At 38.6% G+C, this 72,089-nt stretch overlaps 4 protein-coding genes and 1 long non-coding RNA gene across 5 annotated transcripts in view; 3 read left to right on the top strand and 2 right to left on the bottom strand.

The window, feature by feature from the left end:
• The first annotated feature begins 21,717 nt into the window (after nucleotides 1-21,717).
• LOC107584755 (fibroblast growth factor 3) lies at nucleotides 21,718-24,076 on the top strand. Its single transcript, XM_016271475.1, has 3 exons — nucleotides 21,718-21,994; nucleotides 23,169-23,272; nucleotides 23,683-24,076. The coding sequence occupies exons 1-3, from the start codon at nucleotides 21,718-21,720 to the stop codon at nucleotides 24,070-24,072; spliced, it is 771 nt and encodes a 256-aa protein (XP_016126961.1). The 3' UTR covers nucleotides 24,073-24,076.
• Nucleotides 24,077-25,918: 1,842 nt separating this feature from the next.
• On the bottom strand, nucleotides 25,919-50,426 carry LOC107584754 (uncharacterized). Its single transcript, XR_001609179.1, has 4 exons — nucleotides 50,242-50,426; nucleotides 41,583-41,707; nucleotides 26,290-26,355; nucleotides 25,919-26,166 (listed from the first exon to the last, which is right to left on the bottom strand). It is a non-coding gene; the product is annotated as an uncharacterized lncRNA (long non-coding RNA).
• LOC107584753 (fibroblast growth factor 4B-like) lies at nucleotides 32,604-35,333 on the top strand. Its single transcript, XM_016271474.1, has 3 exons — nucleotides 32,604-32,898; nucleotides 34,058-34,161; nucleotides 35,157-35,333. Exons 1-3 carry the CDS (start codon nucleotides 32,604-32,606, stop codon nucleotides 35,331-35,333), a joined length of 576 nt encoding a protein of 191 aa, XP_016126960.1.
• A 1,006-nt stretch (nucleotides 50,427-51,432) lies between the features above and the next one.
• On the top strand, nucleotides 51,433-52,651 carry LOC107584740 (fibroblast growth factor 19-like). Its single transcript, XM_016271457.1, has 2 exons — nucleotides 51,433-51,700; nucleotides 52,500-52,651. Exons 1-2 carry the CDS (start codon nucleotides 51,499-51,501, stop codon nucleotides 52,649-52,651), a joined length of 354 nt encoding a protein of 117 aa, XP_016126943.1. The 5' UTR covers nucleotides 51,433-51,498.
• Nucleotides 52,652-65,055: 12,404 nt separating this feature from the next.
• LOC107584710 (G1/S-specific cyclin-D1) overlaps nucleotides 65,056-72,089 on the bottom strand; it is a 7,734-nt gene continuing 700 nt past the window's right edge. The window contains exons 2-5 of the mRNA XM_016271417.1: nucleotides 70,361-70,576; nucleotides 68,732-68,891; nucleotides 67,222-67,370; nucleotides 65,056-67,136 (exon numbers count right to left, since the gene is read on the bottom strand). Coding sequence (XP_016126903.1) covers nucleotides 66,981-67,136; nucleotides 67,222-67,370; nucleotides 68,732-68,891; nucleotides 70,361-70,576 — 681 coding nt within the window. The 3' untranslated portion in view covers nucleotides 65,056-66,980. The remainder of the gene's footprint in view (nucleotides 67,137-67,221; nucleotides 67,371-68,731; nucleotides 68,892-70,360; nucleotides 70,577-72,089) is intronic.

The raw sequence follows: 72,089 nt of genomic DNA, 5'->3' as shown, positions 1-72,089 counted from the left end.
ATTACATTTGATAATCACACAGCTGCAAAACAGATGCTAACAATTTTGTTTCTTTATCCATAACCTTCTGAGAATTGGACAACAAAATGTTTTATGGGTGAAAATCTGAAATGGGATTATCCCACATCCAACTTTGGCTAAATGTGACTCAGCCTTGTGACAGGTCATGAAATTTAAGCCTATAATTTTGACAGAGACAAGATATTTTCTGTTTTTATTTCTTTGGCAAACAGCAACAACAACAAATGTTCTATCTCAAGATCAAATGTGTGAATTTGTTTTGCAGTGGTCGGATAGGGAGTCATTGAGGAACATTAATGCTCCTGAGAAGAAGAATCATGCAAGTTCGCCCCAGATTTGAAATTTAAAAAAGATGTTTATCTTGATCTAAATTTGATCAGCCTGAGTTGAGCTTTCCATAGATCATTGACATTCAACTAAAAAGTATGTCATCATCTACCCACCCACATGATGCTTTGCCCATGTAACAACATGTAAAAGCTACTCTTTTCCCTGTAATAAAAATGCACGGTAATCACTGGCTGTTCAGTAATTGCATAGTTTATTAAAAACGCTCTGTCTAAGGTCGGGATTTGAGCCCTAATCCCATTTCATGTTAATCCAAAAAGTTTATCCAATCTTCCACATGTAAAGAGAACTGCTACTGTAAATAGTTAAAAGTGTTTCTTTTTTCTTTGGTCATGTCTTATCTTACCTAGTACTCCAAAAAAGGTGCATGACGCCATTGCCCCTGAGGCAGCTAATGTCTGTGTCACCACTTCAACTAAGAGGAATGGAAATAACGGCACAGAAGCAAAGAAGCAGTATGCAGACAGTAAACAACATACCCTAACCACACTGATGGGATTCTGAGAGTGGGTGGGATGGAGGGTACCAGACAGGAATGTACTGCTGCTGGGGCCTTAGAGAAATGTGGGCCATTGTGTGTTGACTGTCTCTGGAATCGAACAGTGGAACCAATGGTATCTCCACCCAGCTACCTCACTTGGAGTCCCAGCAGGGGGATGGGAGTGGGATGTGATTTAATCGTCTGAGAAACAGCTTTCCCTTATAGGCTGGCCAAATCCAGTCTGGAGATGTGGGTTGATTTCTTTTGCATTAAAGAGTGGCTTGACGTGGTAAGGGACACATCGAGGACAAGCCCTGTCTTCAAGCCAGGGCAGCCCCACCTCATCAAAGCTCACAAATGAAAGCCAGTCCTAGATGCAGGGCAATAGAAAGTATAAAGCAACCAAAATACAGTGAACCACCTATCATCTACAACTGGACGTTTTATTCAGTAGGCTCATCAGTAAAGATCTCCTCTAAAAAAGTAGTGCACAGATGCACTACTGCACAGATGCAGGTCCAGATCTTTTGACGCTTTTTGCCAGTGACTCACGAGATGCCCAGTGAGACTGTGACGTCTGCATTCATTTACATGTCTGAGCTATTCAGGTCTTCTAAACACCTTTTATTCTTGGTGGGTGCCCTTTGGAGTAATAGCTTGTTTAAGCTATAGTAAAACAACCAAATTAAAACAAGGCCACAAGAATATAGAAGGCAAAATAAAGAGTCACCCAAATGAATGCCCACAGTCTTGTTGACACATTGGAAATACATGCAGTATCATTCTTTTAGCTGCTTCTACATGTCTTGTAGTTGTGCCTTCTGCGAACCATCTGTGGAATCCATGGCATCATGTAGGCAAACATTGAATAGTATCTCTGTTTTGGAAAGGGTTGTTGTGAACTGTGGTTTCCTTGTAAAAGCACCCATTTGGCATAAATAGCATTGGTAAATGTTTCTATTGAGTGTGGTCGAGAGAAGTTTTTTGTGCCAAACTGTTTGAGCAAGAAAGCTCAAAGGGGGCTTGATGATAGAAAACCCATGAGTAGTCTACTGAACTGAAGCTAGGTGGCACAGTACATTTGCGGATGTAACCGTGCTTACTGGGAATCGAACCCTTGACCTAAAGCTTGTTGGTGCAGTGCTTTTCCAATTGAACTACAGGAAAGAAAATATATGGTCTTACAGTATCTAAACTCATTGTAAAAAATTGTGTTGAGAGCCTTTTCAATTTATTTATACTTTTCTAGTGATCAAAAAGAGGATATTATAGTTTTTGCACATCAAATAAAGTAACTATTTAGAAACCAAAACTATGCAACTGACGTGGTTTTGGTTTCCATTTGCAACTGCTTTATTTGGAACCAATATAACTGTGCAAAAGCTATGTACAGCTGATGTTTAGGCACATAAATCTGTCAGTAGCTCTCACGACAGCTTGTTTGCACTGTATTAAATGCACTGGTAGAACTGGTATTGTCACAACAGATGCATGCATTTTGTCGCTCCAGAGAACGTTTTGTGGCATCTGAACAGCGTAAAGCCCTCCTCTAAGATGTACTTCTGGGTAAAGCATTTATAAAATGTGCCTGCAGTCTTTAAAACACGACAAACTCTCTTCCATCTCCAAATCTTCCTCTAGAGGGCCAAGCTGGTCTTCATTAGGGTTTTCAAAAGACTCTTACAATAGAGGATAAAAAGCTCTAATGTCTCCAACAGGCAATATCTTTATAGCCGTGTCTGCCCATCTCTAACGCCCCCTTTCCATGGTGCTACATGGACCCCACCTGAGTCAAAACTCAGGGAGATCAATGTCTTTAACACTCCTGGTCTCAGTACTTAATATTAAGTGCTTCATCCCAGCCGTGTGGCAGTTCTGAACCACCTCTTATGTTCAACCATACTTCTAAATAGTAACACCTGCTGAAAGCCACAAAGCTGCAGCCCAGGGACAACACACAAACAAAAGGGACAAAATGAAGGAGAGGCCGTCTCCTGGAGATGAAAGACAACAGCAAGGAGGGCCTTTCTTCTTTTGATGAAAACAAGAATCATGCGATGGAGACTAAAGAGCCTGCCATGTCATGGCTTCGTTCAAAAGCCACACCTGCTGTTTGCAGTGGCTGTCTCTCCACTCCCGCCGCACAGAGACGAAACAACGCTGCCGGAAAAATAAGTTCAGAACTTCAAACAGTCGGCTGGTTTCTGCTCATGCCGCCACACCCGGCTTAAAAAAACACTGTTTTTGATGCCTATATGTAGTGTTGTTACAAGTAAAGACAAGTTATCACTGAACCCCAAAGCCTTATTTAACCTGGCTATGACACTGCTGATGAAATATTTATTGTTGTTTTTTTTATTTATTCAATGGGACTGAATTATGTAAAATTGTTCTTCGTAATATGCTTATGTGATCAAATAATCCCTTTCTTATCAGTTTGTGAATATGTTGGTGCTGCAGTCTTCAGATTACAGGTGCATTTTAGCAAATATCAATCCCTGCAACATATTAATTTACACAGACTGCAATAGTCTGATTACTGGCCTCATTAAGACACCTGGATGACATTTTTTTGATGAACCCAAATAACCCCAATAAACCCTTATAGAATAAGTGAGGATGTGGATTCATTTTTAAATTTTTAAAGAAAGGCTAAATTCTTTATTTACTCACCCTTCATGTCTTTCTTTATTCATTGGAAAACATGGAATTTTTGAAAAACCTGACCATTGTTTTCATGTTAATGACACTGAATGAGGACTAGGGCTGGCAATCTCCTAAATAACATAAAAACCATCATAGAAGTATCATAAAAGTGGCTGTGCACTATATTTAATGTCCTGCTAAAATAGTATGAAATTTAAGCCTTGAATTGCTAAATAAAACACATTCTAGGTATTCTGAGATTTATAGAAGTAAGTGTTATAGATGTAAATTAATTTTGTTTCACTAGATTTTTTTTTTAAATTTCCCCCTCCAGTTTTATTTTTTGGACAGATGAAGATCAGATGAAGATGCTATGTGAATAAGAATGATTTAGGTATGTGTATAGGCTTTAATTTGGGTATGTCTAGGTTTAGAAATGTCACATTATTTTTTTGATAAATACACTAAAACCGACTGACAATGCATGCTTTGCATTCCTTGCTTTTAGTCATTTATCGTGCCATGAGCTGCAGCATGTAAATGGAATTACAATAGAGGTAACCATGTGGGCACAGGGTTAAGGGCCAGCTACCCGCCATACCATACCAAGAGGTATATTTAGCCTCCCATGTCCTTGCCCCCTTCTGCTATGTCCCTTCACTGGCTACAGCTAACAAAGGGACCTATTCACTTTGATACACAGACACACATACACACACACACAGATCTGTCCAATGAAAGCCACAAAGCCACATCAGCCTCACTCAAAGCAGTGACAAACAATGTTTTGATGGAGACTTAGATGTCGATGTTGAAAATCAAAGATATAAGTCATAGCCTTGCACTTGCTGGTGCATTATGATGTATTCAGTGCTGTAGACATAAGGAACGCGTGCTACGGCCGTGTTCTGACCACATCAAGCACAGTTCATTTCAACAGTCAACAGACGCACAATGGAGGCAGACATAATCAAACAACAAGAGGCTGATTAACCGCTACAGAATCAAAAGCAGAGGCACAGGTGAGACACTTTACATAACAATCAAAAACTTGAGCCACATGTCAAAGGGGGAAAAAGGTTAACGCATCTTCCAGGAAAAATGGAATTGAAACGTTTTTCCTGGTTCAAAAATTCCAGAATTTTGAGAAGGAAAGGCAGGTGAGATATTTCAACTTCTTCATTAGATTGGAAGTGGGTCAAATACTAACAAAAATTAAGCCCAGCGGCAGATCAGATACTAGCGATTATAGGACAAAATCTTGCGGCTCACACAAAGTTCATAAGTCTCCCAGGAATGCGATACTATGGAAACCACTCAGCTCCTTTGTCACTAAATGACGTGAGACCAGATGTACAACACATTTCGGCATGTCACCACTACAAAGGACTGCTAGACAACACACCTTCAAATGCTGATGTGTTAGACCTGTTGAGTTATTTGGACCCTGTGAGCTATGTAATATTATGACGGTCACAGGCTAGCATGCAGTAATTAACTGAAGCAGATGAAACTGGGATCTCCTTGTGGTTTCTGGAGGAGTTCTGCTTGCCTTTGGGGAGGGAAATTCATTTAGCTGAAGACTCACACTTTGAAACTGAAGTCAGTCTGGGATTGTAACTAGCCAGCGGGCACTTACCAGCCATTTAAATCCCTCACCCACTTTCTTCAACTGGTCAACCAGCTTCAACTGATTTAGGCACCATGAGAGCTGTTCCATCCTGAACGCCAAAGAAAGGTTTACATTTTGGATATGAGTTTTAAAATTCTCACTTCTCCCATTCGGTTAGTGTGCTTTGATTCTTTCTCTGTCTCATTCTGTTCTCTCCTGCATAGCTTTCAGTTTTTGTTCTGTTTCAACCATGTCAGCCATTGATGTCCCACCCAAACTTTTTTTCTCTTTCCCCTTTTGATTCCTTTTTCATCCAGCACTACCTGCATGGAGCTGTGTAAAGAGAAGGGACAGAGGGAGGGGACACAGCGCTGACACATAAAACCCGCATTTCTCAGTTTTCAAATGTCTCATTGAGGCTCTCACAGGCTTTGATATTTTAAGTAGGTATCACAACAAAGGGCCAACAAATGGCTGGAAAGGTAATGCAGAATATTAAGGCAGCTAATGGCCCTGGCCCTCTGGAGCAGAGCTGGCCCAAAAGGAAAGCCCTGTCCCACGAGTCCTATTCGGTTTCTGAGGGGCGGACCCACCTGCCTGGCTGCTCTCTGCTACTGCCCTCTGCATGACAATCATTTGGACATTCTGGTCCGTTTACCATTGGACCACGAGACAACAAACTACACCGATACAGACTGTGCCGTACTTTTAGGTTATGAAGCCCTGACACACTCTCGATAAAGGTTTTCTCTCCAGTGATGACAGTCTTTTATTTGAAATGTGTCCCTCAGGTCCGCAGTATTATAATTGTACCAGACCGAACAGGTTTGATTTAATTCGGGTCATAAAATTACATTCTCTACTAAGAGTAGATTTAGACAAAATTATACTAAATAAATCTGACAACCTCACCATCACAAAGTCTCCATCAAGATATAAAAGCATTTTGGGTTTTTGCAAGGGTGTTCCTATGGTATTATAGGAGGTAACTTACTAGCCCAAGTCAAAAGAGCCCACCTCCAGGTCTCTCCTTCAGCATAAGTCTAGAGAATGTTTGTCCATTTTATTGCCTGTCATGTCAAAGTTTAATATCTAAGCTTAGGAGTTTATTCAACATCCTTGAGTATGAGCAATAGTAATTATGATAAACATGACTAGTTACATCACAAGGGTGATCCTGGCTTTACCTTGTAGCTTAAAATGTCCTGTCGTTGCGACTTAGGAAACTCTGACAATTGCATACAGCCCACAAAAACTCTATACTTAACCCTTTAAGTAGGTCCCCCAAAAATGAAAATTTTGTCATCATGTTGTTTCAAACTCATAAGACTTTGGTAAATCTTCGAAACACAAGTCAAGATATTTTTTATTGAAACCTGAAAGGTTTATGTCACTCAATTGAAAGTACTGGTAACCAAAACGTAAAAGATCCAAAAAGGTTATAAAGGCGTCATAAAACAAATCCATATGAATCTAGAGGTTTAATCCAAGTCTTTTGAAGAAACACGGTGACTTTATATGATAAACAGATTTCATTTAGGCTTTTGTTCACATATAAATATGCATAAAGAGAACCACATTTGGTAAACATGGAAGCTTGTCCAATGGCCAACAGTTTATGAAACATTATCATTGAAGAATGTCATACTAGTCCATACCTGTCAAGTTACGCTGCCGGAAGGAACACGGAGTCGTGGATAATCGAAAGAGTCTTTAATAGTTTCCAACACAGAGGGTAAATCCAACACAGGGAACAGGAGGTAGACACACCTACATCACTGGTAGACCCAACAAACACTAAGTGAACAGACTGGGGTTAACACAATTAACACGAGGAGAAACTGGGTCACGGGGAGCAAAAGACACACAGACAGTCCAGAACCCTGACATATCGCCCCCCTCCCGGAAGGTGCGTCCTCGCACTGTAGAACAACAGAGGGGGGGGGGATGGGTGGGAACTAAGGAGGAGGCTCAGGAGGAGGACGGACACCCGGGAGGGGGCCGACAGACAGAGACCAGGGAGGCAATGAAGGAGGGAGGAGCCAGGGAGGAGACAGGAGGGGCCCGGAGCAGGAGAAGCCAAGCAGGACCCAGGATACAGCCATAACAGCGACCCACGGTGGAGCCGACAGAGGGAGGACCCATGAGGAATGACCACCAACTCCAACGGAGGCGGAGCAGGTGGCAGAGGAGCCCGAGGCGTAGACGGAGAGCCAACTTTGCCAGGGGGATGCCGAGGATTCGGGGGGCCAGGGTGGAGCCGAGGGCTCTGGCGACTGAGGCGGAGCCCAATATCACCAGTGGGACGGAGCGACGAGGTGCAGCCAGAGGAGCGGAGTCCTGAGGCGATGGTGGGTCGACGCCCAACCAAGGTGGAGCCGGAGGGACGAGGGAGCCCGGTGGAGCTGGTGGATCGACGGGTGACAGTGGAGGCGAGGGAGCTAGGAGCCGAGGTGGAGCCGCTGGGTCTACGGGCCGAGTTGGAGTCCAGGCCTCGGAGGCTGGAGGCAGAGGAGATGCTCCAGCCATGGCAACGATGGAGGATGGCAGACCCGCGCGCTCGCACCGTATTGATGGTGGGCTGAGGGCGAGCAGAGGGGCTGCCAGACGACTTCCAGCTCAGTTTCCCAGTCTATTAAGTCCCCTTCTAAGTCCAGCAGTCCTAGATGTATAATCAGCTCACCCTCAGCCGCGGTGCAGTGGGCGGAGCTCCACTCCGCGCTCTCACCATCCACGGCTTGCTCCCTCGCGGTGGGCATGGTCGCCGGCTCTTGCACCTGGTCTGATGGATTGAGCTCCATGTCTGGTGCGATCCTCTGCTCAGTCGCTTGGCTTTGCGCTGGCTCGTCGATCACGGCGGGAATTGGCTCTCCGTCATCGGTGGGCTCGGGCTGATGCTCCGCACCATGGGGAGATGGTGGGCTGGGCACTGGGTCTGGAGTAGATCTGACGAGATCATCCACGGGGCAGGTCACATTACGCTGCCAGAAAGAACACGAAGTTGCGGATAATCGAAAGTCTTTAATAGTTTCCAACACAGAGGGCAAATCCAACACAGGGAACAGGAGGTAGACACACGTACATCACTGGTAGACCCGACAAACACTAACTGAACAGACTGGGGCTTATAAACACAGGATAATGAGGGACAAAATAGACACAGCTGGAATGATATTAACACATTTAACACGAGGAGAAACTGGGTCACGGGGAGCAAAACACACACAGACAGTCCAGAACCCTGACAATACCACTTTATTTGTGGAATGCACAGGTAGCTGGTTGACCAGCATGATCTATAAGAAGATGCTGGTTGATCGAGGTAGTCTTGCTAGGTGAGCTAGTTACAAAGCCAGGTAGGAATACTGAGACTAGCATCTCAAAAATATGCTGGATCCATGCTATGCTGGGCTATTTAGCAAGGATAGCATTTTGTTTCTCACACCAAACATAGTACATGTGCCACGTTGGACCTTCGAGAGCCATGCCTGGTTCTGCAGCTCCTACAGATCTCATTGTAACCTCATTATGATAGTTACTAGCTAAATGCCACCAGTTCCCAGAGACACTAATCAACACAAGACAAACATGGATGATGGCTCCTGCCGGCATGCACCCCTTAATGGAGGTGTAGACGCTGCTCCAAGCTCAGTTTGATATGGGAATAGAGTCTTCAAACAGGATGTCCTGGACTTTATTGGGGTATGCTAAGCATTACAGCATCACACTTCCTCACTGGGAGTTTGAAAAAGGGATTAGTAGCATATGGCTCATTGAACAAGAGCTCTGTTTTTCATTAGCTAACCCCACCACCCAGCATCATCCAACCCAGCAACTCAACTCATTTCTGTCTGTGAGAAAAAAAAGCATTCCACATATGTGTGTGTGTGCGTGTGTGAGAGGGTCTGTTTTGGTGAGGTGGGGGTCGAGTCATTGGAGGGAAATCTGGTTTTAGTTTATATTTTCATTCTTTTTCCAAAAGCAAATGTGTGATTTTGACTCCCAGAAGGTCCCGTTGTTGATGTAGGGGCATCAGGTTTTTTTCTTTGGGGCACTTTACACACTAATACCATTGTGACGCAAAATGTCTTGTGGAAAACAAGTGTTTTTCTCTCACAGAGGACAAAGCATGTGAAAATGTTTTGACAAATATGGCCCCGAAGACTCTTTTGATGTCTAAGGTTGAGGAAAACTGACACTGTTTGTATAAAGGACACACTCAAAGATGTACCCAAAAGCAATACCTAAAAGAATATAGAAAAGCACACATTTGCGTAGGGCTAGCGGGATAAGCTACAAGGCTAACAAGTTGTTATGGTTGTGGCAAAGAAAGAAAAATAGAGCACTGTGCTGAAAGTAAGAGGCAGTCTCATACCATACAAAGGCTGTGTCCCAGACTCTATTTTTGGGGTGAACCAACAACACTTAACCCTTCACCTTTGCTGATGTCGACAACGGTTCCCTGCCTCCTCTCAGTCTTAGTGTCACGCAAAGCGGAAAAGAGCAATAAGTAACGCCTCCTCCAACATGTCCGGCTCTACGTCTCTCTCTCTCTCGTGTCAAACTCTGCCATGACTGCACTGTCACATTTAATTACTCAAACATCCAGACACCACTCCACGAGGCATATGGGGGAATTATCCAGCAAATAATTAATGAGATCTGGTGTTGGAAAACATTAGCATTCCTGTGGCTAACACTGCACAGAGTTCAATACCATTTCCAAAGCCATCGTAAAAGCTGATCCTTCAACCTTCATGTGAGATTTGAAATGCTTAGAATTTGATCTGAATCAAACCTAATTTCCAGATTATTTAACTTCAACCTTAAAGTCCCCATGAAATCAAAATTAAAGTTTTTTGGGTGTTAGTATCAATATGTTGATCTTAAGGTTATCTATAAGGCAGTGTGCTCCAAAACAGTGACAAAATTCGCATTTAGAAGATATAAGCATTCAAAGCTTGCAGTTCGTCACTTCTGCCAAAACGGCTCAACGATTTTTTTGGGGTCACATCGTACTTCAGCTTCTCATCAAACTTTCTGTCCAATCAAATGCTCTCTAGAATCCGAAGCGCCCGCCCCCTACACTATAAAATAGACGCTGAAGCCATGGCTGAAATCGGTCACTTGTTCACAGAATTTGTAATTTCTGTACAGTGAATGGCACATAGTGCACTATATAGGGGACAGGGAACGATTCAAACAGTGTAAATATGCTTTCCATTGAGGAAAAAAAGAAGTCTGGTTTCACGCTGTGTCAAGCTAACCACCGCACCGCACACACACTCTGCTCCGGTCCAGAGACACGATAGCACGGAGCGGATCACATGCGCGAGTCGGCGCAGACCACAAAATGTATCGGAGCTATTTGAAATCTACATAGAATGCTATATTTTATAGCAATATGGATGAGATTGTGGCTGGCATACCCTGTCAAATGCGGCTTTACGGAGCTCAACGGCTCTGAACGCCTCTAGCCCAAGCTGTGATATAAACAAACGCTATTGGCTATTTTAAAAAGGGGCGGGGCTGCTTGATATATCCCGCCCTGTCTTCCTGTTTCAGTTAAAATGACGTCAACACAGAGAGTAACGCTGCGTGTTTCTAAGCATTTCAAGGGACCTTTAAAAGCAGCTAAAAACAACTAGCTTTTGCAGTCTAATTCAAAATGGGTGGATTGTAAGTTAGCACACACAAACGCATACTCTAGGGTTACCACCCAACATGTCAAAGGTATCAGAGGATTTTTAGCCCCCCTCCTTGCCTCGAAACCAGAGAGCAAGGCCACTGGCCTCAAGCTTTACAGTCTACAGCTCCATAACACCTGTTCTTAGTCCGACTGACAAACAATTGTGTCATTATTCACTGCCCCAAAAGACAGCTTGACTGCATCCCCTCCACAGCCAGCTCCCATGCCCTCAGCACCGTTTAGGCCACAGCGAGGTGACACCAGCTGAGTTTACCAGCTCTGTTTGTTTATTTAGTCGGCTATAAAGTGTCTAGTTTGCAAAGCGTTGTAGAATTTCGAATCTACTTAGAATCAGGTACTTGTATCAAATTACATTTACCGTGAACTTGCAACAAAGCATATGATCATCTGCGGGAATTGCTAAAAGTTTGCATATTTAGATACATTTTTGCATTCACATTTTGCCAATTTATTATTATGCAGTGCATTCAAAAGTCAGCCAGATATATTATTGTCTTCAACCCTTACTGTTCCACTCAAGATTACTGGAACTGTGGAAGTCTACAAATAAGAAAATATATACATTTATAAACGGCAAACTATTTCAGGAGACACTTTTTCTGAAATAGCTTATTGATGGGACAATGCCCTGGAGCAACCAGGGGTTACGTGCCGTGTCCAAGGGCATAATGGTGATCGTGCAGGAGGGGTAAGGGGTACGGCATAGGTTGTCCCTGCCTGGGTTCATGGTCTCCTACCTGAATGTTACAACAATAGTTTCTTCACTATTAGGCCGCTATCACATTTTACAGTAACTTTTTTTCTGTAATTAAGCATGGGATACTATTTTGCCAATAAATTAGCGAGTTATTGCAGCAGCATTAGCCATTCTCATAGGTTTGACAAGTGGCTATGTCTCCTAAAAGAGTTCTAGGTCAAGTCTTTGTTAAAAAGTGAATTCAATGTTAATCCTAATCCCCCTCTTCAAAGCCAGCATTCAGGCCTGTACGGAGACAAAACCTCTGCTCTGCTGTTGCCCCTCGCTATGTGTCTGCATAGAGTGTATTTACCATTGCAACAAGTGATTAATTAATGGTTCACAGGGTCTAGTGGGTTTTATATAAAATGCATAAATGTATGCAGAATATTAAAGTAAAAGTCGCTTTCTTATACTGTACTTCAAGATTCAGGCCTTTAGTAGCTGATGCAACAACTATTTCAACAACTATTTCAAATCTGTCTAAAAGACTATTTCAAAGTCTTATTGAGACAAAACTGAGCATACAATGATTGTTGTCTAGGAAGAAACAAACAACTCTGCACTCTTTAAAATAAAGTTTGTTTATTGATTCCTTGAAGAACCTTTATCATCCATGGAACCTTTCCAATACACAAAAGGTGCTTTATAGTGGAAAAGGTGCATTAGATGATGCAAAATGTTCTTTACAGTTTTTTAAAAGACCTGTTCTTTGGGGAACCCAAAATGGTTCTCCTATGGCATCACTGTGAAAACCCCCTTTTGGAACCTTTATTTTTAAGAGTATATAGAGCAATTTGTGTATGATTTCAAATGTGTATTAATTTAGGTCAGTGTTTCTCAACTGGCTATGCTTCAAAACCCAGATTTTACATTGGATACCAAGTTGGAAACAAACAGCACCAAAACTAAAATCATATTTAATGTAGCCTGAGTTGTAACTTCTTGTATCTTACACACTGGTTTCCAAGGATGAGGGCCTATCGCACAATGCTAATGCTGATGGATGAATGGGTGCCAAAATACCACAGAGAAAGGCCTACCCTGTTGAAAAAAACAGCATATGCTGGTTAGGTATGTTTCGAAACGTGGCAGCTGGTTTGAGCTGGTCTAAACTGGTCTTTAGTTGGTCATGAGCTGGTTATAAGCTGGTCATGAGCAAGATTCTGCTCAGGACAAGCTCATGACCAACTAAGGACCAGCTTAAACCAGCTCAAACCAGCTGCCATGCTTCAAAACATATGGTGCTTTTCCACTGCATGGTACGGCACGGTACGGCTTGGTACGGTTCACTTTTGGACGGTTTTTCACTGGGTACAGTACCTGGTACTTTTTTTAGTACCATCTCGGTTGAGGTTCCAAGCGAACCGTACCGTTACCAAAATGTGACATGTAAACTCTGCTGATCACGGATTGGCCGGAGAGAATCATCACTACCTGCGACACAAACACAACAGAACCGCTAGATTTAAATCAGCACAGCCAGCGAAGGATCGAACGCAACTGTTTTGAATGAGCGCAGCTTTTTTCAACAACCAAAAAGTGGCTGTTTCGTTGTCTGTTGAGGAAGTTCAGTTCTTCACTATTAGGCCGCTATCACATTTTACAGTAACTTTTTTTCTGTAATTAAGCATGGGATACTATTTTGCCAATAAATTAGCGAGTTATTGCAGCAGCATTAGCCATTCTCATAGGTTTGACAAGTGGCTATGTCTCCTAAAAGAGTTCTAGGTCAAGTCTTTGTTAAAAAGTGAATTCAATGTTAATCCTAATCCCCCTCTTCAAAGCCAGCATTCAGGCCTGTACGGAGACAAAACCTCTGCTCTGCTGTTGCCCCTCGCTATGTGTCTGCATAGAGTGTATTTACCATTGCAACAAGTGATTAATTAATGGTTCACAGGGTCTAGTGGGTTTTATATAAAATGCATAAATGTATGCAGAATATTAAAGTAAAAGTCGCTTTCTTATACTGTACTTCAAGATTCAGGCCTTTAGTAGCTGATGCAACAACTATTTCAACAACTATTTCAAATCTGTCTAAAAGACTATTTCAAAGTCTTATTGAGACAAAACTGAGCATACAATGATTGTTGTCTAGGAAGAAACAAACAACTCTGCACTCTTTAAAATAAAGTTTGTTTATTGATTCCTTGAAGAACCTTTATCATCCATGGAACCTTTCCAATACACAAAAGGTGCTTTATAGTGGAAAAGGTGCATTAGATGATGCAAAATGTTCTTTACAGTTTTTTAAAAGACCTGTTCTTTGGGGAACCCAAAATGGTTCTCCTATGGCATCACTGTGAAAACCCCCTTTTGGAACCTTTATTTTTAAGAGTATATAGAGCAATTTGTGTATGATTTCAAATGTGTATTAATTTAGGTCAGTGTTTCTCAACTGGCTATGCTTCAAAACCCAGATTTTACATTGGATACCAAGTTGGAAACAAACAGCACCAAAACTAAAATCATATTTAATGTAGCCTGAGTTGTAACTTCTTGTATCTTACACACTGGTTTCCAAGGATGAGGGCCTATCGCACAATGCTAATGCTGATGGATGAATGGGTGCCAAAATACCACAGAGAAAGGCCTACCCTGTTGAAAAAAACAGCATATGCTGGTTAGGTATGTTTCGAAACGTGGCAGCTGGTTTGAGCTGGTCTAAACTGGTCTTTAGTTGGTCATGAGCTGGTTATAAGCTGGTCATGAGCAAGATTCTGCTCAGGACAAGCTCATGACCAACTAAGGACCAGCTTAAACCAGCTCAAACCAGCTGCCATGCTTCAAAACATATGGTGCTTTTCCACTGCATGGTACGGCACGGTACGGCTTGGTACGGTTCACTTTTGGACGGTTTTTCACTGGGTACAGTACCTGGTACTTTTTTTAGTACCATCTCGGTTGAGGTTCCAAGCGAACCGTACCGTTACCAAAATGTGACATGTAAACTCTGCTGATCACGGATTGGCCGGAGAGAATCATCACTACCTGCGACACAAACACAACAGAACCGCTAGATTTAAATCAGCACAGCCAGCGAAGGATCGAACGCAACTGTTTTGAATGAGCGCAGCTTTTTTCAACAACCAAAAAGTGGCTGTTTCGTTGTCTGTTGAGGAAGTTCAGACGTTCCTCTCATTGATAGCAGAGGAGCGGATCCAGCAAGAGCTTGATGGGGCGACGCAGAATGAAAAAGTTGTTCAGGGGTCGTGGCAGTATAGGCGGTGCAACTAAACGACATGTGAATAATCCCGCCCACTCTAAAGCGATACTAAACTGCAGTGGAAACGCAAACCGAGCCAAACCGTGCCGTGCCGTACTGAGCCGTGCCGAGCCGAGTCGTACCACGCAGTGGAAAAGTGCCAATACCTAACCATCACAGGCTAGTTTTTTCAACGGGGTATTTAGCCTATTAATTTGGCTTCACTAGCTATACATGATCATGCATTTAGCATTTTTATCCACAATTTCTTTATAACCCTATATGAAAAGACCATGTAGCCCATTTTTGGGTCACGATCTACCAGTTCCACTGGTTTAGCTGTCATTAGCATGTGATTTGACAATGTGTCCCACAGTCTGTTTGTGAAATACGTTTAGGCCTTATGGATCAAAGGCTGCTACAACTATTTACCAGTGTCACACGCTGGAGTTTGAACGGTGTGACCGGAAGAGGCCAAGGAATGGGCCAGTGCAAGGTTACAAGTCATTGCTCCACTGCACTCAGACCTGCCAGACTCTTGCAGTCAAGATGCCTAATGACACTATATGACCAGAAAACAAGGTAGCTGTTATCTAACGTACATTAGCGTGCTGGGAGTTGAAATATACAACATTCTACAACTACTCAGAATTAAAGAGATTTTTTAACATTTTTATTTGCAAATAAGAATATATTGAGAAAGAGGCGGGGAGAGAGTTTACACCCCCCACATCTGCTGAACGTAAAGCAGTATATCCAGTTTCATGGTCATTACTGAGAGCCACATTCAGCCTGGTTTGCACTGCAATGTTTCATGATGTCACAATGGATGGAAGAAGAGTGAACAGTCTCATTCCTTGTTGAGGTTTAGAAGTTGTGTAAAACTGTGATTTGTCACTCATGTGTGGACAGATCCTGGAAACAGATGTGCAAAATCCAACCACCAGTCAATCATTCTTACCACCTCAATCCCCAACAAACACATTCATCTGAATTTAACCCTTGACAACATGCTGCAGTGGCCCAGATTCACTCTGCCCTCCGACTGAACCAAAGTACATTGCCTTTAACATCATTACACACTGTCTATAGTATATGCCCTTTAGTATTCAGCTTTACATTGTACAAGCACCTTTCTGTGGCAATTCAGAATACAATAGCATCAGGTTACAAAACTATCTTACTGTGCAAGTAAACATTGACATTGATACTTGATTTGGCACTCATTTTTGAGAAACAATTATTCAAATATATATTCATCTTTTCAATTCATTAAAAATACAATTTATAATGAATACACCTCTTCAATAATTATCATTATTATTTATGATTATTTATATATGATTATTATAAGTAAAAACCAACATGCATGAAAAAAATAGTAAACTAAATCAAGAAATTAAGGAAAACAGGAAACTATTTTATGCCAAAGTCAGTAAGTACAATGTCATGTGGTGTGACTCCTCAAAAACTGCTTGTAATAAATACTTTTTACTTTACCTAAAATACATTTTAAAATAACGATTAAGATGTGCTCACTCATATTCAAGGTGTAAGGAAAATGTGGTTTTACTTTTTACTTGTGATGTATGGTTACACCACATGACATTATTTAGACATTACATTTATTTTTTTTCTGAAAAATGACAGTTTTTTGAAAGTCATATTTGTAAGAATTTGCCACACGTGTTAAATTTTTACATAAAAAAAAAAGATTTTGGACACTGTTATGTCATTGGCCCATTAGTGAATTACATAGTACATGTCTATGTTCAAGTAGAATATTTCATTCATAATTGTGGGAAAAGCAGTCTGTTACACCATTATTAACATCTGTTTCGGGTGATCCAATTACAAGTGGTCAGCCGAGACAGATTGTCATTTACACCTGGTATTAACAAGCATCTTAAATGCGTCTCCTGTGACCACTTGTGATCGGACTTCATTGAGGGGAGGCTCTCTGATTCCATAACAACATCTTACCATGTCAATGTGTCGCTGAATGTTAATGTCAGGCATGCCAAAAATGCTCTGTGAAGTGTTGTGCGTGTTAAGCCACAACTAACATGAAGCATAAACATTACGGAGTCTTGCTGTCTTTTAGACCATTGAAAGACATCAGCAAACAATACCATAGTGTTAAGTGCTTTCAAGACAGGATTCTGTCAGCACTTCAATTTCACATGGGGACACGATCATGCATTCTGATTAAGCTGGAAAACCGCAAGAAATTAGATTAAGTACAGAGAAATCCATTTAACTATGCTTAGTGGCTGTTACTCCCTATAGAAGATCTAATGGGACTGGCAGCCATTATGAAAACATGGTTTGTTCCTGGGGGTGACAGCCGTGTGGTGGCTGCACGTGGCCCTCTTTGGGTCACCGTGGGCTCCGTCGTCACTCTTGTGAGACTGCTCACTTATGTTTGCACAGGCAGAATCGTAAGTCTGGGGATTGAAGCACATACCTTTTTCTATCCCATGCACCATATCAGTGTATTTATCAGTTTTATAATCCGTCTTAATGCATTTGTAGTTAAATACAAACCAATCCTGAATAAAGCGATGAAGCAAATAAAAATGAAAATTCTGCCATGACTTACTCATCTCAATGTCATTCCAAACCTGTATGACTTTCTTTCTTCTATGGAAAACAAAGGATGATATTTTCAATAATGTTGGGGTCCAAACAAAACTGAGGTCCAATATACTTTCATTAGCTATGTTTACATGCACCCAAATAATCAATTAGTAATCAGATTGATGGTTCTTCGTGTAAACATCTCAACTGATTCGACAATGAGACATCTGTTTACGTCTGTTTTACTTTTTATAAACTTGCATATATTTATTTAAGTCTTACGAACTAGTAAGTGGAGGAGACTTAACATTTACTAAATATTTGCTAAAAAAACTATTCTGACTTATTTGTCAGCTTTCCTTTTGGGTATGTCTTCAAGTGCAAAAACGAAAATGTAGCTACTTACTGTAGCTCTGCTGAATGCTCAGTTCTGAAGTTTGGTTTGGAATACATAAATACACATATAAACGAAAATGTGAATTGCATTGGCAATTTTAGAGTTCATATAAACATGAACTTTTAAGAATTTTAACTCAAACCGGATTCATTCAGACTGACAAAAATTGGTGCATGTAAACATACCTATTGTATGAACAAAAAAAACACACAGGCATTTTCCAAACTATCTTCTTTTGTGTTCCACAGAATAAAGAAAGTCATACAGGTTTGGAACAGGTTTGAGTAAATGCTGACCCGAATTTTCATGTTTGGTTGAACTATCCCTTTAACATATATTGTGATAACAGTTGTAAGTGTGTGTGCGCACAAGTATATTTAAGGAGGTATAGAGAAGAACAAAAGGTGTGTGAAAGTAAAAGCTCAGAGAGGGTCCATATAAATGTTGCCATGAAGTTTTGAAAAGGAGAAATGGGAACAATGCAGTTTGCAGCAAACACTCCTCTGCCATCCATCTTTTACACAATCAACATGACCCTTTCACATGCACCGGCCCCTGCTGGGGACCCCATCCCCTCTGTCAATGGCCTTATATTTAAGGGAAATTAGGTGACATTGAGTTTTAAATGAGTCATCGACAGCTGCTTTGTCACTGTCGGCCTAAGCGGTGTGCTGTTCAGTGGTGGCGTGACATTGTTTTTCTGCTCCACTGGAGAGCAGGACAGAAAGAGCAGGAAGGGACGGTACTGTACCGGAGAACGTAACTCAATAGCAGCGCACAAAATCGATTGGTTTTGCAACATATAAACACAAAATCGCTTCGCATGTGTTTGTCGAAACGCGCATTTGTGGCGAATGTAAAATGTGTTGATTGTTTTCATCGCTCAGCGCGCCTTAACTCAAAAATAGTGAGTTTGTCAAATCTGAGGGGGAAAAAGCCAGAAGAGCCGAGGGGAAAAGAAAGAATGACGAGTTGTTTTTCCTTATTAGAATTGTGAGATATAATCTCGGAATTGCAAGACTATCGCACTCTCTAACGTCAATTTCGTTGAATAACCCTTATCGCTGGGTGACAAGCTCTTGTAATATGCCTATAACATTTTGAAAATGACATCTAATCAATATAATTTATAATCTTTTTAAACCTAACTATTTTGTACCGTATCCGTGAAATTCTCTAGCTGTAAAGGCTATCCCTCCCGGGTTTTCTGCAATCATGATGCGCGCGCATCCTGAATGTTTACAAACCGATAATTGGTCTATAGGCGAGCATTATGCAAATATGTTACCCCGTGAGGTGTAGCCGTCATGGAAGTGGGATTCGAATTACTAATGACTCCTTTCAGCTGTTCAGATTTAATTCTTTAATTTGGGAGTCAATAACTTTATTTATCGTGGACTTTCAGCTTTACAACTTTGCAGATGGTTTACATTCACATACAGCTACATTACACACTGCATGAAAGGCAATATTGGAAATGGCATAATTGGGGCACTTTAAGACTTTTTTTTTCTTTTTACCCATTTCTTACCGATACAATGTCTTATGTTGTCTCAGTCTTTTTGGTAGCCTATTTCTGCTTAGCCAGATATTAGATTTTTGAAGATGATTGTGTATTGGCTATTATATGTTATTATATATCAAATTGAACAAAGACTTAGATGTTAGTCGACTGAACTGGTATAAACAGAATATTTATTTACACACAAAATCCAATCGATTGCTCGTTTCTAATTGGTTAAACTTTTAGCGCTAGCCTACATCTCATCCAATTTTCCAACAGTCTCCAATTTCCCTTTGTTTAATTTAAAAAGCAAAAGGTCACGAAGAAGTTAAAGTGATAAATGAGGGCGTGATAAAGAAAACGACTTTAACATGGTACGATTTAACCGTTCAGCTTCAAAATAATCGGCAACATCCTGAGTGAACTCCCCCTCCTCTCTCTCTCTCTCTCTCTCTCTCTCTCTTATACTGATTATTACTGCTGGGCTTTGTGGGCGGCTGTGGGCCATAATTAAAATACTTCCAGAAAGAAACAGCCGACCACATCAGAAAAGCAACCCTCTGTCAGGATCAAACCACATCAAGAGCGTCTCTCTCAGAGATGGTCACCAGAGCGGCTCGTGATGTACATCAGCAGACTCGTATACTCTCCGTCTAGTCTGACACACACTCTGCAGCGATTAATAAGTTATTAGGAGCAGCTACCTGTTTTAAAACAGTGTGACAAACAGTCAGGGACGTATGCAAAGAGAAGATAAATGAAGGGTGCCTTCCCACGAGGTTTTCTATAGCATGCGCTGGTGTTACGCCAAAGGGCAGGGAGATTTGTAGATGATGGTGCTAATTACGAGAATGGTAACCATAATGCGACCAAGATGGAAGCAATTTAGGCAGAAGTCATTTGCGTGTTACTCTTCCACCCACTAGCAGCACACACCAGTGTAAGTGGCTGTAGGGCTTTGAGTCGCACTTGCAGTCTGGTTCCTGAGAGAAGATGCATGTCAGCTACCGCAGTTTTAATATGGCGTGCTAGATTAAGACAAAAAGAAATGTTAGGCAGAAGTCATTTGCGTGTTACTCTTCCACCCACTAGCAGCACACACCAGGAGAGTGTAAGTGGCTGTAGGGCTTTGAGTCGCACTTGCAGTCTGGTTCCTGAGAGAAGATGCATGTCAGCTACCGCAGTTTTAATATGGCGTGCTAGATTAAGACAAAAAGAAATCGTTGTGAAATATGTTTGAGAGGGAATGGAATATGTAGCCTGTTTTTTCTCTCTCTCTCCAAAATCAAGATAGAAACTTCGGGAAACGGCATTTTTGGATTTCTTCTTCTCAAATGACAGGGAAATGTATCTGCATGTTTTCTACGGAATGCAATGAATGGGAAAACAGGTCTTGATCGGTTTATTCCGAGCACCATCTTAACTCGCCTATACTCTCACAACCTGTGCTTCATAGCCTATAAAATATTTGGAATGAATGATTGAAATGTAGCTACTTCGGAATGATAATAGGGGGGTCTACTGAAGGCATTCCGCATCACTGTAATATCGCATTAAATGTATGGGGGGTTGGACGCGCCTGAATCATGATTTGGTTCATATTTAAAAGAATAAAATCGCTGTTAATTACAGTGCTCCTAACAAGCAAACGAACCGCGTAAAAACGATTTATGTTTTATAAATGCATAACCCATCATGAACTTTTCCCGTTGCAAGTGACTTTTACAGATTTTTTTCTAGCCGATTGTCCAGACTATTTTGCGTTTTCAGTCACTCTTTTATATTATGAGTCAGAAACATTCCATACATAAATGTGGATCATTGAAAGCCACGTGCGTATGTCTATGAATGTTATCATCACTGTCGGAAAGTGCCAACTGGCATGAAAAGAGAATCAAAATCGGCTCTCCCATGCAGGCCAGTGTTCATGCTTCAATATAATTTTCGGATCTTTCAAAAGAAGCAAACTCTGCCCTTGGATGTCTCTCTCTTTGTGATGCGGTTTTCCGCTGTAAGCCACCGTGTGTAGTGCTGTGTAATTTTATCCACGCTGCAGCCTCATGGTTCACACAAGACTGATACCTTGCCTCCCCTTTTCCTTTGTATCAATTGGTCGGGGTTCGGGCTATTGTTGCAGGAGGGCTCTTTTATTTCTGTGCACACTGTCGATCAGCGAAATCTCACGATAGGCTCCCTGTGAAACCGACTGGCTGTTTTCTCCTCCTCGGTCAGATACAGTCTGCTTGGAGAGCAGAGTGGAACCCATGAGCACCAACGAGGCGAGCCCATGCTGTTGCCACCAAGCCGGCTCTAACAGATGACCGCGACATTTTAAAGAGGGGACAGAAGGATACAGCACGTTTTGATTTTAATATTCAGTTGACTGGATCACTGACTAATGATACTTCTTTGATGGGACCCCGTGTGCCAGCTCTTTCTATCCCAGCGAGATTTTGCCGACATCCCGCCATGCCACAATGGTTATAATTCTGCTCTTGTTGTTACTGAGCTCCTTGGATTCGAGTTTACAGGAATCTCTGGCTCCGAGGCTGACCAGGACCCCAAGGGCGCCTTGTACCAGGGGCCAGGCGTGTGACCCAAGGCAGCGGCGAGATGCCGGTGGACGCGGCGGGGTTTACGAGCACCTCGGAGGAGCTCCAAGACGCAGGAAACTTTACTGCGCCACAAAATATCACTTGCAAATTCACCCGAACGGGAAAATAGACGGATCTCTTGATGAAAACAATCCTTTCAGTGAGTAAACCGTTCTAGCTTTTCATATTTGTGAATGTCAATTTCTGTGCGGCATGAGGCTTGCGTAATTGTGCAAATCCTACATTGGAAAACATTGCGCGCTGACAGTATTCGGGAGGCGCCTTGCGCATTAAATAATTAACATCGAACAATAATTCACCCTGCCCGGCTTATGTTAAGTTGACGAATATAAAACATTTAAATCAGCGTTCTTACCACAGTTAAATGAAGATTAAAGTAACGATGAGAGCACTTTTGCGGACTGCACAACTAAAAACTAGGTCTTGAAAATAAAGCAACTGTATTGCATTATTTTGTGAGATACATTTCAAATGACTTTGATTGTATAACTTACATCGTAAAGACAATTCCCTGTCAAATTTCGTAGCCTACATTGCAATCTTAAATCGTCGTTCTTTAAATTACAGCATTCGTTTATCTGTCTTAGTTTTCCAATTTGTCAAATCCGAGTGCCCATGGAAAATTACCATACGAAAACAGGATTCAACAGACAGTTTAACATGATGACTTAGACAACGGATGTGTTTATCCAACGTAAAAGGATGATTATTCGAAACAGAAGAATGAGGAGAGCCATTAATCAGTGGAAAAAAGGGATGAATAAACATCCTCTTTAAGAGGCGTTTAGTGTCTGTATATCTAACCCCACAGCGTATGTTGTGTAGACTGTGACTTCATCAACGAAAAACTTATGTAGAAATAAAACCACATTTAAAACGGCATATACCACAATATTTACAATTAATCCGACTGAACAACACACACTCTAAATTATTTAATATTAAACGTGGGTGAGATTGTAAGTTTAAAGCAAGTGGTTTAGCCTAATTAAGTTAAAGACATAAATCAATTATTTTTATTTATATAAAATACTTTTATATGAATTAATATTACAGTAAATAAACGTAACTATTTAATGTATAGTATAATAACACTTCTATAATCATTAATTATTAATACAACTAATCGTTAACTGAATAAAATTACGCCTTCAAACATTAGAGAAATCATGACAGGTTTGTGAAAACTGATGAACGACCTCGACTGACCTTGTATCGAATCCTACACATTTTTATTCTATTTGAAAAGCTATTGTAAATGACTTTCCCCATTTCTAGCATGCGCAATAATAACTACTCCGCTCTTTTTCTAGGTATACTCGAGATCACAGCTGTGGATGTCGGTGTTGTGGCGATAAAAGGCCTGTTTTCTGGAAGATACCTGGCTATGAATGAGAAAGGACGTCTGTATGCTTCAGTAAGTGTTATGTCACGTCGGAAAATCAAGTAGCAGAAATTCGCTAGCTGTGGGATCAGATAACAAGAAGGGCTATTTGAGGCTATGGCCACATGGTGGTGTTTTTCATGCGGAACGAGTATGCCCACATGCTGCTAGATTACTGAGAGTTTGATTACTGAGTTTTGTTTCCCTCACTGGGGACCTTGTCACTGAAATTTCTGGTCAGCAGAGAGTGATAACCACATACCAGGTTCTTACTTTTGCGTTTGAGATGCTGAGAATTCAATTGTGCAGCTTTTGGATCAGTTTAAATGTTGACTTTTCTACAAAATGGAGACTAAATATCTAAAGTTTTTGAGGGCGCATCTTGTTCCAGGTCCAGTTATGAATGTCAAAATAAAGTAATACGATTTTTTTAACCCTTTCAGGAAGGCTTCAACCGAGAGTGTGAGTTTCTGGAGCGCATTCACGAGCTAGGCTACAACACCTATGCATCAAGGCACCATGCTACCACCCAGCCTCCACCAACAGGGTCCGGGGCAGGGGGCGGCAAGCGGCGTGCCAGTTCTAAGAGGCAGTGGTACGTGTCCATCAATGGGAAGGGCCGGCCCAGGAGGGGCTTTAAGACACGGAGCACGGACAAAGCTTCCCTCTTCCTGCCCCGTGTTCTGGGCAACAAGGACCATGAGATGGTGCGCAAGCTCAGAGAGAGCCAGCGGCACCAGGCCGGCTCTCACAGAGCCCCTGTGGGTCGGGCAGAACGCAGAAGACGACGACACAGGGGCTCCAAGGGCCACAACAGAAGGGCTGACATTTAACACTCTCTTGACACAGATGGAGAAGAGATCCAAAGCCACTGAGAGTCCAACAGACCAAAGGAGTCACATGGAACAATTTTCTCGAGAAAGGATGATGTTGGGGGGAAAAAACAAACAAAAAAAACCTTTTGGGGAATTATGTGTCAAGAAGGGCCGAGAATGAAGAGAAACATCCTTTTGCTTTGTTTTTGCATCCGAAACACAAAGACAGTCCAGATAGGTTCATGTGACCAAATTTAACACTACTGAAAGTTTAGTCTTTTGCGTTGTTTTTTCACACTTTTTGAAGTCTTTTCTGCTAACCCAGGTGAAAAAAAAGTACACTCGCATAATGTACTTAAAGTGCTCTATTTTCACGCACTAATTTTGTACTTAATATACTAAAAATGATTCTTTAGTACTTCTTAAGATAATCTTCTAAGTGTACTCAACTGTGCTATTTTGAGACACCATGAATATGAACTAAATGTACTTTTAACATACTGTCTCTGTATTAAAAAATGTATTTAGTTATCACTTGAACCCACCTTTGTATAAAAAGATGGCTTCAAGTGGTACCTAAATACATTTTCTAGCACATTTTAGTTCATATTCATGGTGTCTCAAAATTGAGTACACTAGATGTTCTTAAGATTATCCTAAGAAGTACTAAAGAAGAATTTTTAGTATATTAAGTAGAAAATTAGTGTGCAAAAATATAAAAATAAAAATATGTTTTTTTCCACCAGGGAAAGACGTGTAATTATTGTACATAGCTGTACAGTCGTTTATTTTTTATGTGAGCAAGATAACAGAGTAAATGTTTGTAATCATGAATTAGGATGTTGTACAAGTGCTTGACAATGCCAACGATGTGTTATGTATTGGACTACGGCTTTTATAGGTGGTGTACAGAGAAGCACTTTTTCCTTATTGAAGTATAAAGTAGAAAACAAAGATCCATACACATAAAACAGATGCTTTTTAACTTACATGTGATAGGCTACTGTTCTTAAACTGCAATCAGGAGTACTTTGTATATTACTAATGTAATACATATTTATTTTGTTTATATGTTTTTAAGTTATTGATGACATAGTTTCTACACTTCCAAATATCAAAGATTTTCTTCAGAAGAGATGAATAGTTGCATTGTTAGAATAACACTGTTATCTTTGAACAATCCCGTAAGAGTAGACTCTTCAGTTTCCTATTTCTTAATACAAATTTGAGTCTAAATATATGTAATGGCATCAGCTCTGAAGCATAGTTTTGATAAATGTCAAATGTATTGAACACTGTAAGCTGAGTAATGCATTTAAAACGGCATTGTTTGACACTGAAAGCTAAACATCTGGAGGAATGTCACCAATAAATTATATGAAAATATACATTTTTTTTGTTTTATTGCTAAGCATACATGATACAGTGGCATTTTGGATAAAAGACTAGAGTGAATGATCAATGATCTTTTATTTCGTTCCCACCTAACATGCATTCTCTGTTTCTAGAATAGCCTACATAATACATATTATGTGGAGCTTAATTAAAACTTAGACAGCTAAATGAATGGCAATGTCTGCAGATATATTCACCTCAACTGTGATAGTGATCGCATAGGTATTGAAGTCTCTCAGGGGTCCAGCAAAAAGGGACTCCCTCTTGGGACCATCCCCCCTTTCTCCTTAACTGCCTCAAGTGACATCATCTAGAAGAAGAAGAAAAAGAAAAAAATCGATAGGAGAAAAGCAAAACACAACCACTTTGTAAAATATACTCACATAAAATACGATTTTTTCATTTTTTTTGTTTTATTGCTAAGCATACATGATACAGTGGCATTTTGGATAAAAGACTAGAGTGAATGATCAATGATCTTTTATTTCGTTCCCACCTAACATGCATTCTCTGTTTCTAGAATAGCCTACATAATACATATTATGTGGAGCTTAATTAAAACTTAGACAGCTAAATGAATGGCAATGTCTGCAGATATATTCACCTCAACTGTGATAGTGATCGCATAGGTATTGAAGTCTCTCAGGGGTCCAGCAAAAAGGGACTCCCTCTTGGGACCATCCCCCCTTTCTCCTTAACTGCCTCAAGTGACATCATCTAGAAGAAGAAGAAAAAGAAAAAAAATCGATAGGAGAAAAGCAAAACACAACCACTTTGTAAAATATACTCACATAAAATACGATTTTTTTTATTATTATTATTATTTTAAAACGTACTTACCGTGACAGCCTGTGTTTCCCATGAAGAGCGGCTACTTGCAAGAACAGAGATCTGTGCTTTTGAAATCTATAGGAGAGAAAAAAGACGTGTTATTCTATACTTCGCAGCTTCGAGAGCTTCCTGGCGGTCACAATGGCATATCTCTGGGGGAACCTGGGAAGCCGTGTCGCTTGAGACATTCTTCTTCCTTTTTCTAAACGACCAGAGCCTGTGATCTGAGAAACAAGGCAATCCCCGATGAAAAAAATATGTCTTAGAAAGTGTAACGCGTTGTATAGTTTGTTATGAATGCCAAACTCTAATATTACTTAACAGGAATGCCGGACTCGAGATAAATGGAACTGTTTGAATGAACCTTTGTCTTGCCATCCTGATAGCTTATTTTTCACATACCCATTCATATATACATAAATACATGGGAGGCGAGATCAAAGCTTTCCTCGACGTCAAATATTATATTCACCATATTAATCAGAAACCGAGGAGTGCATTCTTCCCTCTGGCCAATGCAAATAATGATAGCACCAGTTTTACAATACTTATCACAGATAATACAAATAAGTGGTTTGCTCTCAAAATTATTGGTAACATTATTCAGATTTATTCTTCTAAAAATAATGCATTTGGATCCAAGAACAGTTGTATGAAGTCTCATTAAAAATTCTGAAATCAAAACGTCCATTAACAACCTTTTACACAGTTTTACACTTAAAAAGAAGAAGCACAATTGCACTTTTTATTTGTGCATCACTGATCTAACTGATCACTGTTTACAGCCAGCTCAAGAATACACAGTACAATAAAATGTGACAATTGTTTGCTTATTTAAATATAAATCCGAGGGCCAGAAGACCTTGGGATTAAAAAAAAATGGGTTACAAAAATATTTGAAGCCCCTGGAATTACAAAACTCATTCTGTCCAACGAAATTCGCTGAACCTGTGTGCAAAGTTGTTCATGCTCTTTGGTCGTAGCTCTAACTACCTATTCAGGCACACGACGCCCCTTTTAGTTCAGTGGCATATAACAAGTAAACAGAGACCCAGGGGTTAAGGTTCAGCGTCCCGATAGAGCGACTTCTGATGACCTGCCTTCAACAATGACACGTCTGCCGCCATGTCGAGGGCATATACGCGCTCATTAACCCTGCTGCCAAAAAAATCATTAAATAAATAAATAGAAAAACCCATAAGGCCATAAAATCGGGCTGTCGGGTCATGTTGCGATTACACCTCACGTGTAATTTCGAATGAGAACAGAAAGTGTACAAGTGCTAAAAAAAAGAAAGAAAGAATGAATAAATAAATAAATATTATTTCCAAAATGACTGTAATATTTTTTAAATCTACTGATAATTAAATTACCCCACGAGTGCTTTCTCAGAAATCACTTAAAGCCGTGCACTACAGTGAAAACCGCTCCAATTAAAATCACTGCGATTCAGTCTCATTCTTCTCCGGCCGAGGGCCTGAAAGGGCTGCTCCTCGTGCCCATCTAATTGGTATCGTCAGGAATTCCTCAAGTATTGACCCAGCGGAGCCTGAGGGGTCTTTGTTCGTACAGACAGGCCTCCTACTGGCCATCTTTGTGGACCTTGTAGAGTTGCTGACCTCTGCACTAACATCACACCATATTGCTTCCAGCTTGACTGTTTTTTAAGTGATACGATACATTTATTAATGCTGTTAGGTTATTAGATAAAATGACACAGAATCGGCTGAGTGTTAAGCTATTTGTAAACTTTACAGTAGCCTAGGCCTAATTGTCTGGGCAAAATAAATCCTATTTGAATTAGTCACACTAACACGATCGGTGTTGGGGGTAACGCATTACAAGTAACGCGAGTTACGTAATCAGATTACTTTTTTCAAGTAACTAGTAAAGTAACGCATTACTTTTTAATTTACAAATGAATATAGAACTTATATAATACTATATAATACTTATAATACTATATAATACTTAATATAATACGACCTTCGATGATCCAGTTCAACCGTACTAATAAGCAAAAATTACTCTCTAGACAAACATTCGTGTCTTTTTTTTATTGCTGAAGTGTTGAAATTTAAATCAAATGTACTTTCCCTTCAGCCTGAGGCTTATTCATTTCACTTTTGGTGTGAAAAGGCTTTTATATATTTGCCAAAAATATAACTTTTTTATTTTAAAAACAAACAAGCAAGCCCTGTCCAGATTTAAAAAGTAACGCAAAAGTAACGCAACGCATTACTTTCCATAAAAAGTAACTAAGTAACGTAATGTTACTTTTTTTATGGAGTAACGCAATATTGTAACGCATTACTTTTAAAAGTAACTTTCCCCAACACTGAACACGATGGCAGGAAGGTTAATGCACTCCCAGCAGTCTAAGTTAGCAGATTCTTCTGTCACTGTGTTTCCAAAAGTGTCCTATAGAGGGAAGCACTGACTTCTGTCCAGTTTCGGTGCAATCACAGAACGTTATCAAAGGTTTCTTAGTGTTGTCCTCGCAATAAATGTAGAATTTGAAGGGCGGGTTGTCACTTCTGTGTTTGATATAGGCTTGGCAATACGTTTTTTTGAGGTGTGCTACAATTAAAGAGCGGTAAAAGTGATTCACTTTTGAATATATATTAGAGGAGTTACAGGCCACTTGCTCAGTAAATCCAGCACACTATAATAATATCACTGTATTACTGTGAGAACTCAGTTCAAATAATTGTGCTTGATTGATCAAATCCTAGAGCACTGCAACAAATTAATCTCACATATTACAAACAGCACAAGTCAGTTTCTCACGCCACTATTATAAAAAAAAAATCTAAAAACATCTCTTTGTTTTAACCCCAACCTTTTTAAACTGTTTGACTGAACAAAATCTTCTCATTTCCACACACATTTGAGAGGCTGATCTGAAGCGGTTGAGCGCGACTGCAGCACCATGGAGAGCGGCTGAGCGCCCTGTTATTATTAAATTCACTTCATTCCTCTGCTTGCATTCAGAAAGTTGATAGGGCTACAGCTTGTAAGAGACTAGACTAGTTGAAATGTGTATCATTTGTTTGTTGCTAGTTCTATATCAACGGCAAGCACTCGGTTTAAAAAGGAACACAATGACTTTCATTTATATAAAGCGTTCATTATCGGTCAGCAGCAGACTAAATTATGAATGCGTGCATGGTGTGTGGGTCTAAATATAAAACACTTGTAAAGACCGTTTGAGTTTTTGTCATTATAATTCAGCAGTGGCTATAAAGCATCACACGCCTTTTCGATTTGGGTATCCAAATGGGTCAAACAAGTCTGTATGATCAGTGTCTGTGCAGCCAACATGTATATAAAACCAGCCATACATGCTTAGATCAAATGAACCGCTTGACAAACGACCCATTCCTGTGTGCAGAAGACCCCCATCAGCAAGCAAAATTTAGTGAACCATCGGAGCTCGGATGGGATCGCCTAGATACAGGTTAAGCAATTTGGGTAACAGGCTCTGTGTCTAGAAGGTATTCAACTCTCCTTTTTGAAGTTTAAGAGATGAGAGTGCTCTGTCTGGAGGAAACGTTGTCATGCGAAACAAAGGCGGGGCAAGCAAGAGTTATGGTGAGGGAACTTTTTGTTTGTTTGCCATGATGATTTGTATAAACAAATCAGTGCCAGATATCGGCCCATATACTTTTAAATCAACAGGCCTATCTTGTTTAATTAATGAAGTTTTGGACATTTTACCACTTCATCAAAAAACAAATACATTTGAGTGTACATTTGTTTTTTTTTCTTTCATTATAGTTTATTCCTAATATTGTTAATTTTATGCAGAAATAATGTGCATCAAAGTCAAAATGTGTAAAAATAAATAAATGAAAACAAATAAATAAAATAATATTAAAATGAAATAGTTAAAAATTAAATAAAAATTATAAATAGGCCTTTAAGTTTTAGGCATTTTACCACTTACATCTACTAACAAATACATTTGTGTACACATTTGTTTTTTTTCTTTCATCATAGTTTATTCCTAATATTGTTAATTTTTTGTGCATCAAAGTCAAAATGTGTAAAAATAAATAAATGAAAACAAATAAATAAAATAAAATAGTTAAATTAAATAAATTATAAATAGGCCTTTAAGTTTTGGGCATTTTACCACTTACATCTACTAACAAATACATTTGAGTGTACATTTGTTTTTTTTCTCTCATCATAGTTTATTCCTAATATTGTTAATTTTACGCAGAAATAATGTGCATCAAAGTCAAAATGTGTACAAATAAATAAATGAAAATAAATAAATAAAATAACATTAAAATAAAACAGTTAAATAAATAATAAATAACAAAATACCTGCAAATAAATGATTTTAGAGTTAAATATTTCGAACCAAGTAGCTACCAAACAGGTAGTTTATCAAATTATCAAACACCTGTCTTAATTCATTTTAAACATTAAATTGTTTAATTATTTGAAATGTAAACTTTGTTTTTGTTTTGCTATTTTATGTAACGCGAACATATTCACTTATACCACGTGTGGTAAAAGTATCCAAATACTTTTGTACGCCACTGTATCGTGAACACGCAGATTTACCTCGAAGAGGAACTTGTTTGTTCGTAAACAACAGAACATAAAAGAGTCCTTCTCCTATAAACGGATGTGTAATTAAGCCCTCTGCGTAATTTGCTCCAATATAGTAAATACACCCTCGGGTATTCATTCAGCCCGAGCAGTCGGTGCGTTAAAGAGGTGTTCATTCCGGGCGGAATTATTTTCACGTACTATCCTTACGAAAGCCTCTATCAATAGTAACGCAAATTACAATCTTTTGAGGTTTCAAGTAGGTGTCTTACTTTTATGTTGATAAGTGTTTTGACCATCCCCCATGGTCTTTCCGTTTTACGTCGCATCCTCTACACTAGCAGCAGGGAGCGCGGGGCCGCGGAGAAAGCTTGACTCACAGTGTGATGTGTCCAGCGGTTTACACGCTCTCCCCCACAATGCTCTGACGCACAACATTCACAACTAGACTCTCGTATAAGAGGTCAGCTCCAGCACTGTCAGGCTGAATTATCTAGCAGTCTTTACGCTGTCAGAGGGATGTGCAAAAGCTCCTTTACAGAATTCAGCAATTACGTTTGCACATCCACGTCCGTGTGTCATTTTCATAACAATTTATGTCATTACGCATCCCATTTCCTTATTTTCTTTTTCCACCGTATTGTTCTTTCGCGGAAAAGGGCCGCTTTTTCTTGAATTTGTATTTGCAATTCGTTCGAATTCGACTTTTGTTTTTTTTCCTGTTATTGTTCAGTTATAGAACGGTCTCCTGCCTGACACTGCAGTCTGTTAACGTTGCGATTTCCGATACATCCTCCCATACATCAATTATTTTATTTCTGTCCGATTATAAAGGAAGCCCACACAAAGACTCAACAATATATAAATTGTTGGGGGGTTTTGCAAAGCTCATATCCTACACTAAACTCAATTCCACGTATTTTATATGAAAGATTATATCTTAAAAATAATTTTCAGTAACGACAAAAAGCTATGGCACTTTCCAACTTTTGCGAAAAGAGATAGCCTATAGTTGCAGAAGACCATAGCAAAGGATCATTATCGCTGCATTCTGCAAAAAAAAGTAGTAGGCTACCATCATTTGTCACTTTATAACACACTCTTATATTATTGAAGGTAGTTAAGACAACTTATTTAGAATAGGCGCATCAAAGCGAAGATGACCATTAACAGCTTCTAAGAATGACTTGCGTTGAAAATCATTCGGCCGCAGATTTGAGACTGATAAAGACATTATTCCCATAGGCAACGGCATTGCACTGTCAAAGTTAACGAAAAGTTGTTTTATTGTAAGGGATCGGTTATGACGTTTGCCTCCTCACTCGCACGCGCGCACACACGCGCGCAGTAGTCTCACTGCCCACGGCATGGACGTGCGCACATTATAAGGATTCAGTGTGCTCAGAGTGGCGCAGAAGACTTCTCCGTCATGCACTAGGTAGTGTGTGATGTAATTTCGCTGCAGATATAAATATCGTCGGCAAGGGGAAAGTAGCATGGCTGAGCGAGGCTAGAACTGACGGTCAACATTTTCCAACTTTTGTGTGAAAACAAAACAGCTTGAACACCAGTCTGAAGTGTAGTGTCTTGAGAGGAAACCCACTGAGCGCGACTTCATGCCGCTCACTAGGGTTGACCGTAGCTCTGTCTGTGAGTAAGCCGCTTTGTGCGTCTTTTTGGCTGCAGACACAAATACAGAGAAAGACGGTAGTTTGGTGTCTTCAACTCTTTCAAACGCTCACGTACCGCTCAGAAGGATGAGTGTCCATTCGGCCCTATTACCAATACTGGTCTTAGGACTTATGACAAGCTCAGCGCGCTGCGCTCCGCTGCCCGGTGGGCAGAACGGACCCGTGGAGCGACGCTGGGAGACCCTCTACTCGCGTTCTCTAGCCAGAATCCCCGGGGAAAAAAGAGATATCAGCCGGGACAGTGATTATCTCACGGGCATTAAACGACTGCGACGTCTCTACTGCAATGTTGGCATCGGGTTTCATCTCCAAGTATTACCGGACGGTAGAATTACCGGCGTGCACAACGAAAACCGTTACAGTAAGTTTCATCTGTTATTTGTACTTATGCATGCTAGATCGGCTGTTGGATTTGAAACGGTCAGCCAAATGAAATTGAATTACGAAAAAGAATTAGCTTACAGAATTAAGTAAAAAAAAAAAATAAAAAAAAATAATAATAACGCGCAGTGGCTGTAATTCAGTAAAAATAATTGTAATAAAACTTTAAGTTACACGAATTCAACATTGTGCCATGTTTGATAACATGAACAAAGCATGCTGTAGCGCTTCGATTTACATTTTCCGAATCAAGTCATCAGGTGTGGTAGCGCACCAGCATCAGGCATCCTGCGTTACGCACGCAACAGGTATCCGTAACCAGAGCAGGGCAGGAACCGGGCCAAAATCCCAAGCCTAAAGTTTAAACTTTTAAACTCATTCTTTACGCTAGATTAGCCCTTCTTTATTAAAACAATAAAGGTTCTTCAGTGATTCTTTGGTTCAGACTTTCAGGCTTCTTTAGAGAATGTTCAGTCTATTACACACCAGTACAGATGGTTTTCTAAAGAACTACAGCTTAAATAGTTTTGGAATTTAAAATGTCTTCTTTTGACATTAAGCTAAAACAAAATATTTCCGAGACCATATCTTTAAGAATTTCAACCTAATGTCAATTCAAGGCAAATGCAATGTATAACAGGCGCTCTAAACATCTGTGTTGACGCACTTCATAAGTTTCTAAAAACAAACCCAAGAAGTACTGGTTATGTTTGTCAACATTTATCACAGACTAAACAAACAGTAGTTATTTGATCATTAAATGAGAAACATTGTTACAAACTTTATTAGGCCTACTAAGTTTTCCTTAGACCCTTCTAAAGTGGTCAAGGATTGGATAATAGAAATGTTCTTTTTCTGACACGTGTCAATCAAATCATTGGGGAAAGACGTGGTTTAAAATAAAGCAGAAGTAATTTAAAAATACATCTTAGTGGTTTTACAGAGAAAGAATAGATGCGATATTACGTTTGGGAAATTTGAAGAGGCGGAAAGTGTCATTTCCTTCCAAAAGGATGCTCTGGCAACTTAAACGTAAACACGTACAATTTTTAGAAAGGCAGTCATGGTTGGGAGTTGCCAGACAGGGCTAAAGATATAAGCCAAACAAGGTCATTTATTTTCTTTGTTGTGTGTTTCAGGTCTTCTTGAGATATCTCCGGTGGAGAGGGGAGTTGTGACACTGTTTGGCGTCCGGAGCGGGCTATTCGTGGCCATGAACAGCAAAGGGAAGCTTTTCGGATCTGTGAGTATGAAATGATTTACAACGGGTTTCCGCCCGTGGATGTTCTTATCAGAGCACGATGACATATCACCCTGTACTTGAGATGTATCCCCTAACGGCCTCACCACCGACCTCCCCCTCCCCGTCGCACAGTCTCCGACAGCGTTACATTGTTGAACTCAGTTGTGGCGTGCTTCCAGTGCCTAGTGGTGTTTTCACTGTGGGACGGACAAACCCAGGAACGGTAGCGCAGTAGATCATTCGGACTACGCATTCCATTCTTAGCATTGCCAGCCAACACATGCACCTACTGTCCTTCCCAGTCAGAGTAAAGATGAACTGGCCAAAGAGGACCACCCAAACACCATACTGCTACCCTCTCCGATTTCTTCACATAGACCCCCAAAACACCTACACGTTTCTATGACCCAGAAATCGCGTAACTTGATGATAGATGTCATTTTAAACCAGTCAGGCCAAGCCATATGGATCTATCAACTTTGGTTGTCCCTTGCAAAACAGTCATGAAGACAGATCAAAGCTGTCTCTTTGCTGTAGATGATAAAATATGATAAACCGTTTGTTCGGTTTGCTCCATAAAATTCCTTGCTGTAAAAGAACGTCGCTTTATTGTTTAATCAAAACGCCGATGAGAAATGTCAATGGAAATAATAATTGCTATGTCGTTTTTTATTGTAGATGCTGTGCACAGATGAATGCGAAAATAATAATTTCTATGTTCTTTTTTTATTGTAGAACTTTGGTTGTCCCTTGCAAAACAGTCATGAAGACAGATCAAAGCTGTCTCTTTGCTGTAGATGATAAAATATGGTAAACCGTTTGTTCGGTTTGCTCCATAAAATTCCTTGCTGTAAAAGAACGTCGCTTTATTGTTTAATCAAAACGCCGATGAGAAATGTCAATGGAAATAATAATTGCTATGTCGTTTTTTATTGTAGATGCTGTTCACAGATGAATGCGAAAATAATAATTTCTATGTTCTTTTTTTATTGTAGATGCAGTTCACAGATGAATGCAAGTTCAGAGAAAAGCTCCTTGCAAATAATTACAATGCGTACGAATCGCAGGCACATCCCGGGATGTTCATCGGACTAAGTAAGACTGGCAAAACAAAAAAAGGAAACAGAGTATCGACATCCATGACGGTGACACATTTCTTGCCGAGAATTTGAGCTCATTTGGAGGGGCGCAAGGTGGCGGAACGACGATGCACTTTCTACAGAAGTTAGGCTACATGTGAGGTTAAGTGTATCGTGTCATGTATGTAAATAGTAGACTATTTATATCTGTTGGTTTTATATTCATCACAACGTCTTCTTTCCGAGGTGGAAGACAACAATTAATTTATTTTTTATTTGTTAATTTATCCTCATTGCTGCTACCACGTGTTCATATACAAGTGAAATTCCTACAATGTAAATTTTTTTGCACTGTTTGTGTTGTTCTAAAGCAACTGTTTTGGAGAGGTAGCCCTAGTCAGTGTAGACGCCATATTTATTTCCTCGAGATTGAAAACAAGGTTTGTAATTTTCAGAACAAACGGTGTACAGCCATTGGGAAGGTTTTGGAAAGACGCATTAAAATTTTGCGTCTGCTGAACGATCAACACCGAGAGAAACACTATCCGTCGCAGCCCCGTTTTAAAAATTAAATATGGCGTCTACGCTGAATAAGGTCCATTTGTCCTTCGTTGGAAAGAATATGTAAGTCTTAGGTCAAGCCTCCTATCGTTAAGGTGTATCAACCCCCATAGTATTAGCACTGGAGCAATTGTCCAATGTCTGAGCTCCTTTGTGCGGAGCTCAGATCTAACTGAAGCAGTATCGGCTTACTCTAGCTTACTGAAGTTCTACCCCTTCAAATCTGTTTTTAGCTCTGCCGGGGGGTTGAACTTTGAACTTATCTGCAGTCAATCTTTGTCACATTTCTAAGGCTCTGGATAGAGAGAAGTAGCTTCTTTAACATACAGACACGAATTAAAAAAATTCAAAGGCATTGCAATGCAGATACTGTACCCTGAGCCCCTTTAAAGAGACATACTGTACAAAGCCAAGTCCAAGTCAGTCTTTGCTGGGTGTCTGGGGGGAAATCAGTCATGTTAAAGATCAGTATTTTTCTATGGTGGTAACACGGAAACAAAGAAATGACAGTGTTGTGTTTAAGTGAACGAAGAGTTAAGGTAAAAACAATTTTTTTAGTTAGGGTTAGGTTAGGGTTAGGGTTAGGAGTTTCCAGGAGGCGTATTGCCCACTTTTTTTGTCGTTTTCTACCTCATGCAGTTTCCAACTGACAGTTTCCTACTTTGAAAATCAGCTGACATAGAATGTTTAGTTCTAAGTTGCTCTTCTGAGACTTCTGAGGCTACTGCTACTCTGTGAAGTTCTGGCGGCCATTGCGTCCTAGTTGCGCCTTGTCACGTTTCAGCTATCTTTACCCTGCGATTTACTTTTAGAAAGGATAATCATGTTGGAAATATTTGCAGACAGCTGTTAGAATATACTATATGCTCAACCAGTAACCCTATATTTTTCTTTATATATTTTGTAAATGCAATATGGTGCAAAACTGAGAAGCTGCTTTAAACATGGTAAATTACTAGGTAAATGCTAGTAAAATAAATATTAAGATATGATGCATTCATGCAGGGATAAACAAGCTTTCCATCTTGAACCTTTAAAAACACATATTCGAGAGATTATCTTTAAAAAAGCATTCCTTATTTTCATCGAAATGGCCTGCAGGTACACTTGATTGAAAGAAACTAATGTACTCCTAATGAGTGTAAACTAAAGTGAAAATGGATGGGCTTCAAGAAGTTTTAAAGAAAGGCTGTTAGAATATACTATATGCTCAACCAGTAACCCTATATTTTTCTTTATATATTTTGTAAATGCAATATGGTGCAAAACTGAGAAGCTGCTTTAAACATGGTAAATTACTAGGTAAATGCTAGTAAAATAAATATTAAGATATGATGCATTCATGCAGGGATAAACAAGCTTTCCATCTTGAACCTTTAAAAACACATATTCGAGAGATTATCTTTAAAAAAGCATTCCTTATTTTCATCGAAATGGCCTGCAGGTACACTTAATTGAAAGAAACTAATGTACCGGAGTGTAAACTAAAGTGAAAATGGATGGGCTTCAAGAAGTTTTAAAGAAAGCATTAAGAGACAATTTTGAAGCTAAACTGACCGATTGGCCTCATAAGCATAAACACATTCACATGGTTTTATTTAAAGCCATGGTATTTCAGCCGTTACATGTCCAAATTTGCCATTTGTTTCTTACCATGCCCTGCCTGGATGTGCACATCAATTAGTTTCACTTGATGACTCTGAGCTACCTGAGCTAATGCTGGAGGAGGGAGGGTTGTCCGTGTTTCTCTTTTACACAGCTGTGCCAAACCTCTTTCCAAATGGACATGATTTGCATCAGTGTGGATGTTGTTTACAATAGACCCAATGGCCACTGAAGGCAAATTGTCCCTGACCCTCATTACAATGTAGACCTGACACAAAGCATTGGTCTTGATTTGTTTAACCAAAAAAAAATGCAATATCAACAGGCATGACCTAGTAGCCTGAGATTAGTGAAAACGGAACATCCTCGTCTTTCAATACAGCGTTTTGATGTGTTTATGAACAGGGATATATGTGGTGTATTAAAATAAACCATATACCATTTCTCTGTCAGTTCCCTTCCCATACAGTTGTTTGCATCCATGGCAGAGCTCTAGTAAATGGGCTGATGTCTGAGTCCTGTAGTAGTGCGCTCTGAATCCTGTTTTACCAAATACTGTCTGTAGTTTTATACAGGTCTTGTTAAATATCGTGATGTATGTGCTGTGCACATGATGATACCCTAACTTAAATGGAAGTTAATAAATATGTCAATCATACTGGTCTGAGTGTTTTTAATTCTTCCTACAAAAGCACATGAAGGTTCAATGAAACCGACAGCTGTGATGGCACAAAACACGTAAAACTAGAATATCTCCCAGCATAACTATAGAAAGGGGCCTTTCCCTGGTGAAGCTAAAAATACGCTCACAGACTTGTGTCACTAGACTATGCGGGCCCGCCTGGAGTGCTGTGCTTGATATTTCTACAAGGACAGCACTGCCAAGACACTCTACTGCTATTTAACTTGCCAAGGCCCAGTTTACAGATTGGGTGGTTTTGCCATCCACAAAGCCAAGCGGTCACTCCTGGGAGTGGAAACCTCTCTTTCAAATTCTGTGAATTTTTCCAGAGGAGGACTCCACTGCAGCCCTTCCAGGCATGCGGTTCCATGAAAGGGGACCCCGTTTAAAGTGGTGTGGGCCCTTCCTTTTTCTGTGTGCTGACTAATGAGCAGATATGTCATACTGGTCTTTGTGAGGCCACGATTGGCTTTAACTCTAGATCAACTGCCAATGCTATTGTCTTTCTTTAGTACAATCCACAAACTGACATTTTATGCAAAAAGAGTTATGCATTTCCATGTAAGTGTAGGATAACAAAAGGAGACATGAATGACAAAGGACAATCCGCATCCACCCAAACATCCATTTAGTTGTCTTTTATCTGTAACTACTGTATAAACTTTGATCTATCACTTATTTATTTGTTTGTTTATTTATTTAATTTTATTTTGAACAGCTAAAACGATACTTACTTATTCACTTATTCACATTCAACAGGTGAGGGTGGCAAAAAAGTCCACGATAGTAAACAAACAAACAAAAAACAGAAAATTAAAATGCATTCCAAATTCAAGTTGGAATTCAGGTTGGTTTCTTATAGTTAAAAAAAAACATTTATAACATGCTTAAATTTAATTACTTAAAAAATGTCATGTGGTCTAACCATCAAGTAAAAACCATTAACATAACTTTCCTTACACCTTGAATACATGTGCATACATATGTATTATTATTTTCAAAAAACATCTATTTTTCAGGTAAAAAAGTATTTATAGAAATATAATGAATTATTAATACACAGCTGTGCCAAACCTCTTTCCAAATGGACATGATTTGCATCAGTGTGGATGTTGTTTACAATAGACCCAATGGCCACTGAAGGCAAATTGTCCCTGACCCTCATTACAATGTAGACCTGACACAAAGCATTGGTCTTGATTTGTTTAACCAAAAAAAAAATGCAATATCAACAGGCATGACCTAGTAGCCTGAGATTAGTGAAAACGGAACATCCTCGTCTTTCAATACAGCGTTTTGATGTGTTTATGAACAGGGATATATGTGGTGTATTAAAATAAACCATATACCATTTCTCTGTCAGTTCCCTTCCCATACAGTTGTTTGCATCCATGGCAGAGCTCTAGTAAATGGGCTGACGGCTGAGTCCTGTAGTAGTGCGCTCTGAATCCTGTTTTACCAAATACTGTCTGTAGTTTTATACAGGTCTTGTTAAATATCGTGATGTATGTGCTGTGCACATGATGATACCCTAACTTAAATGGAAGTTAATAAATATGTCAATCATACTGGTCTGAGTGTTTTTAATTCTTCCTACAAAAGCACATGAAGGTTCAATGAAACCGACAGCTGTGATGGCACAAAACACGTAAAACTAGAATATCTCCCAGCATATCTATAGAAAGGGGCCTTTCCCTGGTGAAGCTAAAAATACGCTCACAGACTTGTGTCACTAGACTATGCGGGCCCGCCTGGAGTGCTGTGCTTGATATTTCTACAAGGACAGCACTGCCAAGACACTCTACTGCTATTTAACTTGCCAAGGCCCAGTTTACAGATTGGGTGGTTTTGCCATCCACAAAGCCAAGCGGTCACTCCTGGGAGTGGAAACCTCTCTTTCAAATTCTGTGAATTTTTCCAGAGGAGGACTCCACTGCAGCCCTTCCAGGCACGCGGTTCCATGAAAGGGGACCCCGTTTAAAGTGGTGTGGGCCCTTCCTTTTTCTGTGTGCTGACTAATGAGCAGATATGTCATACTGGTCCTTGTGAGGCCACGATTGGCTTTAACTCTAGATCAACTGCCAATGCTATTGTCTTTCTTTAGTACAATCCACAAACTGACATTTTATGCAAAAAGAGTTATGCATTTCCATGTAAGTGTAGGATAACAAAAGGAGACATGAATGACAAAGGACAATCCGCATCCACCCAAACATCCATTTAGTTGTCTTTTATCTGTAACTACTGTATAAACTTTGATCTATCACTTATTTATTTGTTTGTTTATTTATTTAATTTTATTTTGAACAGCTAAAACGATACTTACTTATTCACTTATTCACATTCAACAGGTGAGGGTGGCAAAAAAGTCCACGATAGTAAACAAACAAACAAAAAACAGAAAATTAAAATTAAAATGCATTCCAAATTCAAGTTGGAATTCAGGTTGGTTTCTTATAGTTAAAAAAAACATTTATAACATGCTTACATTTAATTACTTAAAAAATGTCATGTGGTCTAACCATCAAGTAAAAACCATTAACATAACTTTCCTTACACCTTGAATACATGTGCATACATATGTATTATTATTTTCAAAAAACATCTATTTTTCAGGTAAAAAAGTATTTATAGAAATATAATGAATTATTAATTTATATATATCATACCTATTTGGGAGGTGGATCCACATGACATTTTATACCTGAATTAACTGTGACTTGTCATAAAAATTCAGATTATCTTATATTATATCATACATTTTTTTTTATGTTGGCCGCACTATATATGACTTTGATTTTGTGGACAAAAACTTTATTTAATGAAACTATATATATATATATATATATAATTATGATATAAGAACAGTTCATCTTTTTCACTTTATATCCCTTCAAAAACACCAAAATTGATTTAGTTAATTTAATTCAGAAATTAAAAGCATGCTCATAATCGAAGAGGTATATTCAAGACACTGTACGTGTAAATTGCATGTGTAAAGTATTTTTGAATAAATTTGACGTCATGCCATTGATCTTTACTTTACAATACACACTCTGCACTCAGTATATTCAAATAAACCTATCACTTTAAAGCAGGACAGGCGAAGTGAGACAGGTGTGGTCACTTAATACACATGTATTCCTGGACATGAGCTGGGGCTAAATGGAGCCCTATCATTGCCCAGAAGAATGACAACTTTTTGCTCCAATAAACTTAGTCTGCCATGTATGAGGGTTGTAAAGGCCCTCCTAAAAATAGGTTCTCTTCACCGCCTATCTGCGTCAGTTTCATTGTCTGTCAACCAAATAAACATCCATCCACCTCTCAAGTGCTTCTTCTCCATTAAGTTGTTTGGCCCAAAACTGTCTTTATATCATAACAGGCCTTTCAAGTTCTCAAGAGCACAAAGACTTCACAAGACGGGCCAATGGCCTAACAGCTCACAACAATGTGTTCGCTAACAGAAAGTATATTGAGAGTAATTCACTTACTGATGCTCTGGCAGCCAGGTGGTGGCTTTAAGCTGAAGGGAGGAGAAGGAAGCAGAGGAGGAAGGTGGAATGAGACACTTTGGCTACTTTGGCATTGTCTGTGGTCATGCGTATGGCCCATCCTTCTGTAGGAACAGAGAGGCTGTGACACATGTAGAGCTCTTCAGGGGCAAGTCAAAACCACTTATGTTACAAATAACAAATTACATGACCTCAGGCAATACATGTCTAACAATACAGTCAATCACAGACAAATACACTCCCATTCAAAAGTTTGTGGTTGGTAAGATTGTTTTTCAATGTTTCTTATGGTCAGTGTATTTTAAACATAAGATCTTAGCTTATGATTATATATTTAGTAAAAAGTAACATTGTGAAATATTATTACAATTTGAAATAATGGTTTTCAGCATTTATTTAAAATACAAATATTTTGTAACATTATACGTGTCTTTACTGTAACTCTGATAAATTTAATGCATCCTTGCTGAATAAAAGTATAAAGTTCCTTAAAAAAATCTTTGAAATGGACAGACAGACGGACGGATGGACAGACATTCAGATAATCAATAACAAATACATGGTGAATTTTCCCTATTATTCCCCTTTTTTTTTGCTAGCAACACATTTCCTTAGGATTATTTGATGAATAAAAAGTTAAAATTAACAGCATTCATAGAAATCTTTTGTCATATGTGACCTTGGACCATAAAACAGTCATAAGGGTCAATTTTTTGAAAATGAGTTTTATACATCATATGAAAGCTGAATAAATAAGTTTCCCATTGGTTTGTTAGGATAGAACAATATTTGGCCGAGATACAACTATTTGAAATTCTGGAATCTGAGGGTGAAAAAAAATCATGCTCTTTCAAGATAATCGCCTTTAAAGTTGTCCAAACGAAGTTGTTAGCAATGCATATTACTAATCAAAAATTACGTTTTGATAAATTTACGGTAGGAAATTTACAAAATATCTTCATGCAACATGATCTTTATTTAATATCCTAATGATTTTTGGCATAAAAGAAACATCTATAAATTTGACCCATACAATGTATTGTTGGCTATTGCTACAAATATCCCTGTGCTACTTATGACTGGTTTTGTGCTCCAGGGTCACATATCATGTATTTACTGTCACTTTTAAACAATTTAATGCACCCTTGCTGAAAAAAATATTTAGAAAAAAATCTTACTGACCTCAAACTTTTCAATGGTATATAGATAAATGATGAAAACATATACATTTATTGCACTGTAAAGTCACTTCTGATAAAGGCATCTGCCGAATGCATAAACAGCACATACAAAATGGCTAAAGTGAAACAAGCAGCTGGAGGATGGGCTGGGAGAAGCAAATAAGTGATGAAGCAAATCAGATGAATTCAAATTCCCGCACCTGGTTGGAGCCACAAGCAACCACATGAATGCATCTGCTCCATCATCCACTGACAGCGAATCCGTAGATTCCACAATCACTGTTATACCAACACACACCTGCTATCAAACATACCTAAACAGAAGCTTTTCAACAGAGAACCCACAGGGATACAGTACTTAATAAAAGATAAAACATATCTTTCCATTGAAAATTTATAATTATAAACATAAATAATGTGTAATCGTTATCAGTGCATTTTTCTGCACATGTAAATATCAGCACTTGCGGTTTGTTTTTGCATGTTGCTGCAGAGGGAGAGTACAGGGACTCGGATGCCTGAGGCAGTCTGCCTGAGAGTTGTATTTAGATAGGGTGTTTGTGCCTTGTGCCCTCTTTGTAGGGCCAGCTGTAAGTTGTCTGTTTGGGATACTCCAGATGTTTGCCCATAAAGACAAGGCACTTCAAACAGCTGCGAACAACATCCTAACCCCCTTGCACTTCCACCATGTTTAGAGGTGTATGCTGGGGCTTAAGCAGAGGGGAAATGACTCCGACTCTTACCCTGTAATCATGGGGCCGGCTGGCCAGCATGTCGAGGGGGGAGGAGGGAACCTGCCAGTCACTTTCTATTCCGCATCTTCTAGCACTGAGGGGAAGCCCTGAAACTCCATGAAACCTGCAGATTCTCACCTTTCCCAAGGGAACTTGAACTTGAATCAAGTCGCTCCTGTCTGGGAATATACAGGCTTTATATGAAAGCTCAGAAATGAAGGTTCTTCATTGGATCTAAGCAGTGCTTTGGGTGTGGGACATCTTTTTTTCAAGAATTTGTTGAATATGTTTTGTTAGAGAAAGCTTAATGTAACATCATTTGTTCTTCACAGCAGCATGTTAGTTTCAGGAGGGTTTAAATCAACAATACATGGACTTAAAAGGGATTTAAAAAAATTATTCTAAGGCTGGCTGCACACTAGACGATTTTTTCCATTCTTAAACGATTTTAAAACCATGGGAGACCACGATTTTCACCCAAAAATTAAAAGTCTGTCATCATTTACTCAACCTCAAATTGTTCTAAACTGTTATCCCTGAAATTGTTTTAACCCAAATTAATTAAGTGCACTAAACATAAAAATTAAATTTTTTTATGTAGTAATGCATTTTTTGAGTTAGGTGTACGATTTACATGAGTTTCCTCACTCCATTGAACGGCTTGAATGTCTGCAGTCTTTAGCATCCTTGTTAGTGCGCCCGCCTCCCACGCCGGAGACCCACTCGGAGCAGGCGAGTGTACATTGGTGCCGTGACCCGGATGGGAGTGAGGATTAGGGGGGTGAGTGTTCCGTTCCGTCTTGCGCACAGCCTCGTCGCCTCACTGACATGAAGTGTGTTGCCATTAGAGGGATTCCTGTAATACCTGATCACCCTCCTTTGAAGAACTTCATGAAGTTCTTCAAAGCTTGCTTTGCAAGTATTGCTGATTTGTTGTTGTTGTTATAAATGATGTAAACTAAAGGGGTCATAACATAGTTTTTATTTAAAATTTGTTTTATTAATTTCCTTCATGTCCAGGCTTCTGAAAACGAGGACTCACACCAAAACCTTCCAGTTGGAACCCATGAAAGTGAAGATGTTGCACAGCATCCCCTGTCTTTCTCCTCCATCTAGCCCCTGTAAGGAATCATCTCAGAGGGTGATCTTGGGAAGGACGGTTTAGAAAACTTATGCCTTATGCCTTGCATCTTGATTAATGAGCAATACATTACACACATACATTTTCTCTGTTTTATTAGACAAAATCTCAACATACCTAAGTTACTAAAAATGTGTTAAATGGATTTTGTAAAATGAATTAAAATAATCAGAATTTTAAAAGAAAGTTGTTTGTTGTTTATTGTGCAGCTGTAACTATTGTGCAGCAGAGAAATCAGTCAAATTAAACCAATTAAATAGGTTATATTAAAAATGCAATTTGGTCTACTAAAAGTTCACTTTAGTGCAATTTAATGTTTTGAGTTACCTTAACGGGTACATTTTAGTTATTGTAACAGATAGTTCAATGAACTAACACTTTTCAATGTAAAGAACTTGAAACGTCTTGTTTTTTCAACAAGACAAAATCAACTTTTTTAGGGCGACAAGTTTCCATACATTTTTTTTTTTATTCAATCAACTTGTACGGGCTTACATTTCTTCTGTAGAGTGCAAAGTAAGTTATTTAGAAGAATATAGCTAACCAAACAGTTTCTGGTTCCCTTTGACTCCCTTAGTATTTTTTTCCCGTACTATGGAAGTCAATGGGGACTAGCAGCTGTTTGGTAACATTCTTCAAAATATCGTCATGTTTAACAGAAGAAAGAAACTCATACAGATTTGGAACAACTTTAGAAAGAGTAATAAAGACAGAATTTTCATTTTTGCATGAACTATCTATTTAAACGATTTTTTTAGGTAGAAAGAGTTAAATAGTATTTTCTTGTAAAACATACTCCAGTATCTTTGTTTTATTTACAACTCATAAAAATCTTTGTGTGTGTGTGTTTCAGTGTATGAACCATTATTTGCAGCTAAGATAAACTGAAAAAAAACACAGTTAAGCTCCCTGATCTTTATAGCTTTAAAGGCCCAGACCTTTGTACAGAACAAGAGCGGAGGATTTCACGTGGCTTTAATTAAAGTAACACCAACAAAGTGGGTCATGTTGGCACAACATGGAAAAAGAGGCACCTAGTCAAAACACAATTTGAGGGCTTCAAAGCGAATAGTGACTACCTGCATGCAGCACCGACACACAAATACTTCAGAGGTTTAATCAAGCCTGTGTTTCCCCAACATAAACAAAACCACCTCATCCAACCCTATGTCCATAAAGAACTCAAGCGTGTAATCTAACACTGGAATTAATTGCAAAACATCCCCTGGATTATTAAGGAAACTAAGGATAGACATATAAAAGGCTACATGAACCAGTTTTGTTGATATGACTTTGCAAGTCTGTTCTGCATATCACACTTGAAGCAAATCTTTGAGGTTTCCACAAGAGGGCAACACATGAGTAAATTGTGTGCAGTTGTAGTGGCCTCAAAAATAGAATTGTTTCTTACTATACTGAAACTGTCATGATACATGAAACAAATATGCATTGTTCAACTAACAGATATCAATTTGAAACTATTTTTTTGAGGGCTTCAAAGCGAATAGTGACTACCTGCATGCAGCACCGACACACAAATACTTCAGAGGTTTAATCAAGCCTGTGTTTCCCCAACATAAACAAAACCACCTCATCCAACCCTATGTCCATAAAGAACTCAAGCGTGTAATCTAACACTGGAATTAATTGCAAAACATCCTCTGGATTATTAAGGAAACTAAGGATAGACATATAAAAGGCTACATGAACCAGTTTTGTTGATATGACTTTGCAAGTCTGTTCTGCATATCACACTTGAAGCAAATCTTTGAGGTTTCCACAAGAGGGCAACACATGAGTAAATTGTGTGCAGTTGTAGTGGCCTCAAAAATAGAATTGCTTCTTACTATACTGAAACTGTCATGATACATGAAACAAATATGCATTGTTCAACTAACAGATATCAATTTGAAACTATTTGAAAATTCAGATACTATATTTTACCTGACCTATAAGTTTTTGTTGAGACTATTGAGCTGAAAACTGACAAATCACAATCTTTTGTGTTTTTGTGTTGTTCAGACACCAATGGGTATTCATCACATAAATCCATTGCTTAAACATTTGAAACAGTTCAAATGTACGACTTAACAAATTAGTGAAACTTGGCATCATAAGAGGGGGTTGAACTTGCAGTGGCAACACAGTTTTGCCTCTATCACTCTGAAGTAATACAAAATAATTAAATATCTCTCATGGAAAATTATGATTAAAATTAAGTTAAATAGTGATGATCCCAAAATGTTGCCTTTATAACATATTTACACATAACACTGTTTTTTCCACAATAATTTTAAACAATTTGACAATGTATTGTAGTAGTTTTAAAGACATTTGAACACTTATATAAGAACACGTAAGAGTTCTTATATATTCATAAATTTTCTCAGTAAAAAATATTATTCCACAGAACATGTCAAAAGCACCGCTTGAATGTATATAAACTATACTTTTGGGTAGATTATGTACAAATCGTAGTCCATTATTGACACAAATTACTTTTAGATTACTTTTGACCTATCATTTTTGAATAAGGCAATCTTAAACCATAAAGATATAAAAAAAAAACAAGATGCAAAACATCCAACAAGATGAAAATAATCATTAATAAAATCCTAAAAAGTGTTAAATCAAAAGAAATCATTTTAAATATAAAAAGAATCAAAATAAAACCCTTTCAAAAATGAAACATTTTATTTGTTTATGTTGTGTGATCTCTCAATTTTCTGTCTAAGTATAGCTGCCTGACTAGTTAAAACTGGAAGACTTCCCAAACAAAGAAAGTTTTTAAACATAAAACAGATTAATTGGGGAGAATCAATGAATTATGAATAATTCATTGGCTGTTTGTGAATATTAAGTAACCATATCATTAATAAAAATGTAACTGAACCGGCACATTTTAAAACAATATAATCTAATAAAAAATACAATTCTGATTATGTAATCCAGATTGGTATGGGAATTTATGACAAGTTTCACTTGTCATTAGACCCGTTACATTCTAGGTGAGCTTTCATTTCAATAAAGGGGGCATCTGAAATGAAGGAGGTCAAACTGTGCAAACCACTGGCAATATGTATTTTACTCTTATGTGCGTCATAAAGCAGCATTGACCCAAAAGTAAACACTACATCTGATTATCCTTGTTTGCTTAACAGGGGATCTCCCCAGGTAGCTCAAAATGCACAACTCAGCACATTTGTGAAGGAAAGACACAAAAATAACATGTTCCCATGCCTCTCTTTAAAGGTTATCATATTCTATACAATACTTCTGTCATGATTTAACGTCCCTTGTTTGCTTGTTCAGAACAGAGTTCATCAAGAGGCAATGTGGAAGTATTACAAAATATATCCAGACAAGGACCTTTGATCTACTGGGTCTGCATTACATAATCAATTATACATAATTTTCTTGCACAGCCCAGTGGGTTTGGCTCGAAATGGCATATTTCATGAATGAATGTGATTATTAGATAATATAGACTGACCAATGAATGAGCTGGGACTGGTGTGTGAATTAGAGATTTCCTCTGCAATTACTATAATGTTTTTGTTCAGAGGCACCAGAATTTTTTTAGGAGCAAACTGAATGACAGCATAGGCCAGCATTCAGACTTACATCACGTCCTCTGCACATTTTTGACAAACAGCACAAAGCCAAGCTTTCAAAGTGATGTGGCATCACTGAATACTTATAATAATGAATACATGAATGTCACACAAATGATGAGATAATGATGGAAACTCTAAGGGTAACTTGGTGACTTAGCAGAACGAATGAACCATTCGTTCATTTCTCATTTAATTTCTTACGTTTTGTATGATATTAACTGGTTTGTTTAGGTTTTGCTTGATATGACCTGTTTTAAGATATATATTATCCATAATTTAAATGAGTAAACACTTGGGAATGTTTATGTATAATATATGTATAAGTATAATAATATTGATGGATCTTCTTAACTGACTATAAATTAAAAGTAAAAAAAAAATTATCATCAAGAATGCCTTTTCATTCAGTACATGTCGTTTATTTGAATCTTCTTCGTAATGAGTCATTCGAGTTCAAAAATCTTATGGAGCATCAAAATTGCCAAAGTGCGGCGATTACAGAGCGCTATCTAGCGATCACTGCAGGGAAGTGGAATTGCAAGAACCCTGCAAAGGCTGTCTGGTGAGAATATATTGCACAGGGATATATTACCACATATCTGTAAAGACTTATATAGGCTAACTAAGAACGTTGATTAAGATAAAACGCATTTTTTTTTAATGCAAGATCAACCTCATGTCTACAATGACAAGCACATAGGTCATTTTCAACATTTACATAAATGGGAATATTTTTCATTCAGTACATGTCGTTTATTTGAATCTTCTTCGTAATGAGTCATTCGAGTTCAAAAATCTTATGGAGCATCAAAATTGCCAAAGTGCGGCGATTACAGAGCGCTATCTAGCGATCACTGCAGGGAAGTGGAATTGCAAGAACCCTGCAAAGGCTGTCTGGTGAGAATATATTGCACAGGTATATATTACCACATATCTGTAAAGACTTATATAGGCTAACTAAGAACGTTGATTAAGATAAAACGCAATTTTTTTTAATGCAAGATCAACCTCATGTCTACAATGAAAAGCACATAGGTCATTTTCAACATTTACATAAATGGGAATATTTACTCAAAATTACTCTTTAACTTCCGTGTAAATCCAGCGGCCTCAGCAATTCACAAAATAGACACAATACGCAAAAAATAAATAAACAAAACAGAGCAAATGTGTTATAGTAGGTTAAGTCTACTCCAGAGTGCGCATGTTAAATTAAACAGATTCACAGGGATTTTGGCGAATTAATATGGGTGAATATTTATTTCCCCCCTTTCGAATTATTCAAGAATAGCCTACATTAAAAATGCAAATGCAATCTTCAAAACGCAAAAAAATCTTTAAAAAAAAAACAAAAAAAAAACTGAATGAAATTATTGAGAGAGAGAGAGAGAGAGAGAAAAAAAGAAATGCTAGCTGGCATGAGTAATCTGGCATCCTATTTTGTAACATCTTAAAAGTGAGCTTCCCCCCCCCCCAACATATTATTAATATTTGATCCAGTTCATCAGAATTTTTATTTTTTTTATTTTTTTTTAGAATGATTCATTCATAGTTCTCAACTTTCTTACATGGATGTGGAACAATGTAACACGATAATATGAATGATCATTTTTGCACTTCGACTGACACTGACTCCTCGAAATGCCTCTCTGAGAGAAAATGGTTAAGTTAATCGGAGTATGCATGACAGATGCATTATAATAAAACAATAACAGGATAACATTTGATAATTTATTCTGTCTTCATCGTCTGTTGGATGTCCAGCGGGGGTGTGTTACCCTGTTCTCAGAACTGCCAAAAAGGGGAAATGCTTATCGATTGATCTGATAAGAGGACAATTTAAAGGCCAGCTGCAGAGCTTGCGCCAAAACAGAGCAATACAAAGGAGAAAGAGAGTGCAGGATTCATATCGGAACAAGACAGCCTATAATTACTACAGAGAAAAGTTAATAATGCTCCTCTTACTCTTTGTCACTGTTTGTGGAAGTAGCATAGGCGTGGAGAGCGTCCCGTTGCCTGACTCTGGTCCACATTTGGCAAATGACTGGGGAGAAGCAGTCCGGCTCCGACATCTGTATGCAGCCAGACACGGTTTACATCTGCAAATAAACCCAGATGGGGAAATAAGCGGATCGTACATGCAAAGTTCGGACAGTAAGTGACAGTCATGTCATGTTATCTCAGCGCTTCACGTATATGGGTCAATGACACATAAGGATGTCCGAGATGATAAAGAGGGAACATCTTTTAAAATACTGAAAAAACGTGTCGATTTCTTAGAAGTGTATTTTTGAAATCTATATTGATTTCAAATATATGTATTAAACATATAGGCTAAGCCTATACCACAAAAAATGTCAAGTGGCGTAACCATCAAGTAAAAAAGCACGTGGGTGCACAATTGAATCATTATGTTCTTTCTGATTGATGGTTTTCGTTCTGAAAAGATTAATAATATTGTATTTTATTTTTAAAGATATAATAGCCTAATGCACGCTTATAAAAACTACCTGTCTTTTAACTGATTTTCAGATTTTCAATTCGACTTTTTTATTTATTAGCCTACAATCTGCAGTTACACCACTTTAAACTTTATATATATATATATAAAAAAATTCAGAAAGGTTGAACTTAAGTCACCTTTTCTATGAATTGCACTATTATTATTATAGTTATTATTATTATTTTGACTCACTACCTCACTTGTGGATTTCATGCATCATTATATTATTCTGCAACATGCGCTATGCCTAGAATTGCGACTGGAAGTTAAATTAAGTTGACGAGCATCTTCTATTTCTATAACCCTGTTTATGTCAAACCCGTCTCTGTGAGACATTTTCCGACCAATAATGTTTAAATGAAGAGTTTAGAGCTTTTAATTTCAGCGCAAACACACTGACTCCTCGAAATGCCTCTCTGAGAGAAAATGGTTAAGTTAATCGGAGTATGCATGACAGATGCATTATAATAAAACAATAACAGGATAACATTTGATAATTTATTCTGTCTTCATCGTCTGTTGGATGTCCAGCGGGGGTGTGTTACCCTGTTCTCAGAACTGCCAAAAAGGGGAAATGCTTATCGATTGATCTGATAAGAGGACAATTTAAAGGCCAGCTGCAGAGCTTGCGCCAAAACAGAGCAATACAAAGGAGAAAGAGAGTGCAGGATTCATATCGGAACAAGACAGCCTATAATTACTACAGAGAAAAGTTAATAATGCTCCTCTTACTCTTTGTCACTGTTTGTGGAAGTAGCATAGGCGTGGAGAGCGTCCCGTTGCCTGACTCTGGTCCACATTTGGCAAATGACTGGGGAGAAGCAGTCCGGCTCCGACATCTGTATGCAGCCAGACACGGTTTACATCTGCAAATAAACCCAGATGGGGAAATAAGCGGATCGTACATGCAAAGTTCGGACAGTAAGTGACAGTCATGTCATGTTATCTCAGCGCTTCACGTATATGGGTCAATGACACATAAGGATGTCCGAGATGATAAAGAGGGAACATCTTTTAAAATACTGAAAAAACGTGTCGATTTCTTAGAAGTGTATTTTTGAAATCTATATTGATTTCAAATATATGTATTAAACATATAGGCTAAGCCTATACCACAAAAAATGTCAAGTGGCGTAACCATCAAGTAAAAAAGCACGTGGGTGCACAATTGAATCATTATGTTCTTTCTGATTGATGGTTTTCGTTCTGAAAAGATTAATAATATTGTATTTTATTTTTAAAGATATAATAGCCTAATGCACGCTTATAAAAACTACCTGTCTTTTAACTGATTTTCAGATTTTCAATTCGACTTTTTTATTTATTAGCCTACAATCTGCAGTTACACCACTTTAAACTTTATATATATATATATAAAAAAATTCAGAAAGGTTGAACTTAAGTCACCTTTTCTATGAATTGCACTATTATTATTATAGTTATTATTATTATTTTGACTCACTACCTCACTTGTGGATTTCATGCATCATTATATTATTCTGCAACATGCGCTATGCCTAGAATTGCGACTGGAAGTTAAATTAAGTTGACGAGCATCTTCTATTTCTATAACCCTGTTTATGTCAAACCCGTCTCTGTGAGACATTTTCCGACCAATAATGTTTAAATGAAGAGTTTAGAGCTTTTAATTTCAGCGCAAACTATTTTTTTTTAAATTTATTTATTGCCTTCAATAAAAACCGTCTTTTGTTTCCTAAAGGTTTGGTTGAGATACGACCGGTGGATACGGGCTGTGTTGCCATTAAAGGTGTTGCAAGCTCCCGATTTCTCTGCATGGACAGAATGAGAAAACTGTATGGATCGGTAGGTTTGACAATCAGACGCAATATAATGCACAATCTTATAAAATAGTCTTCTCTATTTGTATTAGCAATTCTATTGAGAATCATATCTACCTGAAGAACCATATTCAACCCTAATCAAACACACCTGAACAAGCTCATCAAGGCCTTCAAGATCACTAGAAAGTTACAGGCAGGTGAGTTTGATTAGGGTTGGAGCAAAACTCTGCAGGACAGTGGCCCGCAGGACTGAAGTTGCCCATCCCTGATGTAATATAAAGCCTCATTCAAACTCAACCTTAAGATTATGGACAGAGCCCATATGTCAGGGATCCTCAAATCTGGCCCACGAGAGCCACTTTCCTGCAGAGTTTAGCTCTAACCCTAATCAAACACACCTGAACAAGCTCATCAAGGCCTTCAAGATCACTAGAAAGTTACAGGCAGGTGAGTTTGATTAGGGTTGGAGCAAAACTCTGCAGGACAGTGGCCCGCAGGACTGAAGTTGCCCATCCCTGATGTAATATAAAGCCTCATTCAAACTCAACCTTAAGATTATGGACAGAGCCCATATGTCAGGGATCCTCAAATCTGGCCCACGAGAGCCACTTTCCTGCAGAGTTTAGCTCTAACCCTAATCAAACACACCTGAACATGCTAATCAATGTCTTCAGGATCATACGAAAATCACTGATAGGTGAGTTTGATCAGGGTTAGAGCTAAACTCTACAGCGCATTGGCCCTCCAGGGCAAGATTTGAGGAACCCTGCCATATGTGGTGTCTTTTGTAAGCAAGCAAAGTAGGCTAGGCCTACATGTATTAATGAATTAAATGAATAGTTTTAGAAATAAATGTTTTTTTAGTACAGCAAATGAATGAAAACATACAAATGCATTTTCTAAAATTAAAGTTGAAGACAAGGAACAATGCTTGAAAAGCCATGTCAGATACAGTTTACAAATTACTCATTTTTACTTGCGAAATTAGACATTAGATGTAGTATACTGACACATTTTATAGGCCTACCCTTTATTGTATTCAAATGTTTTATTGTAAACATAATGTGGCAGTTTTGTGACTTTATGCTCTAATCATTTCCAAGGTGCTGGTAGATATTTGTCTCATAATCAGTGCAGTTAACATGGGCTCACTTATTACAACAGCGTTACAACCTTGTGGCACCACCTTACATACTGCCTGATTTCCTGAGCCAGCTAGCACAGTGGTTCCCAACCCTGGTCCTTGAGGCACCCCAACACTGCACATTTTGCATGTCTCCTTTCGCTCACACACCAGTTTCAGGTCTTGGAGTCTCTACTAATGAGCTGATGACCTGAATCAGGTGTGTTTGACTAAGGAGACATGCAAAACATGCAGTGTCACCTTCTCCTTGTAACACCTATGTCATACCTTTGCCTCCAGGACCAGGGTTGGGAACCTAGCATGCCCCAAAAACACTCATTTGAAGAAGTCAAATCAAGAAAAGTTTGTTTTGACAATCAGACATAAGTATATATAGTATAAGTATTTATTCACAATTAATGAGGAGTAAGAAAATGAAAATCTTACCTGTTGAAGTATGACAGCTGAAAAAAGAGGGATTTGGTCCTCAGTGTAGCTCTGAATGTAAATAAAGTTAAAACGAAGGTAAATGAAACATCTAAGTATGATTAAATGACATGTTCTGCCTTAAAATTCAAGATAAAGTCTTTCTTTCAGTTTATAACAAATGTGACAGCTCACTTTATTTTGTTCAAGCATAAACATGAAAGTCGATTTGGTTTACTTTCCCTTCCAGAAGGGGCGCCGTGGTCCAGGCGCATCATGTAAACATCAGGCCAACTGCAACGAAGAAGAACGATTCCGGAAGTTAGTGTCCGTCAGCGAAGACTGCGGGATAGAAAACCAAATCATTTTATTGTAAAATGGCTTTTGTGTCCAACAGTGAGGATTTATTTGACTGCATGTTTGAATAATGTGAGGAGTAGCTTTCTGGAAAAGCAGTGTCAGGTTTTTGCTGTTGTGTTGTTACAATGACTTCCAAATTCTGGGGCCTCACGTCTGAACACGCAGTTGACATGAATGACAGCATTGTCATCATGCATAAATCCATTTGAAATATTTATTATTACTACTACTGTTATATTCTAAATTGTAGTTGTAGTTATGATTTCGTTTGATTTCTGTCTATTATTGTTTTTAAAATAATTGAGAACCGTAAATAATTTGAAGTGTGTACAGGAATAACCTGGAACACAAAACCAGTAATAAGGGTCAGTTTTTTTTTTTTTTAATTAAGATTAATACGTCATCTGAAAGCTAAATAAAGCTTTCCATTGATGTCGGGTTTGTTAGGATAGGACAGTATTTGGCTGAGATACAACTGTTTGAATATCTGGAATCTGAGGGGGCAAAAAAAAATCTAAATATTGAGAAAATCACCTTTAAATTTGTCCAGATGAAGTTCTTAGCAATGCATATTACTGATCAGTTTTGATATTTATGGTAGGAAATGTTTGTATTTATTTTTTTTATAGTTTTGACCCATACAATGTATTGTTGGCTATTGCTACAGATATACCTGTGCAACTTAAGACTGGTTTTGTGGTCCAGGGTCACATATAGATATATATAGCCTACAGTTTTATACATATTTACTTTTAGTAAGCTATTTAAACTATGTAAGTGCATGAAACATCTGATATTCATCAGTTGTTGTGTTTTTCAGGTTTCTTTTTATTATGGATTTGCCCTTGCATGGAAATGTCTCTTTCAAAACAGTAGTGATGTTAAAGCAAGGTATGTTCTTTAACACATAACAAACACTGCTTTTCATCAGTAGTAGTAAGATTATTAGGTAGTAAGATAATTTCTCGCACTGCTAAATTTCTCTCTACTTCTAGAAAAAGGCTGAAAGCTATGGAATCTTTGATTGGATTGATCCAAAACTTTCCATATGAGGACCCTAAGTATGAGAAACTTCAAGAGAACATGGAAAGGCTGCGTGCCAAGTTTAGACAGGTAATGTCATCAAACATGCCCCATCACCTCTTTGTTAAAATGCAAGCTGACTGTTTCTAATTGGTTATTTTAACTTTTAATCATCAAAATACTACCTGCCTAGCACATTTCACCTCTACAGGTGTGCTCTTTACTGAACGTGGCAACAGACTTTAAAGAATATATAAGAGGATCAACAGGAATGTCCTTCTGAGAGATGGCAGGAGCCTTACAGCAGCCATGGCAAACTCAGAGCGCCTTTTGTGAGCAAGCCATGATGATCTTCTGCAGACAGACAGTCTTGATGAAGGGGTTTGTGGTGTTCACGTGCCGTGTGTATAAGAGAGGACTGTTATCACTGTCACTGGACTCGTAAGTCAGAATTCTGGAACAGCTCTTTAAACTGAATTCTAGAAAACACAGAGTGGAAGAATCTGAGTGATATACTTAGGTGTTTTAAAGTGAGATCAACAGGGGTGAAATAGCAATGGCAGTGATATGAGTTAATTTAAGACAAGCCAAAGCCACCGTCTTCATAAGAATATTCCATCTCCCAAGATGTTTTTTTTGTTTGTTTAGCAATTTTAACCCTTCTGTGTGTGGATTCCTACGAAGATGACAATGAAAACCATCTTGTGGTGAAATTGGGAGAAAGGTTTTTGCCATCAGGTGGCACCGCCTGCTGGTAAACAGCAAGTACTGTAGGATTGTTACTTGTAAAATCAGTATTAAACTGGATATAAGCAGCACAGGCAGTTTCACAATAAGGGTTTTACATTTACACTTTACATACAGTTTATGACTCTTCAAATGCTTTATTGTTAAGCCCATGTCTATAATAAGAGACATTACAGAATAAAATAAATGTACATTCATTATTTTGATGTGTAGCTGTCTAAATTATGATTCTTCTAGTTATATTTTATAGTTAATGATAATAACAATAATATTTTCAAATTATTTTTATTAATACTTGTTTATGTTGCATGTTGTTTGCCCTTTTTCAATTCATCATACATCTATTAGATATTTTATTAAATAATTTGAAGCTAGAGAGTGAGAGCTAGTGATTTGACATTACACATCTGCCATTTGCAGAAATCCCATTTACCCCTAGTTAGTCTTGGCTAACCAGCCCTGAATCCTAAGAAATTCCTCTCCTAGGTTCCTCAGCGCTGTTTCACGGGTGGTCAGCAGAGTCTCCTGACAGATAGTTTTCCTCCCCTCTCCTGGGCCCAGAATGGGGACAGTTGCTGTGGCTGCAACAATGCTGAAGTGGGGCCCGTGCGAGAGGCCAGGGGGCTGCGCGACGTACTTTGGTTTTGTTCCGCTCCCTTCGCACTTGAAGTCTGAGGTGCAGATCAGAATTCAGGCAGACAGGAGTTGGCAGCATATTAGAGGGTGTTTCTAGAGGTGGCAGCTGGTCTACGCTGTGGGCAGCAGCAGGTAAACACTAGGCCTGTTGGCGGCACCTTCTGAGCCCTGACAGATAAAACCCTGCTCTTCCCTGAAGACCTCCAGTCAGCCGCTACATCGGTCATTTTGTGCTGGTGGAGTCATACAAAGTTTGGTTTAGACATTAATTGGAAGCCAGAACTACATATATTATACAGTAATGGGAAGTGAATATTATTAGAAAATAACAAAATTAGTTAAAATTATCTATTGGTTTATCATCTGCATCTTATGCTGTTGTTCTTTAAAATAAACCCATCTTGGTTTGATAGCTATACAATGAAGGATTCTAATTAATTTTTAATTGTGGTTCAAGTTTCAAGATACTTTTTACAGGGTTCCTACGCGGTTTGGAAAAGTATGGAATTTGATTTAAGTAATTTCCAGGTCTTGACAAGTATGGGGGAAAAAAAAGAAAGCAGAGTATGGAAAAATATTAGCATTTCCAGACTTTTGCCCCCCCATTTCGTTTTTTATTATATAAAATTAAGAATATAATGAAAATAAGTTTATCATAAAAGAAGTGTTTTCATGGCAGCTGTTTAGTAATTCTTAATTGATTGTCAAACACGACTGAATGAATTCAAGGTGCACTTTTTAATTATGCAAAATTTCTAAAGATTACAGTGTTGCAAAATACAGGTAAGTAAATAAATACAAATACACAAAGTTATTTGTGTGCATGCAAAAGTCACTTAGAGAAAATCAATGTAAAATACCATGAAAAAATTACAATATTTACAGATGACTATAATATATACCAAATATACAAATGAAAATAGTGCTGTATGAACCATTTATGTTAAATATGGTCTGAAAATATTCTTGGGAATCTGAGTCTAGAGAAGTATGGAATTTTGAAATGGAAAACGTGTAGGAACCCTGTTTTTAGAGACATTGCATGTTAAAGAAATAATCCCAAAAAATAAAAGGTATCATCATTTACTCATAGTCTGTCATTCAAAACCTATATAAAAGAATATATTTTGCGGTTGTTTGGATAAAACACATTTTTCATTCAAATATTTTCTTATCTAGAAGAAAATCAGTATGGAATAACATGATTCATTTTTCTAAATACTTTAGTTGCCACTGTATAATATGTTCAAGAAATTGTATCATCCAAAGATTTAAATTCTGTCATCAATTACTCATCCTCTGTCATTCCAAACCTGTATGAAAGAAGATAATTTGGGTTTGAAGCAACACTGGATCCCACTGACTTTCATTTCTCATTTAAATTTGATATTTTTATCTTCAAAAGAAAGTCTGTCACACAGTTTTTGATCAGCATGAGGGTGAGTAAATGATGCCAGAATGTTCATTTTTGGGTGAATTATCCCTTTAACGTTTTCATATTGTGATCTCATAAGTCCATGAGTGGCAGTACAGCCAGGTGTCTCTATTATTTGGTCCATAAAATGATACATCATCTTTCTCAGATATTGTGTGTGTGTGAGTGAGAGAGCGAGGGGGAGACTTATTCCAAATGCAGAACAGAAGAACATGAACTTGGGGGGTGTAAGACAGTGGGCTGAGTCTGTGAAAGAGAGTTAGAGGAGCAATGTTTCTTTGGTTTCCTTTCACTTGTGGAACAGAGTGGATGGGGCCAGCGAAAGGGAGGGAGGCCGAGAAAATGAAGCAGGACGCTGGAAGGTTTCAGAAAATGTTCAGGAATTTCAGGAGCAGGTGGCGAATGGTGACATGAAAGGAGGACGTGACAAATGCAACCGACGGGCACTTGAAAAAAAAGGCCTCAAGTTGAATGGTGGCATAGTATCTCCCTTTTTTGCCTTGGTGCCTCATACCCCCCACTCTTTCCCTCACACACACACAAGCTCCAATCTCAGCATTGAGCTGCTCGCTTCCTCTCATGGTTCATGATGTGGATGATAAATGCGCAATTCCTATTCACAGCACAGCCAAGAAAGGTTCAACCACTTCACTCAGATAGGGGGGGGGGGGGGGGGGGGGGGTTGAGTTTTGGCTAGCGGTCATATATTGTATACACTGATATGATACTTCAGTTCTGATGTAGTGAGCTCAACTGACAAACTGAATCTTCACTGTCATATTTATGATCAGAGTCATTGTAGTCCTGGAATATGATCATCTGTGTCTTGAAACTGAATGATGTTTGAAAAAATGTCAAAAATGTGCTTTTCAAATCAAATAATCATTTTTGTAAAAGTGGTAATTATTTCCAGAATAAAATGAATCGAAAAATAACTTGCATCTTATCCATGAAGAACTTGGGGGGTGTAAGACAGTGGGCTGAGTCTGTGAAAGAGAGTTAGAGGAGCAATGTTTCTTTGGTTTCCTTTCACTTGTGGAACAGAGTGGATGGGGCCAGCGAAAGGGAGGGAGGCCGAGAAAATGAAGCAGGACGCTGGAAGGTTTCAGAAAATGTTCAGGAATTTCAGGAGCAGGTGGCGAATGGTGACATGAAAGGAGGACGTGACAAATGCAACCGACGGGCACTTGAAAAAAAAGGCCTCAAGTTGAATGGTGGCATAGTATCTCCCTTTTTTGCCTTGGTGCCTCATACCCCCCACTCTTTCCCTCACACACACACAAGCTCCAATCTCAGCATTGAGCTGCTCGCTTCCTCTCATGGTTCATGATGTGGATGATAAATGCGCAATTCCTATTCACAGCACAGCCAAGAAAGGTTCAACCACTTCACTCAGATAGGGGGGGGGGTTGAGTTTTGGCTAGCGGTCATATATTGTATACACTGATATGATACTTCAGTTCTGATGTAGTGAGCTCAACTGACAAACTGAATCTTCACTGTCATATTTATGATCGGAGTCATTGTAGTCCTGGAATATGATCATCTGTGTCTTGAAACTGAATGATGTTTGAAAAAATGTCAAAAATGTGCTTTTCAAATCAAATAATCATTTTTGTAAAAGTGGTAATTATTTCCAGAATAAAATGAATCGAAAAATAACTCGCATCTTATCCATGAAGCTTACAATGACAAAAGAAGGAAACTCCCATTCACATGACATAATTTATTAAAGGGGTCATGAACTGAGAAAGCAAAATTCCCTTGATCTTTCGACATGTGAGAGGTTATTGTCTCTATAAAAACATCCTGTAAGTTTCAGAACTCCAAACTTTCTTGTTAGTCTAAAAACAGCTTATTTTGAAGCCAGTCTGCTAAAAGGACAGCTTGTGGAATGTGCCACTTTATGACGTAATAGTGTGGCTAAACACTGCCTCCGCAGAAGAAGATCAGTTCCAGACCACGTCAGTAAGAACTCGAGGTGCGTCCCAAATCGTGTACTTATGCACTATTTTATGACTTTCTGTAGTATATATAAATAGTGCGAGTAGTGTGTTCACACTGAAAATTCCAAAAAGAAAAAGTGCACTTAAATAACCGAAAAAATTAAGTGTGGAATGTTGGACACTTCATGCACTCAACTGTCGCAGCTTTAATTACGAAGCGAAGGGGGAGGAGCTACCAGACTCCGATTATGAATGACAAAATAATCATATATAATTCATACACTACATGATTGAGTGTATAAGTGCATAGTGTATAGTGCGTCATTTGGGACGTAGCTTCTGTCTTTTGTTCACTTCATTTTACTGCAGATTATTTTACAAACAAGGCACAATTCGACGCAGGATTTTCAGAAACATTGAAACTGAAAGATGATGCTGTGCTGACTATATTGGATTCGACAGTAATGTCGAAACACAAGTGTTTTTTTTATGGTCACTATTGCTTTGTCTGTTAAACAGATCGTTTGATTAATATTTATGCGTTTTTAGCCTAAATCACTGCATTGTCCATCTGTGAAGGATCGGATGTAGGCTGGCAAACATACACAACTATTAGCTAATCATAGCAGTGGGCATTTACTTCCAAGTCTAAAATCCATCACGCCTATCGTTCTGATGAGGGGGTCAAAACAGTACAGAAAATAGCTTATTATAATTTATAAATTGATGTTTTTTATATACAAATATTGATAACATTATAAGTGGACCTCAGAGAACAGTACAAAAAAACAAAACAGGCAGTTCATGACCCCTTTAATATTTCATCTGTATTAACAATGTAGTTTAATACAATTAGCAATGGCACCTGTAACCACTCTGATCGGATGTAGGCTGGCAAACATACACAACTATTAGCTAATCATAGCAGTGGGCATTTACTTCCAAGTCTAAAATCCATCACGCCTATCGTTCTGATGAGGGGGTCAAAACAGTACAGAAAATAGCTTATTATAATTTATAAATTGATGTTTTTTATATACAAATATTGATAACATTATAAGTGGACCTCAGAGAACAGTACAAAAAAACAAAACAAAGGCAGTTCATGAAACAAAGGCAGTTCATGACCCCTTTAATATTTAATCTGTATTAACAATGTAGTTTAATACAATTAGCAATGGCACCTGTAACCACTCTGTTTTGACTTAAAGAGATAGTTCACACAAAAATGGAAATTCTGTCATCCCATAATCACCCTCATGTCAGTCCATGCCTGTAGGATAGTTTTGTTTTGTTTTGTTTTGTTTTTGTTCATCCAAACATGGAAGTCAGCAGTAACCATTAGTCAAAATAAAACATTTTTTTGTGTTCTGCAGAAGAAATAAATTCCATATAGGTTTGGAAAGAAAAAAAAAGAAATTTGTTAGGTTTCAAATTAATTATCAATATAATAATACTGTTTAAAATGAAGACAAAAATTATTTGGCACTTTGGTTGCATCTGAAATCACACACTACCCTACTAAACTGTCACAACAGCCTATATGAACAGAGTATATATGTCTGAATTCACAGTATTCATAAAACAGTAGGCAGCAAGTCTCTGGATGACCTACTATTTCCGGCGAGATTCTAAAGTGTGCATCCAATGTACACTATACTATCCCATCATGTCACAGGAGAGGATTTGTGAATGGCAGTGAATCACTGGTAGGTCACATTTCAATGTGAATGTAGTACATCTGGATTACATTCATACCACAAATATTTATACTACGTAAAATGTACTTTTTAGTGGTCTAATAATTAGACCTATTTGTGCAAAAAAAAAAGTTATTCAGAGAGTATGTGATTTTAGATGCAGTCATAGTGGTCAAATGTTGAATCACGTTCACAGTTATAATGAACTATACCTGTGATTACTCTGCTTGGACACCTGACTGAACTTGAGAGTCTGAATTCACATTAACATACTAGCATAATACTCTTCTTTCTGCCATATAAAGATATGGTAAAAAATAGTATGCATAAGCTTTCCTGTAGCTCAAACAATAGAGCATGTCACTAATTATGCCAAGGGCATGTCTTCAGTTCCCAGAGAAATCAAAAACTAATAAAATGTATAGCTTGAATGCAATGTAAGTTGCTTTGGATAAAAGAGTTGTATTCTAGTGCACAGTTTTGCTGACCAGAAGTTTGTAGTAATCCTGAAGACCTAGATTAGCTGGTTTGGGTGTGTTTAATTAGGGTTATAGCAAAATTCTTCAGGACCTTGACCCTACAGGAGCCATATTAAACACATCTTCTAAAATCACCTTGGCACTAGTTGGTTAATAAAAAAAAGTTAGTTTTGACAATCTCTAGATTAATTTGATTCCTGATGCCATCTGGTTTATTTTTTATTTTTTTGTTACTGAATGCAAAATTGGGACCACTCTATGAATTCTGTATCATCTTTATGCCTACATCAAAAGTCTACTTACTTTGATCAAAAGCACAGTACTTGTCTTGCTCAAAAGTAGAATGGTGATAGTTTGTGGGTCATCCCTTGAAGAGTTTGAAAAGTTGTAACACTGACCTTAGAAGTTATTTAACTTATCTCTATCATTTTTTATCAAGACATACATATGCACTTTTCACATGTGAACAGAGTTCAGTTTTTGTATGTCAGATCTTGGAAAGGCAAACCTTAGCACTTTAGCCTTTGGAACAGTGTGTATGAAGGGAGCAATGTTGCTCTTTCCTCTGAAACCGCAGACACTGAAATGCCAAAAGCCAAAGACACAGTATTATCTCAAACCTCAGTCGGTAGCGAAGGTGCGTGAAATAGTATGAGTTCTTTCTTTCTTGCAGTCTCCTGACTGATGCTTGCTGGCCTGTCTGCAGTGTGTTTCAAAACAGACCATCAAAGACTGTCTGTTGGGGATGCCAGATAATACTTTGACAATAAAAGAAGGGTATCACCTGCTTGATACATGAGAGAACAGCGTTTATTTACTCAACAGACCAATCCTTTCTCACCTCAGCAAGGTTCAACATTCACTTCCTCTGAAAATGTTGTTATTTTCAGAATCGGTTTTAGCTGTATACATCAGCCATATCTTCAACTTCCTGCTTAATTAATATTTAGTGAATCTAAAAGTTTTAAAGCAAAAACAAGAACAACCTGTTTTCAACCTGTTACTCTTTTTCGGAGGCATGAGACACAAAGACGGCCTTACTAAGCAACTGCTGATGTATGTCACATTTAAGCACTTAATTTTATAGTTTTACATGTGCCATAGATTAACTCAAAGTAACTTAATATTCAGTGTTTCTTGTGTATGCTTTTTCCCGTGCATTTTTAAAATCAGAAAATTATTAGTATAACATGACAACATATTTTGACTTAAAAGGATAGACATTGAAGGTATGTAATTGTATTGACACAAAAACAGATATGTTTGAAATATGAGGTTGAGGAAATGACAGAATTTTTTTTTACATTTTATAAGCTGTGCCAGCACAATAGAAATACAAATCACGCAAGACAAGTGGTTTTTGAAGCTCAAGTTTTATTCTAGTTAACCTCATGTCTAAGATGGGTCAGCAAGATTGTGCATTTCAGACCAGTGACCGGTTTGTGAACAATAAAACAAAACAAAAATCAAACCATGACATTGTATTTCAGGATCAACACATTGTGATCCTTGGGAATGAATACCATATTGAACTAAAAGACACTACAGGTTTGTTTGCAACAGAATCAAGACATAAGGCCAAGCTTTTATGGTGTGGGGATGGGATGATGCCAGTCAATCATTTCTCAGTTTCCCCTAAACACATTCAAGAGAAAAGCTCGGGACCTCCGCAGTCTCTTTTCATCGATTGCATGACAGACTCTTGGTGTGTGTATCAGTATACATGCTAGTTTTCATCATTCGGTTGTATTTCCGTTTCCACCTTGAGGTAAAATAGATTCCTGATACTACAGAGGATAATATATCCGTGTCCCCTGGGTCCTGAATCACCTCTTCCATCATTCCTAGCTTATCGCCGCATCTCTTTCAGCAAATAATTTCTAGACTCAATGCAAACATATAGCAGCACCATGTCAAAGGCTAAAGGGAGTCAACTAACCAACCAACAAACAACCAACCAAGTAAAACATCCCACGAGCACTGAATATATGGATCTTTACAAGGATGCAAATTTCATGGGTTTATGCAAAAAAAAGAAGATGAAGGGAAACACCACTGCTGATTGTAGCTGCATCGCATTTATTAAGACAATGACTTGATGTGGACATGCCAGGACATCTCTTGTATTTCAGAACAAGATGGGCAGCCACTTATACATGAATATCTGCACTGTGTTGAATTACTACAAGACAAAACTATGGCTTTGTAAGAACACATGGCAGTATAACGGTGTCATTTTTCAAATAAAAGCTTCATAAACTCATCAAGATGGGCTAGTAGAGGCTTAAGTGGGTATATAGTCTCCTTTAATGAAACAAGCTAAAAAAAACTCAAAAGAGTTTATGGCACCAATTCCATTCATTGTGCTTTACTCGCTCGCATCAGGACCCAGTAGGATGATGATTAACATATTCATTTGCATTTGACAACAGGACTAACAGGCATGGTATAAACCAAAAAACAATAAAATAACAAAAATAGCACTAAAGAAAAATCCCAGACTAAATCAATGCTAAATCACGACTGTAGTTTGAGGTATTGTGGGTATAAAAGGAACATTTTACTATTTTTTCATCTGCTTTTTTGCTTTTTTTGTCTTTTTTTGTTTGTTTCTTTGTTTTGGGAATAGCATAGCGTAGAAATCACATTAACAAAAAATTGATCACATAAAAAAAAAAAAAAACTACCAAAAGAACCAAAGTTGTCAATAATATCATAATTTTCTATGAGAAAATTAAAACCTATTACATGGCATTGTATTGACATTTCATATAAACAAAACCAAAAATAGCAGCAAAACAAGACAAGAGAAAGAAGCATGTCTTTTTCTTTTTTTGTTGTTTTCCATTTGAAAGTTTCATACTTGCTGGAAATCCCTCCATAGCAGCTAAATATGAGGAGTGTCTTCTCCCAGGTTCTCCTCTTAAGTTATTCCTCACGGTACAAACGTCTCAGTTCTGCTTTAACTCTTTGATGTCCAGCCATCACCCTTTTTTGCCTCCCTCTACCATCTCTACCATCTCTCCTCCTCATCTTCCTCCCCTTCCAGAGATCCACAAGACAAAACTGACATCTCTGGGTTTGTGCAAAATCTACTTGAAGCCACAACTTTTGTTTTAACAATAACTAGACCAGAGTACATCAACTCGGAAAAAATACTTTAACTATGGTGTCACGAGTTAGCAACTAGCGGGTCATTATACATACTTCAAACATAGGTACACTTGGGCATTCATGCATACTGGCCTTAAGAGGGGAACTGAAAAAATAAATAGTTCTTAATCTTTGATTTAACATCGTAGTGTTTCTACCGCTCTACATGCACTCTGTTGGATCGCACCTTAAACGTTCCCTAGCATCCATCCGTTCTGGCAAGAGGATCGCGTAGCCGTTAAACTACACCGCAGGCTTCAGTTTAAGCCTTCAACGAGCAAATAACTTCTCAATGTCCCCCTCTTCTCCTTTCTCTAACAGACCACTAACACCATTGATAAAGAGACCTGCTCCGTCCTCCATTCCATGTTTTCCCCCCATTGTTTTAACAACTGTGGATTTCTTTCTTTCTTTTTCTTTTTTGTCTCTAAAAGTCAGCCTTAAACGACAGACTGAAAGTGCTTTTTTTTTCTTTTTTAAATGGAATGGTTTTAGATAATACATGAATCTAAACAAAAAAGCAGACTGTGGACCGCACTGCAAGCTTAGCCGGGGAGCAGGTACAACATAAGCTTATTGTGTCATGGCAGTGATGACGATATACATTATTAATGGCAGTGAAGGCAACGATTCGAAGAAATGTTTCCGTCTGGCCTCAAGTTAGAACCTCAGCCCCTGGCAATCCACAGCCTTCTAGATCATAACAAAAATACATGCGTAAAAAATATACTAAGGTTACATAAACCATTTTGGAAGAGAAGAGGATCTTGTTAGGGAATCTGTCTAGGAATTATAATAAAGTGACTAAAGGCATGGCAAGCGGGGATATATTTACACGGCTAGGCTGCAGAAAAAGCAGGGAGCACTCTTAGCAAGTGTAACAAGGTACTAGAGAAAGACATTGAAGATACAAATAACGTCTCTTCTCTTTCAAAAATAGTTTCTGACACACTTGAAATAAAAATACCCAGCGTTGTCTTTTCAGCAACAAGTCCGGGCAAGTCACAACTACTGTTGTCGTTTATACAATTTTAAAATCCTAGATAGCCTATATCATTTTTTCGCTTGTTTTATTTTTGACTTAGGACATAGAGGGGGGCCGAAGGACAGAATTGAGATTTCCTTTCATTCCCTGTCCTCCACTGGTGGTCCTGGCCAGCGATAGCCCAATCGTCAAAACCACAGGGGATGCCGCTCAGCAGTCAACAGTTTGGGCGCGCTGAGGGGCAAGTTGTCGAGGTATTGGTCGGATGGTGGGGTGCAGGTGTGAGCCCGTTTTCCATTTGTCCCATGAAGCCTTTGGCCAAAGCCCATACCCAACAGAAACAAAGACGAAGAGATTCATCGCACACAAGATGAATAGCGATCCATTCAGATATTAATGTCTCTGACATCTGTGGGAGTGCAAGAGAGGTCCACGTCCTCCTCCACTCTTTTGGTCTCTGTGGAGATGTTGTGCTGCTGAGCTTGTCTGAGACTAGATTCCAGCAGGGACTCGATCTGTTCCTGACACGATCGCAGACAGTCCTTTGGAGAGAAACAGGGAGATTAGCAACGATGACAGCGACATATTGGGTCTTCTGGAGTGATATACGGAAGTTGGAACACTTACAGGGTCGCTTCTGATGACTTGTGAGAGGAAGCTGGTGAGGTTCTGGGACGAGAGGCAACTGTCGCTGCTTTTGAGGTACAACCCCTGCACTGCTGCTGCAACGCTGCCGGCCGCAATCATGGATGGAGGGCTTGCGATGAAGTTGACATCTGAAAATAACAAACGTACCGTGGTTGGAACTCAGGAATTTCTCAAAAAAGCCACCAAAAAGTAAGTGGCCCAAAGAATAAGAGGAATAAAATGGGCCATATTGGATCAGAAGCTAGAGTTGGGATTGAGCTCATAATGAAGCATAGCATGACTAAACTATAATGAGAACAGGGTTGGAAGGGGACAGTCCGTGACATTTGGGGCCCGACACCATTCTGCGGCAGGGCTCAAAGCCTTTGGGGGGAGGCAGAGGACTTTGCTGTAGGTCCTGGGCAGGCTACCCCCTACTGCAGCCTTCTCATTCCCAAAACGTCCCATAAATCATGCCTCTATACACACGTTAATGCTAAAAGTGCATAGAAATCTTAGGGTTTTCAAGATATTACAATCTCCTACTTCATAAAACACAACTCCGGTGCGTTCATAACCTGAACGGACAATAAGCGGAGCTTATAAATCAATGCCGGCTCTTTCCCTTATACTCTCACTTTGTGCTTCGCCCACACATGGCGAACAGAGAAATACAACTGCCTTTCTTATAGGAAGTCATCCAGCATTGCTAGCTGAGAGACGAGAGGGCAATTGTCAAGACAAATTGAGCATAAAGGCACGGGAGCCTTCACCCCAGCCCATTCATTTCATTCACCAGCGCCCACCCCCTTCCCAGTATCTATCCAACCACACTCTCCCTGGCTGAGATCCCAGGCTACTTCCCAAAGAAATGCAGGTCATAAACATAAAAGGGGAGCGAGCTGCGGTGATACCCACCATGTAAATGGAGGGACAAAAAGAGTGGGGAATACACTGGAGTAGTAGTATTACTTGCTTATTCTAGCAGGTGATAAACTGACTGCTGTAGGTTTCGCGACAAAAAAGTGGTTTTGCAGCCTAATATCTGAACATGCTCTCAATCAAAGAGACCTGGGCATCAAGACGTCTAGGTATGGGAAAATATCAGGTTACAAAGCCCTTTTCACAAGAAAAATATCAGAAAACAGCTTCCTCTTTTTGGTTCACATGCACTGCGTGCATAGCAGTGGTGTCATGAAGCAGGCAGGGCTTCTCAGGAGCCGTGGTGCAGTCACAGCAATCACCACAAAAGGAAACAGACTTCCTCTCTCTTGCAGAGGCTCACACTGGTTTACAATAACTGCGAGGGAGGAATTAGGACAAGCGAAATGGCTCTTTCCATTGCAATAAAGAAGTCCGCCTGATAGCAAAGTACTGGGTGAGGTAAGGGGAGGTTCTTCAATGCATGTTCTTTACAAAGCGCTTGGTCGGCAATATTTACACTAAGGCATATTCTCTTACATTAATAAATATGAACAAATTAAAACTGAACACAAACAGTTACACATACCTGTTGCACAGAGGGCCACAAACGTCTGGGCGTGCTTGCGCAGTATCTGCTTGGAGCTCTGATGTATAGGCAGTTTGGCGAGGAAATGTTCAATGAAATCATGTGGTGTCACTGAGGCCAGATCCCATTTCAGTTTATTTAGCGCCAGCAGTTCCATTTGCTGTGAGGGAGATATAAAAAGGCCCTATATAAATTTTCTATATACGATTTTACACTCTTTGACCACTAGATGGAGATGTCGATTAATTGCACAGCCAAGCAAGGCCTACATTCAATTAGCGGACACATAAAGAGTACAAAGAAGTTTGTAACATGCGCGTTCATATTTACGTCTGAGGGGTGGCTTTACATTTGCAGACCAATCCAATTAGCCTATCTGGTTAAGGTTTTTAATCCAAGACATTCACGTACACATCTTTGCGCAAAATTACGTGACTTGCATGACTTTAATTGACTTAAGTTATCTAATATAAGAAAACAGTTTCAAGCTGTATACTTATGAAGTGTTTAATAATTACCAATAATTCGCTGGGACGGACGGAGTTGTCCGTGTATATGCACAACTTCTCTGCTGTTAGTGGCACAGTCTCTTTCATCTTAGAGGCCAAAAACATACAAGTTGCTCCTAACAGCTGTAATCTGGTCTTTTTGGTGGGCTCCACAGATAAAAATCTGTCCAGGTAGTTCATAGCCAACGGAAAAACTTCCTCTTCGCATTTCTGCTCTTCACAGACCTTTAAAGAAAACAAAGTATGCATATAATCAAACAAAGATCTCGAATAATTGGCTGCTTTCCCCCCTAAATATGCGGTAAGAATCGAAAGAAACTAATATTTTGGTGAACATGAATTAAATAAACGAAGTGAAATAATTTTGTCATGCTTTCATCTTCTGGAGTTACCCCACGTGTTTAGCATCTGCTGAGTCGTGCATTTGCACTAGAAAGGGTTAAGTTAGAAAAGAGACTTTTGCGAACGCTAAAAAGAGTACTTAATCAGTTAGTTAATACTAATCTAAAGTATTGGACAATGTATAAATATTGCAATTTGCTGCTGATGCTAGCGGTCGGTGCTTTCCGAAGCAAAAAGGTGGCGTCCAAGCTAGGTTCAGGAAACAATTTTCTAGTTCGTCATCTTTTCAAAAAATATTTAAAAATATACAAAAATTGTTTCGCTCGACTTAAAACACATGAATGAAATCATGTGGTGTGACTGAGGCAAGATCCCACTTCAGTTTATTTAGTGCCAGCAGTTCCATTTGCTGCGAAGGAGGCATAAAGAGGCCCAAGTTTACATAAAGGCGCATTTTCCATATCCGATTTTACACTCTTTGACCGCTAGATGGCGATGTCGATTAATTGCACAGCCAAGCAAGGCCTACATTCAATTAGCGGACACATAAAGAGTACAAAGAAGTTTGTAACATGCGCGTTCATATTTACGTCTGAGGGGTGGCTTTACATTTGCAGACCAATCCAATTAGCCTATCTGGTTAAGGTTTTTAATCCAAGACATTCACGTACACATCTTTGCGCAAAATTACGTGACTTGCATGACTTTAATTGACTTAAGTTATCTAATATAAGAAAACAGTTTCAAGCTGTATACTTATGAAGTGTTTAATAATTACCAATAATTCGCTGGGACGGACGGAGTTGTCCGTGTATATGCACAACTTCTCTGCTGTTAGTGGCACAGTCTCTTTCATCTTAGAGGCCAAAAACATACAAGTTGCTCCTAACAGCTGTAATCTGGTCTTTTTGGTGGGCTCCACAGATAAAAATCTGTCCAGGTAGTTCATAGCCAACGGAAAAACTTCCTCTTCGCATTTCTGCTCTTCACAGACCTTTAAAGAAAACAAAGTATGCATATAATCAAACAAAGATCTCGAATAATTGGCTGCTTTCCCCCCTAAATATGCGGTAAGAATCGAAAGAAACTAATATTTTGGTGAACATTAATTAAATAAACGAAGTGAAATAATTGTTTTGTCATGCTTTCATCTTCTGGAGTTACCCCACGTGTTTAGCATCTGCTGAGTCGTGCATTTGCACTAGAAAGGGTTAAGTTAGAAAAGAGACTTTTGCGAACGCTAAAAAGAGTACTTAATCAGTTAGTTAATACTAATCTAAAGTATTGGACAATGTATAAATATTGCAATTTGCTGCTGATGCTAGCGGTCGGTGCTTTCCGAAGCAAAAAGGTGGCGTCCAAGCTAGGTTCAGGAAACAATTTTCTAGTTCGTCATCTTTTCAAAAAATATTTAAAAATATACAAAAATTGTTTCGCTCGACTTAAAACACATGTAAATGTCGAGTAACGCATGCTTTATTGGAAAAAAGCAAAATCTTTCGAATTCAATGACAAAAACGATGCGAAATGAATTGAATTCTAAAGCCCCAACATACAAAGAGAAGCATGCGACATTTGCGAGAAGCGGGTGTTTCAAAAATTAATATAAATTATTCCAAAGCATCAAATCTAATGTTAAACATCTGTAAATCCAAATCATTCGATGGGAAATATAATCCGACCGTTTATATTACGATATTGAATTTAGAAACTTGAAAAATATTATATTTTTAGACCGTCGTGCAGGAGGTGTATGGCAAACTGAAACAAAACTTTTAAGATACAAATATTACGTTTTCTTGCAAAAATGGGGTTTGAATTATACCTGTGATTTAAAGGACAACTAGTCAGCGCCTTTACGCAAGTGATGTCAATAAAGTTTCCATTTTAGAATTTAGAGATATAAAAAACTTAAGCAAACGACAACAAAGATGGCGTATAATAAGCTACTGGCACGAGTGAGAATGCATACGTGTACATTGGTATTAAATTGAAGTAAAATCTAAATTCATTTATATTTTCTTTAGATTAATAAGAAACGACACATATGAATGGGGAAAAATAATCGATTTCAATAAAAATGCGATAGCGGAAACCAAGGAAAACGTCTCAGGTCTACGATTGATATTACTGTCGTAATAAAACATTATTTTTACTAGTTTAAGATACAAATATTACGTTTTCTTGCAAAAATGGGGTTTGAATTATACCTGTGATTTAAAGGACAACTAGTCAGCGCCTTTACGCAAGTGATGTCAATAAAGTTTCCATTTTAGAATTTAGAGATATAAAAAACTTAAGCAAACGACAACAAAGATGGCGTATAATAAGCTACTGGCACGAGTGAGAATGCATACGTGTACATTGGTATTAAATTGAAGTAAAATCTAAATTCATTTATATTTTCTTTAGATTAATAAGAAACGACACATATGAATGGGGAAAAATAATCGATTTCAATAAAAATGCGATAGCGGAAACCACGGAAAACGTCCCAGGTCTACGAT

Source organism: Sinocyclocheilus grahami, unplaced genomic scaffold (assembly GCF_001515645.1).
Source record: "Sinocyclocheilus grahami isolate Dianchi unplaced genomic scaffold, SAMN03320097.WGS_v1.1 scaffold62.1, whole genome shotgun sequence".
NCBI classification, from domain to species: Eukaryota; Metazoa; Chordata; class Actinopteri; order Cypriniformes; family Cyprinidae; genus Sinocyclocheilus; species Sinocyclocheilus grahami.
This window is presented reverse-complemented; position numbering and strand designations above follow the sequence as displayed.

Bases quoted from the DNA above. Each gene is read 5' to 3' on its own strand.
- LOC107584755 (XM_016271475.1), top strand. From the start codon at position 21,718: ATGGTTATAATTCTGCTCTTGTTGTTACTGAGCTCCTTGGATTCGAGT. The intron at 21,995-23,168 runs GTGAGTAAACCG...CTCTTTTTCTAG, and splicing joins TGATGAAAACAATCCTTTCA to GTATACTCGAGATCACAGCT. The intron at 23,273-23,682 runs GTAAGTGTTATG...TAACCCTTTCAG, and splicing joins AAGGACGTCTGTATGCTTCA to GAAGGCTTCAACCGAGAGTG.
- LOC107584753 (XM_016271474.1), top strand. From the start codon at position 32,604: ATGAGTGTCCATTCGGCCCTATTACCAATACTGGTCTTAGGACTTATG. The intron at 32,899-34,057 runs GTAAGTTTCATC...TGTGTGTTTCAG, and splicing joins GCACAACGAAAACCGTTACA to GTCTTCTTGAGATATCTCCG. The intron at 34,162-35,156 runs GTGAGTATGAAA...TTTTTATTGTAG, and splicing joins AAGGGAAGCTTTTCGGATCT to ATGCAGTTCACAGATGAATG.
- LOC107584740 (XM_016271457.1), top strand. From the start codon at position 51,499: ATGCTCCTCTTACTCTTTGTCACTGTTTGTGGAAGTAGCATAGGCGTG. The intron at 51,701-52,499 runs GTAAGTGACAGT...TGTTTCCTAAAG, and splicing joins GTACATGCAAAGTTCGGACA to GTTTGGTTGAGATACGACCG.